General features: G+C 38.8%; 2 protein-coding genes across 2 annotated transcripts; both read left to right on the top strand.

Annotated features, from left to right (window-relative positions):
- The first annotated feature begins 13697 nt into the window (after window positions 1–13697).
- LOC138907435 (uncharacterized) lies at window positions 13698–27348 on the top strand. The gene is made up of 4 exons (XM_070198032.1): window positions 13698–13846; window positions 14156–14297; window positions 14406–14526; window positions 27011–27348. Exons 1-4 carry the CDS (start codon window positions 13698–13700, stop codon window positions 27346–27348), a joined length of 750 nt encoding a protein of 249 aa, XP_070054133.1.
- A 24377-nt stretch (window positions 27349–51725) lies between these two features.
- On the top strand, window positions 51726–55182 carry LOC138907434 (uncharacterized). Its single transcript, XM_070198031.1, has 8 exons — window positions 51726–51874; window positions 52230–52317; window positions 52399–52495; window positions 52789–52946; window positions 53082–53230; window positions 53630–53699; window positions 53793–54010; window positions 55026–55182. The coding sequence occupies exons 1-8, from the start codon at window positions 51726–51728 to the stop codon at window positions 55180–55182; spliced, it is 1086 nt and encodes a 361-aa protein (XP_070054132.1).
- The last annotated feature ends 16907 nt before the right edge of the window (window positions 55183–72089 follow it).

The raw sequence follows: 72089 nt of genomic DNA, 5'->3' as shown, positions 1-72089 counted from the left end.
GGTAATTCAGGACAGACTTTACACAGCCTAGTCTAGACAGAAGAGCTATGCGGACCGGAAGGTTCGCGATGTTGTATTTATGGTTGGAGAACGGGTCCTGCTTCGGGTTTCGCCTATGAAGGGCGTTATGAGGTTCGGAAGGAGGGGCAAGTTGAGCCCAAGGTTTATTGGCCCCTTTGAAGTGTTGCGGCGAGTTGGGGAGGTTTCTTATGAGCTTGCCTTACCTCCCAGCCTAGTAGGAGTTCATCCGTTATTTCATGTTTCGATGCTCCGGAGGTATCATGGTGATCCGTCTCATGTGTTGGATTTTAGCTCAGTCCAGTAGGACAAGGATCTATCCTACGTTGAGGAGCTAGTGGCTATTTTGGACAGGCAGGTTCGGAAGCTGAGGTCAAAGAATATTGTATCAGTAAAGGTTCAGTGGCGGGGCCGGCCGGTCGCGGAGGCGACTTGGGAGACCGAGCAGGATATGCGCAGCCGTTATCCTCATATTTTTACAACTTCAGGTATGTCTCTATGCTCGTTCGATGACGAACGATTATTTTAAGAGGGGGAGGATGTAAGGACCCGGCCGGTCATTTTGAGAGTAATAGACCCGATCCCCTATTTACTGCTTCTCCTATATCTATTTCGGCTATTATGACTTGCCGGGAGGTTTCGTTTTAGTTTTTGGAGTGTTTTGGGACACTTAGTCCCTAAATGGAGGTTTAATCCTTAGGATTTGGATCGTAATCGAAATTGTGTGAAGAGAACTGCGGAATGGAGTTCCGTCGATTCCGTTAGCTCCTTTGGGTAATTTTGGGCTTAGGAGCGTCTCCGGATTGTGTTTTGGAAGTCCATAGCTAATTTAGGCTTGAAATGGCGAAAGTCGAATTTTTGGGCTGGTAGTGGAATTTTTGATATCGGGGTCGGATTCCGATTCTGGAAGTTGGAGTAGGTCTGTAGTGTTGAATATAACTTGTGTGCAAAATTTGAGGTCAATCGGACGTGGTTTGGTTGGTTTCGGCATCGGTTGTCGAATTTGGAAGTTTCAAGTTTCTTTAAGTTTCATTATATTTATACAGTAGGGCCCTGACCTGATCTCATCACTACTCGACCGAATTTAGGCTTGGTACTTACTAGGTACCGTTGTGGTGTACTCATGCCCTTTCATGCAAATATTTTTTCGTGTGCAAATCCAGGTTCATCTTACCAGCCTCATCACTAGTTGCAGTCGCTGCTGCTTATTGGAGACTTCAAGGTATATCTGCTCGCGCCCGCAGATCCTCGGAGTCCCCCTCTATCCCCCTATGTTCATTTTTCCTTCCTTCTGTAGAAATTATGTATAGAACGGTTAAAACTTCTTAGTAGCTTGTGACTTATGGTATTCCAAGTTTTGGGAAATTGTTTTGTACATTTTCAGAGGTGATAATTGTATATGCCGAGTGGCATTCAGTTGCTTATTAGATATTTGTTACTGTTAGTAGTTAATGTTCATGCTTTAGTTTCATTTCCGCAAAAGTGTTAGGCTTACCTAGTCATAGGGACTAGGTGCCGTCACTACGGTTCACGGAGGGAGAAATTGGGTTGTGACAATCAACCCCTATCCTTATACCACTGCATGCATATCATAATGCATATCATAATGGTAGTTTCATTTCCGCAAAAGTGTCCAAAGATCATAACTTGCCAAAATAATCAACAATAACAATGTTTCCACAACAAATAACCAATGGCTCAAACGCAATTTATACAAGTCTCTCAACAATAGCAACTGAAAGTGAATAGCTCAACAAAAATGGTATTTCAACAATTTACAACTTTATCTCAATATGATCACCTCTTTTACAACTCCAACACCAAAACTCAATAGGAAGATATTTCCAGAAACAACAACTTCAAGTAAGGTAACTCAATGGTTAAATAATTAACAAGGCAGTAAGGAAACAGTAATGCATATAAGGGCAAATAACAAGTAAGAGATAGGACAAGTATTAACAATGTGAAATAAAGCATGTAAGGATGGATTAACGATGATGAATATAAGATGTTATGACAATTTGATTAAAGTCTTGAAAAGAATCTACATAGTTTAAACCGGTCAATTACCACATATAGCTCATTTACCCACTTGTGACCTTGCGTACACCGCTTTCATGTACCATCAGTGACACGAAACAACTCAAATCCTAAGGGGTAATTCCCCCACCCAAAGTTAGGCAAGATACTTACCTCAAACAAGCTAACTCAATCCTCTAGTAAGCCTTTTTGCGAATATCCGACTCCGAACAGCTTGAATCTAGCCAAAATAACTTTATACCATAAATACAAACCATAAGAAACTATTCTGTATAATAAAGTTGCAATCTTAAAGAAAAACAAAAAGTAAACTAAAAAAGTCAACCCTGGTCCACGTATCGGAACCTGATCAAACTTATAAAATCCGAACACTCATTCAATAACGAGTCCAACCATATGAAAATTATTCAATTTCGACCTCAAATCGACCTTCAAATCCTCAAAATATAGCTTATGAAGTTTTCACAAGTTTTCTCATTTTTTCCAACTCAAAACACTAATTAAATAATAAAAACAATGATGGAGTCATGTATAATTATCACGATCCAAATTTGTCTCCATAGAATGTCGTGATTGCACCTAGTTTTAGGGACTAGGTAAGACTAACACTTACTGAATTAGTGGTGAGCCAACCAACAAGTATTAAATATGAAATAGAAATTTCCTACAATCCCAAAATCAGTAGTACAAGTCACAAGCTCTATAGAGTTTACTAGAAAATCTCTAAGTACAACTATTCTAGAATAGAATCAAACAGTGCAAAGAAAATATCAGAAGGTGACTCTGAGGCCTGCGAACGCGATAACAGGTGTACCTTGAGTCTCCACAGAGATGCATGATCAGATAACTTGACTATCAACAACTCTGAGTTACCTGGATCTGCACAAAACTTTGCAGAAGAGTAGCATGAGTACACCACAGCGGTACCTAGTAAGTATCAAGCCTAACCTCGGTAGAGTAGTGACGAGGCCAGGTCAAGACACCTACCGGACATATAAACTTGTAAAAAATATTACATAAAGCTAACAAGGAAAGAATATCATTGTAAGGCTAATAATAGAAGAATTTTCAATTCAAATCAACAATGAGAACAATGAGAACACGGATTGCAACGAGAAAACAATCAAGTAATTTAAGCAACAACATAGTCAGAGTACAAATGACATATGAAGGAATCATATGACAAATCAATCAATTAAATTATTTATAATGCATGTATTTCAACATAAATTACCCGAGGTATCACTCCTCGAAATCTCAATTCACGATTCACAACTTCCAATTCTTACACATGTGGCATCTTGTGCCCACATCTTCCGAATTACTTTTTCACGGAAAAATCCTCGTGCTACCATGTGTATAATTTTCGTATCAATATCAACCAAGATGACCAATGAATAATTTAAACACAATTAAGTACAATTTCTAAATTAAATACAGTGAAGTATCAAATGAGTCATTAAGCCAATATAGGATTTAAATAAGGTAAAATAGTGTAGAGATTGTACAAATAGAATACCAATTGAGTTTAGTTTTAGAAGTATATGAGATCCGATAAAATATTATATTTATAAAAAATATGACATTCAATCAAGTTTTAACGAGATAAATATGGGATTTATTAAAGTAAAATGAAATAACAAATTTTCAAGCAAATTACATGAAAATAAGATAATGAGAAGGTTGAGATATCAATTAGAGTAAAAATTTAATCACCATTTAATTAGTAAATCTCTGAATAAGATATGAGTTTTATTTTTGCAAGACACACAAGGGGAACAACTTGAAAATTCTTTCATTTACCTCTGCTATATTCTTAGCAACTTAATATATCACATAGGATGCATGACTCACACAAGAATTCCATATTTTTCAATTTTTGATATATTGACGGTTAATTAATTATAATCAAAATACAATGAAGTGATTTAAGAAACCACAGTAACCGTCCTAGCATAAAATGCATCATGAGAATCTTAATCGGATTAATCTTACTATCACAATAATTTCATATTTGTACATTTGTTGTGGCGTGCAACCCGATCCCATACAATATTAATCATATCAGTTGCAGCGTGCAACCCGATCCCATACAATATTAATCATATCTGTTGCAGTGTGCAACCCGATCCCACACAATAATAATCATATCTATTGCGACATGCAACCCGATCCCTCGCAATAATAAATCATATCTGTTGTGGCGTGTAACCCGATCCCTCACAATAATAAATCATATATGTTGCGGCGTGCAACCCGATCCCTCACAATAATAAATCATATATGGTGCGGCGTGCAACCCGATTCTCAAGAAACACAAATTAAGCAACCAATTTATAACCAACTACGGTATACCACAAAATCAAAAGGAATACCGAGGCTACACAAAGAAGTCACAACTAATGAAAAAGGCTACACGATAACTCACGAAATCAAATAGCAAGGAAATGGCAATCCATAAGCCAAGGCACAATTTAGGAGCATCAATTGACAATTAAGGCATGTAACAGGTAAAGCATGAATTCAATGAGTGATTACAATCAACAATTAGCATATAAGGGTGAACTTGACAACAAAGATGGAACATGTGCTAACAATTTCAAGTAAAGCACGTACAAACAATTCTAACAACAAAAGATATAATCATGAAACGATATTTACAATCAATTGTATAAAAAGAGCCTAACGGTCCAAACCGGTCAAATACTACATATAGGTCGTGTGCCCACTCATCACCTCGCGTACACGACCTTCACATAACACAAATGATACAATCATCTCAAATCCTATGGGGTGGTTTCCCCCACATAAAGTTAGACAAGACACTTACCTTAACGGAGTTAGGCCGATATCCCAAAATAGCCTTCTTGCACGATGACGTTCAGACGGCTCCAATCTAATCAAAATATTTTTATAAATTAATTAAAATTCATAGAAAATATTTTTGGATAATAATACGTCAATTTCCAATTTTATTTTAAAAGTCAACGTGGGGCCTCGCCTCTCAGAACCCGGCATAACTTTTACGAAATTCGAACCCCCATTTTGATACGAGTTCAACCATACCAATTTTATCAAATTCTGATAACGAATCAACCTCCAAATCTTAAATTTTCTTTTTTGAAAAGTTTTACAAATTTCTCCAATTTCTTCCATTTAATTCACTAATAATTGATGAAAATAACCATGGAATCATGAAGTATAACCACTTTTGGATATAGAACACTTACCCCAATCCTATGGTGAAAATAGCCTCAAAACTCTCTTCAATCTGAGCTCCATAGCTCCAAATATGTTAAAATGGACGAAACCCTGAAATATAGCTTTTGCCCAGGTAGGTCGTATCTTTAAAATGCGACCTATTGCAACTTATTTCCAAGCAGAAACTGCAGTACAAGTCTCCAGTAAATCAATCATAACTTTCTATACAAATGTCCAAATAATGAATGGTTTAATATTATGGAACTTAGACACCAATGGATACAACTTTCATGTTTTGGTCATCTCCCAGTTCCTTATAGATGTCGAGATATAAGCTCCCAAAGACTGCCCTGTGCAGCAGAAATTTCTTCTTCGCGATTTCTAAACTCTTCCCAGATAGCCTGTAGTGTATCAACCATAACCTTTTGTACATAACTCCAAATTCCAAACAGTTTGAATTTCAAAATACTAGACACAAAGAGATCGAACTTTCATTTTTGGATCATCTTCATATTCCTTATAGATTGTGAGATATAAGCTTCCAAATTCAGCCCTTTGCAACAGAAATGTTTCGCGATGCACACTGCTGTAGCAAAATACCAGCAATTAAAAATAGCCTAGAAATGGTCTGAAACCACTCCGAAACTCACCCGAGCCACTCCGGACCCGTCCAAATATACCAACAAGTCCCATAATATAATACGGACTTCGTCGAGGCCTCAAATCACATCAAACAATACCGAAATAACGAATCGAACTTATGAGTTTATGAAATTTTCCAAATTCTATATCTTGTGCTGAAACGTATCAAATCAATCCGGAATGACTTCAAATTTTTCATGCAAGTCATAAATTACATAATTAAGCTGTTTCAATTTCCAGAATCAAATTCTGACCCCGATATCAATAACTTCAATTTTTGTACATAAGTCATAAATATTGTTACGAAGTTGATCAAACTCTCGGAATCCAAATCGGGACCCGGTATCAACAAAAATCCAATTATGGCCAAATTTAGGAATTCTTTTAACCTTTAAATTTTTAGTTTCTGTCAAATAGCAATAATTCAAGCTAGGGACTTCCAAATTTAATTCCGGGCATACGCCCAAATCCCAAATCATGATACGGACCCACCGAAACTGCCAAAATACTGATCCAGGTCTGTTTGCTCAAAACATTGACCGAAGTCATCTCAAATGAGTTTTAAAGGAAAATTTTCATATTTTCTTTGGTTTTTCACATAAAAATTTTCTGCAAAAAGATATGGATTGCGAACACAAATCGAGGAAGGCTGAATGGAGCTATTCGAGGTCTTAAAATACATAAATAAAGGTTCAAATTAAAAATGACCTATCGGATCATCACAATAATAGTCAAATCCGAGTTAAAATCACTTACCCCTATCAACTCCTTGAAAATCTCTCTCAAAATCGCCTAAACCGAGGTCTCTAACTCAAAAGATGAAGAATGGGAACAAACCCTTGATCTGCCCCTTTTCTGCCTCGTGGTTCCGTTTCTACGGATCTATAGCCGTATCTGCAGCTCCGCACCTGCGGAAATTCCATCACAGGTGCGACTTTCACTTAAGCCATGACCTTTTCGCTTCTGCGGTCACCACCCGCTTCTGCGATTCCGCTTTTGCAGAATCTTGATCGCGCATGCGGTCACAACCCACCTGGTCCAAAATCGCTTCTACGACTCACAGGACGCATCTGTGGTGTTGCACCTGCGGCCCAAAATGCGCAGGTGCGATTGCACCAGATCATCAGCTGGGCAGATTTCCTACCAAGACTCAAATTGTTCTAGATTCAATCCGAATCACATCCGGGACCCCGTCCAAGCATACCATCAAGTTCCAAAATACATAACAAACCTCCTCGAGGCCTAAAATCACATCAAACAACATCGATTCTATGAATCGCAACCTAATTCAAACCTATTAAAACTATGAACATCCGACTTCTAAAAGTAATGCCGATTCATACCAAACCAACTCCGATTAACCTCAAATTTTGCACACAATTCATAAATGATACAACGGACTTATTCCAACTCCCAGAATTGAAATTTGACCTCGATATCAATAAAATCAACTCTCGGTCAAATTTTTTAATCTTCCAGACTTTTAACTTTCTAACGTTCGTCAATTCAAGCCAAAATGACCTACGGACCTCCAAATCAATATTCGAATACGTTCCTAAGTCCAAAATCACCATACAAAGCTATCGAAACCGTCAAAACTCTATTTTGAAGTCATCTGCATAAAAGTCAAATTCCGGACAACTCTTTCAACTTAAACTTCCAACTTTGGAACTAAGTATCCCATTTCACTCTCAACCTCACCCGAAACCAAACCAATAACCCCGACAAGTCACATAATAATAATATAATATAGAGGAAACAATAAATAGGGAAACGAGGCTAAAATACTTAAAACAACCGACCGAATTGTTACATTACTACTTGTGGACCACGTATACTTGTGTGTGCTTTGGAAAAATAAATTTTTGGTACCATTGATGGGGACTTAAAAATTGATAATTTATCTAAGATAGCTTTTAATTGGTTCTATTCAATTTTTAATTTCCTTGTTTTCACGTGCTTCAATTTAAGTACTGCAGAGTACATAAAAAAGGAAAAGGACGAGGACAAGAGTAAACTCAAGGATTTGGATCTTTAACCTGTAAGAACTCTTCACATAAAAGTGAAGAAGCAAAGGTAGCTAATGAAGTTGCTAAGGCAGGTTTAAAAGATGACGAAACAGCTAAGGCAACAGAACGAGTTGATGAAGTTGAGAATATTAACATAATTGTTGATCTTCTACAACCTATAGTAATGGGAAAAAAACATTGAATGAGCAGTAATTGAGGCTACCAGGCCTAACCTTACATATATTATGCAAGCTATCATCAAGCCTGCTATTACGGGACACTTTGAGTTGAAACAAAAAAATGGTACAGGTGGTGTAGTCTCAAGAACATATGTAGGTCTACCACGTAAAGATCCGCTGCAATGAACCGATCGGTCGGTTTGTTTAATTGCATCCTGTTTCTTCTTTTCATGCTTCACACATATGTATTTATGATTTTATGACTTGCAGGGTTGGTTATTTTCGTTCCATGAAGCTTTCGGGTTGATTTGGACCCTTGATTCTTGACGTAAAAGTTTAAATTCGAAAATATTGACCAAACTTTAACTTTTGTGAAAATTACCCTAAAACTATGTTTTTATGACTTTGATAGCTTTGTATCGTGATTTCGGACTTAGGTGTATGCCCGAAATTGATTTTGGAAGTCCGTAGGTTGATCTATGGTGATTTGCTGAAAATTGACAATTTGAAGTTGAAAAGTTTGACCGTAGGTTGAATTTTAATTGTCGAGCTCAAAATTTAATTTTGGAACTTGGAATAAGTCCATTATGATATTTAGAAGTTGTCTGCAAAATTTGGTGTCGTTTGGAGTTAATTTGATAGGATTCTGACGTTTAGTTGTAATTTTACAATTTCTTGAAAATTCCTTTGAAATTCATGCGCTTTAGAGATCAATTTCATAGTTGTAGATGTTATATTTGTGTTTTGATTGCGCGAGCAAGTTTGTACGATATTTTTAGACTTGTGTGGATGTTTGGTTTGGAGCCCTGAGGGCTCGGGTGAATTTTAGACGCTTAGTGGAGTGTTGATAGAGTTTAAGTTTGCTGGTTTTTGCACAGGTGCTTCATGTTTCGCATTTGCGAGTTTTTGGATCGCAATTGCGATGTTAGGCCAAGTCTGCTGGGTTCGTATTTGTGATTGGCGAGCTGGTTCGCATTTGCGATCTTCATGGTCGCATTTGCGGAGGTCCAATGTTCGCAATTGCAAGCTTTTCATCGCATTTGCAATGACAATAGGAAAGGAAGAGCTTCTCTTTTGCGATGGATTCTTCGTATTTGCGGGGTTCGTAATTGCAAACCTTAGGTCGCATCTGCGACTGAAAAAAAAAGCTGAGTGACGGGAGTTTTGAACTCATTCTCTCATTTTTGAACCCTAGACTGGGTAGGAGGCGATTTGGAGAGGGAAGTTTAACCTACAAACCTTGGGTAAGTGATTCTTATCCATTTCTAATCATATTTCATCAATATATCTTAGAGTTTAACTAAAAAATCATGTGAATCAAAGTGAAAATTTGTGAAACTTTGTCAAGTTTTTGAAAAATAAGAAATTGAGTTTTTAGAGTCGATTTGGACTAGAAATTTTGAAACAAAATAGATATATTAACTTGTGGGGTCATCGGTACAAAGAATCTACATCGGGAAAAGTGTAAAGATCTTAGCTTTATGTGATTCAATTGAATTCCCTAGCATTGTTTGATGATATTGAGTCAATTTTGGTTAGATTTGAGCCGTGTGGAGGCAGATTTTAAGGGAAAAGCTATTTCTGAGTGTTGAATTGGCCTAGTTGAGGTAAGTGTCTTGCCTAACTTCATGTGAGAGAATTAACCCTTAGGATTGATATTTTTGATTCAATTGTGCTAAGTGAAATCCGTGTACGCAAGGTGACGAGTGGGTACATGGGTTGTACGTGGTATTTGACCGGTTTAGGCTAATTAGACTATTTCCATGCTTTAATTGAAATGCCATAACATGTTCTAAATTTCCATAGTCAATCTATCCTTATTTATGTTAGTCTATCCTTACATGACTTAATTGACTTGTTTAGCACTTGTTCTACATCATACTTGATAAATTGCTCTCACGCTTAGTTGAACTTGTTGACTCTTTTATTGTTACATGCTATCTCTTCGTTGTTAATTATCATTATTTGAAGTTATTGTTCGTGTTTTCTCTTCCCGTATTGATTATCAATACTTGAAATAATTGTTCATGTTATCCCTTTCCTTGTTGATTTCCATTATTTGAAACTCATTGCTAAATGATATATCGTTTATTGTGAGTTAGTCTTATCTAATATCGTAGTTATACATTATTACTCTCATTGTTGAGTTATTTGGTGTTGAAGTTGAGAAAGTCATTAATACATTGAGGTGAAGTTGGTTATTATTGAGACATTTATATTATTGAGCATTTTACATTCATTGTTGTTGATATTCTTGTATACGTTGTGGAGGAGCCATGGGCTATTGTTGTGGAACATTGGTATTGTTGTTGTTGTTGGCAAGTTATGATATATGGGCACTTGTGGTGCGAATTGTTATTGTGATATGATATTGACACGCATACGATGGTAAAAGGCTTGGGGTTAATTTGCATGCGGCGGTATAAGGTGGGACTTATGTGCGTGTTGCTTGTAGGGGAACTATGTGAAGCCATGTGGTGTCATAAGGTGGGCTAAAGTGCATGTAGCTATTTCGGGAAAACTATTTTCAAAACCAATTTCAAATGTAAGGCTAATGCGGCGGTATAAGGAAAGATTGTGTTTGAAATTGAGAAATGTGAATACGAGGCGGTACCTCAGTTTTGATTTCATTATACACGAAGAGGTACCTCGTTGTGATTCTTGCTTTTTATTTCATGTTGCAAAGTGTTTGGGTGGGAACATTTCTTGTTATTTCATTCTTTCTTGTTCTAGTAGTTGTTGTTCGTACATGATCATTGTAGCCCCTTTAGTTGCTTCTTTTATGCTATTTCCATTGTTGATTTTCGATACTAGTTCATGCTATTATCTTGTTTCATATTAGTTGTTTATTCACTTTCCATTACATAGTTGTATTACATTTCATACTATTTATTTTCATCCTGGTAGGTGTCTTGACCTGGCCTTGTCACTACTCTATTAAGGTTAGGCTTGATACTTACTGGATACCGTTGTGGTATACTCATGCTACGCTTTTGCATATTTTTGTGCAGATCCGGGTACGTCTGCTCATGTCGTTCGTTAGAGATTACATGCTAGCTGCCTTTATTGGAGACTTCAAGGTATGCTTGCTCGGCGTCTGCAGGCCTCGGAGTCACCTCCCTCTTATTCTCATTTACTGTTGTATTTTCTTTAAAACAGTGTTGTATTAGATATTTTAGTTTATTCAATAGAGCTTATGACTCTGTTCCGCAGTTCTTGGGGATTGTTTTGTTGAGACTCTATTCAATTGTTATCACATAGTAGGCTTACTTACTCGTAGAGACTAGGTGTCATGACGACATGCTACGGAGGGAAATTAGGGACGTGACAAGTTGGTATCAGAGCTCTAGGTTCATAGGTGTTACGAGTCATAAAGCAGGTTTAGTAGAGTCTTACGGATCGGTGCGGAAACGTCTATACTTATCCTTAAGAGGCTACGGAACTGGTAGAAAAACTTCACTTCTTTGATTCCTTATCGTGCGAGTTGGTTGACTTCGAAAACTGAATCTTTGACTTTTTATTCTCTCACAGATGGTGAGGACATGCACTGCTGGATCCGACGATCAGATACTCGCGCCCTCTACTAGAGCCGCGAGAGGCCAGGGCCGGGGCAGAGGCCAGGAAGGGACACGTGGTTTAGCCAGAGCACTTGCCTGAGCTGCGATAGAGGAGCAACCAGTAGCTCTGGTTGGGGGACATGCACCAGAGGCGCCCGGTGCCACCCCAACAATTCAGAAGACCCTTGCACAGTTCTTGTGCATGATCGGTACCTTAGCTGTGGAAGGGTTGATTCCACTTGCACCAGCCACATCTCAGGCTGGGGTACCCCAGAGCAGTGGGTCTAGGTTAATCAGGTCCCTGAGGTTATACTGGTATAACCTATTGCTCCGGTTTAGCTCGTGGTTAGGGAAACAACATCTGAGGAGGAGCAGCTTAGGCTAGAGAGGTTCAAGAAATACCACCCTCCTACTTTCAGTGGTTTAGTTCTAGAGGATGCACATGGTTTTCAAGAGTAGTGACACCATATTCTCCGCACTATAGGTATTGTGGATACGAGTGGGTTGCTTTTACTATGTTCCAGCTAAAGGGAGCAGCATATATATGGTGGAGAGTGTACGAGGTAGGTAGCCCAGCCGAGGAAGCTTCACTTACATGAGATCGGTTTTTAGAGTTTTTCTTGAGAAAGTTTTTTCCTCAGACTCTTCAGGATGCATGGCGCACGGAGTTTGAGCAGTTGCACCAGGGTACTATGATAGTGTCGGAGTATGCCATTCGATTCAGTGATCTGTCTAGACATGCACCTACTTTGGTTTTTACATTCAGAGAGCGAGTCAGTCGATTCATTGAGGGGCTCAACTATGGTATTAGATTCAGCATGGCTAGGGAGTTGGAGTCATATACTCCGTACCAGTAGGTGCTCGAGATTGCATAGAGGTTGGAGGGTACGCGAGGCCGTGAAAGAGATGATAGGGAGGCCAAGAGGGCTCGTGGTATGGGAGGATTTAGTGGTGGTCACGCTGCAGCTACAACCCATCATGGTAGACGCTATGTGAGTCGTCCAGCTCATTCAACACTTCTGGCTTCTAGTTGTACTCCGGTTGTTTCGAGGTCTTAGGTTGAATACTTTGCTCAGCCACTTTCTAGTTCACTCCCTGTACTGGATGCCTTCAGCGGTCAGTCCAGCTGACCAGGCCCAATCCAGTCCCAGTAGCCACGCCCACCGAGAGCTTTCTTTAAGTGTGGTGATACCCGCTACATGATTAGAGACTGCCTTATACTCAGGAGGGGTGCACCTCCCCAGGCTATCAGGCTCCGCGGATTCGGTCAGGTCCACAGACTTCCCAGGCCATGGTTGTTGCCCCAGTTGCCTCTCCACCCGCTCAGCCAGCTAGGGGTGGGGGATGGGCAGTTAGAGGTCTCCCTAGAGGGGGAGGCCAGGCCAGATTCTATGCTTTTTTAGGTAGGACAGAGGCAGTTGCTTCAGACTCAATCATTACACGTATGGTTCCGGTTTTCCATAGAGATGCATCAGTCTTATTTAATCCGGGATCCAATTATTCATATGTGTCATCTTACTTTGCTCCGTATTTGGATATGTCTCATGAAACATTGAGTTCTCATGTTTAGGTATCCACGCCTGTGGGAGATTCTATTGTTATGGACCGTGTGTATCGGTCGTGTTTAGTTGTTATTGGTGGTTTTGAGACCAGAGTTGATTTATTGTTACTTAGTATGGTAGACTTTGGCGTTATCTTGGGTATGGACTGTTTGTCACCCTATTATGCTATTCCACATTGTCACGCCAAGATTGTAACGCTGGCTATGCCAGGTTTACCACAGCTGGAGTGGAGGGGTGCATTAGATTATGTTCCTAGTACAGTTTTGTTATTTCTAAAGGCTCAACAGATGGTTGAGAAGGGGTGTGAGGCTTATTAGCCTTTATGAGAGATATCAATGCTGATACTTCTACCGTTGAGTCAGTTCCGGTAATGAGAGAATTCCCAGATGTATTTCCTACAGATCTTCCGGGCATGCCACCCAATAGGGGTATCGATTTGGTATTGACATGTTTCCGGGCACTCAGCCCATTTTTATTCCACCATATCGTATGGCCCCAGTGGAGCTGAAGAAGTTAAAGGAGCAGTTGCAAGAGTTGCTTAATAAGGGTTTCATTCGGCCTAGTGCATCGCCGTGTGGTGCTCCGATCTTGTATGTAAAGAAGAAGGATGGTTCTATGCGCATGTGTATTGATTATCGGTAGTTGAACAAGGTTACAGTGAAGAAAAGGTATCCATTGCCACGCATGGATGACCTATTTGATCAGGTACAAGGTTCTAGAGTGTTCTTAAAGATTGATTTGAGGTCAAGTTTTCATCAGTTGAGATTCGGGATCCGGATATTCCAAACACTGCCTTTAGGACTCGGTATGGTCATTATGAGTTCCTTGTCATTTGGGCTGACCAACGCCCCAGCAGTATTTATGCACCTGATGAACGGTGTATTCCAACCTTATCTTGATTCATTCGCCAATGTGTTTATTGACGACATCTTGGTGTACTCCCGCAGACAGGAAGATCATGAACAGTACCTGAGAATCGTTCTCCAGAACTTGAGAGAGAAGAAGTTATATGCAAAATTTTCAAAGTGTGAATTCTGGCTTTATTCGGTGGAGTTTTTGGGTCATGAGGAGCCGAGTGAGGGAATCAAGGTAAATCCGAAGAAGATTGAGGCAGTGCAGAGTTGGCCCAGACTGTCTTAAACCACCGAGATCCGGAGTTTCCTTGGTTTGGCTGGGTATTATCATCATTTCATACAGGGTTTCTCATCTATTACTGCACCTATGGCCAAATTGACACAGAAGGGTGCTCCTTTCAGATTGTCCGAGGAGTGTGAGGCGAGCTTTCAAAAGCTCAAGACTAATTTGACTACAGCCCCATGTTGGTGCTACCTACGGGCTTGGGTTCTTTTACTATGTATTGCGATGCGTCACGTGTTGGCCTTGGTATGGTGCTGATGCAAGACAGTGATTGCCTACGCGTCTCGACAGCTGAAGACCCATGAGAAGAATTATCCAGTCTATGACTTGGAGTTGGCAGCCATTGTTCATGCATTGAAGATCTGGCGGCATTATTTGTACGGTGTTCCTTGTGAGGTCTTTACCGACTCCTAAAGTCTATAACATTTGTTCAAATAGAAAGATCATAACTTACGGCAATAGAGGTGGTTAGAGTAGCTTAAGGACTATAATATCACCATTCTATATCATCCCAGGAAGGCCAATATGGTGTCCGATGCCTTAAGTCGAAAGGTGGAGAGTTTGGGTAGTTTAGTATATCTACTGATAGAAGAGAGACCATTAGCATTGGATGTTCAGGCCTTTTCCAACCAGTTTGTTAGATTGGATGTTTCAGAGCCTAGTCGATTTCTTGCCTCGATCTTCTCTATATGACCGTATCAGAGAGCATCAGTATGACGACCCTTATTTGTTTGTCCTCAAGGACATAGTTTAACATGGTGATGCCAAGGAGGTTACTATTGGGGATGACGGTGTGTTACGGATGCATGGCCAGTTATGTGTGCCTAATCTGGATGGTTTGCGTGAGTTGATTCTACAAGAGGCACACTGTCCATGGTACTTCATTCATCCGGTAGCCGCTAAGATGTATCAGGTCTTGAGCCAACACTATTGGTGGAGGAGGATGAAGAAAGACATAGTGGAGTATGTAGCTCGGTGCCTAAATTATCATCAGGTGAAGTATAAGCATCAACGACCAGGTGGTTTGCTTCAGCAGCTTGAGATTCCTGAGTGGAAATGGGAATGTGTCGCCATGGACTTCGTTGTTTGGCTCCCACAGACTCACAAGAAGTTTGACATGGTATGGGTGATTGTGTACAGGTTGACCAATTCATCTCATTTTATTCCGGTAGTGACTACCTATTCTTCAGAGCAACGGGATCAGGTTTATATCCGCGAGATTGTCCGACTTCATGGTGTACCAATATCTATCATCTATGACCGAGGTACGCAACTCACATCGCATTTATGGAAATCTGTACAACATGACCTAGGCACATGGGTTATGTTGAGTACAACATTTCACCCTCAGACGGACAGGCAGTCCGAGCGCACTATTCAGATATTGGAGGATATGCTTCTTTCACATATGTTATGGATTTCAGGAGTTCTTGGGATCAGTTCTTGCCACTTGCGGAGTTTACCTACAACAATAGCTACTAGTCGAGTATCCAGATGGCTCCGTATAAGGCTCTATATGGGAGGTGGTGTCGTTCTCCAATTGGTTGATTTGAGCCGGGAGAGGCTAAGTTATTAGGCACAGATCTAGTTCGAGATGCTTTGGAAAAGGTCAAGATGATCCAGGACCATCTTTGTACAACTCAATCTAGAAAGAAGGGTTATGCGGATCGGAAGGTTCGTGATGTTACATTCATGGTCGGAGAGTGAGTCTTGCTCCCAGTTTCACCCATGAAGGATGTGATGAGGTTTGGCAAGAAGGGCAAGTTGAGCCCTAAGTATATCGGACCTTTTGAGATCCTTGAGAGGATTGGGGAGGTAGCCTACAAGCTTGATTTTCCACCTAGTCTATCTGCGGTTCATCCGATGTTCCATTTTTCTATGTTGCGAAAATATTACGGTGATCTATTGCATGTTTTAGACTTCAACACGGTCCAATTTGTTGAGGATTTGACTTATATTGAGGAGCCTGTGGCTATCTTAGACCGACAGGTCTGGAAGTTGAGATCAAAGGATATTGCTTCACTGAAGGTTCAATGGAGGGGTCATCCGGTCGAGGAGGTGACATGGGAGACCAAGCACGACATAGGGAGTCAAAGACGAACATTTATTTTAAGAGGGGTAGAATGTAACGACCCGATCGGTCATTTTGTGTAATTGCACCTCGTTTCCCCTTTTCAAGCTTCATATATGTGTGTTTATGATTTTATGACTTGCGGGGTCGGTTATTTTCGTTCCGAAAAGCTTTCGGCTTGATTTGGATCCTTGATTCTTTACTTAGAAGTTTAAATTTAAAAATATTGACCAAACTTTGACTTTTGTGAAAACGACCCCAGAACTGTATTTTTATGACTCCGATAGCTTCGTATCGTGATTTCGGACTTGGGTGTATGTCCGAAATTGATTTTGGTAGTCTGTAGGTTGATTTATGGTGATTTGCTGAAAATTGGCAATTTGAAGTTGAAAAGTTTGACCGTAGGTTGACTTTTAGCTGTCGAGCTCAGAATTTAATTTTGGGACTTAGAATAAGTCTGTTATGAGATTTAGAACTTGTCTGTAAAATTTGGTGTAGTTTGGAGTTGATTTGATAGGATTCAGACGTTTAGTTGTAATTCTACAAGTTCTTGAATTTTGTTTTGAAATTCATGCGTTTTAGAGTTCAATTCGTAGTTGTAGCTATTATTTTTATATTTTGATCGTGCGAGCGAGTTCGTATGATGTTTCTAGACTTGTGTGGATGTTTGGTTTGGAGCCCCGAGGGCTCGGTGAGTTTCAGACGTTTAACGAAGTGTTGATAGAGTTTAAGTTTACTGGTTTTTGCACGGGTGCCTCAGTTCTCGCATTTGCGAGTTTTTGGATCGCAATTGCGAGTTAGGCCAAGTCTGATGGGTTTGCATTCGCATTTGTGATTGGCGAGTTGGATCGCATTTGCAATCTTCATGGTCGCATTTGCAGAGGTCCAATACTCGCAATTGCGAGCTTTTCATCACATTTGTGATGACAGTAGTAATGGAAGGTTTTCGCTTTTGCGATGGATTCTTCACATTTGCGGGGTTTGCAATTGCGAACCTCAGGTCGCATTTGCAACACCTGCGAATGTACAAAAAGCTGAGTGACCGAATTTTTGAACTCATTCTCTCATTTTTGAACACCAGATTCGGTAGGAAGCATTTTGGATGGGGGATTTTCACAGACAAACCTTGGGTAAGTGATTCTAATCCATTTCTAATCATATTCCATCAACATATCTTAGATTTTAACATCAATATGATGTGAATCAAAGTGAAAATTTGTCCAACTTTGTCAAGTTTTTGAAAAATAAGAAATTGAGTTTTGAAGTCGATTCGGACTCAGATTTTGAAACTAATCACATACATGAACTCGTAGGGTCATGGGTAGACGGAATATACCATTGGACCCAGGTTTTGATCGGGCGAGCCCCGAGTTGACATTTGTTGACTTTTTGGGAAAAGTATAAAGATCTTAACTTTATCTAATGCAATAGAATTCTCTAGCATTGTTTGATGATATTGAGTCGCTTTTAGTTTAGATTTGAGCCGTGTGGAGGCGGATTTTATGGGAAAAGCTATTTCCGAGTGTTGAATTGGCCTAGTCGAGGTAAGTTGTCACGCCCCAACCTCGGGAAGCGCGACCGGCGCTCAACTGAGTGAACCTGGCCGAGCAAGCCTATTAGATACTTTCTACCCAATTAACCCATAATCAAGAAAAGACGTGATTTCATTAATTATATAGTAGGAATCTCATTCATACAATCCTAAATCGTTTCATTAGTCATTGCGCCTTTAAGTCTCAAAATACACATTTCTTATAGTTCGAGTGGAACAAGTGATCAAACACAACATAACTTGTTTAACATTCCCAACACCCATATACAACCCACAAAGTGTCTACGGAGCCTCTAAAGATACAAAAGAGAGTAAAGTTGGTTCCGGCAACAAGGCCCCGGCTGTACCTCAAAGAGTGACCATAATATAAACAAAAGGTACAATACATGACCCCAGAATGAAATGTGGATCACCAAGTCCGCTGAGAAGAGGATGCAGCACAATCTGTGATCAGCATTGTCTGTTATGTAACTGCCTGCATCCATTTAAAGATGCAGCGCCCCCGGCAAAAGGGACGTTAGTACCGTCGGATATCACTAGTATGTATAGCTAAACACCAACTCAATAGAATGAATAATAATACAAGAGGAACATTCAAAAATTCAATAAGAGCTTTCAAATAATTTTAAAACATCAATTTAAAGGTCATATAAGTTTTCAAGTCAACTTCCACGTTATTAGGTTGGGTGATCTTTAGTGCCGATATTCCACAATTCACAATGCCTCCGTATTCTTACACGGAGTCCGATCTCGACCCGATCGGCTAGTTCGTCTCATTTGAGACATCAACCATAACCACAATTTCAATTATCATTTCCAGCACAATACCACCATGTGTGCGGCATAAAATCCTATCACGGCCCGATCGGCTAGGTCGTCTCACCCAAGATGTTACCATTTTCAATCAGCCATCTCACATCATACTTCTTTCATATCTTTCAATTCATTGGCACTAGTGATCATGATTACAAAGTCATTCTTGGCACTTGGCCGTATTTCATAATTCCAGACGCCTTTTTAACATTCAATATCATTATCATTATCAACAACAATAAGGCTTCCCATTCAAGACATTAAATTTACATATGAGCAATTTGAGAATCTTAGGCACATAGAGGCTTTTCATACAAATTGGGCATAACAACCTTTATTTCGATCTTGACATGAAGTCTTAACATTCCTAACACATATTTCACATTTTTTAACACATCCTCAGTAACAAGATAACATGATGAAGCATTTAAAATAAATATTGAACTTACATCCTTCAACACAAACACATTAGAAATTGACAATTCTATAATGATCAAGGGCTTACTCCAATTACATGAATACGGTGGGATTCGATTCTAAGAAGAAGGGGGGTTTAGCCAACATACCTCAATTGAGCTTCTTAAAACTCTAAGATGTTCCGGAATATTAGACACTTCAATCTATTTTAGCAATATAACAAAATTGAACCAAAATTAGGAAGATGGATATTGTTTTAGCTCATTTGAGCAAATTATCAAACACTAGGTGTGCATCAATGTTTTAAGCCCCTTTTTATGGAAGATTCCATATTTTCCCAACCCACTCTCTACTATTTTTAGCTCACAACCTTCCCACATACTTCAAGGATACATGCATGCAAGACAACAACCCCCACACCCAATAATTGCCTCTCTAATTACCCTATTTTTGCAAAATTTCGAAATTGAGAGCTAGGACATAGGTTCTTACCTTTAGGGTGAAGACTCCCTTTGTTAATACTCAATATTTGAGCAAGAATTGATGGATAATGGTTAAAGATTGCTCCCCTACTCTAAGAACTCTCCCTATCACTATAAAATATTAGAAATGTGCTCAAAATGGTCTATGGGGTGTGTTTTGATGGGATTGGGTCGGGTTTAAAAATCCCAAAAATGAAGCTCCGGAACCGGTTATGCGGTCCTCAAAAAGACTGCGAAAATGAGGGCCAGAACTGGAAAAGAACTGGTCTGGTCTGCGGTAATTATGCAGCCCGCAGACATGTTCTGTGATAGCATATTGCACCATATAACGGTTCTGCGGTCGCATAGTGCACCGCAGAACCTCCCTCCGAAAAGTCCCAAGGCGGGATATGCGATAAGAATGCGGCCCGCGAATCGGTTATGCGGTCGCATAATGGCCGCAAAATTGGGCTTCAAAAATGCCCCAGAAATCTGCCCCACTCTGCGACCAGTCTGCAGTCCGCAGAGTGGCTCTGCGGCCGCAGAATGTGCCGCAGAAATGCGTACTTATGCCTAACATGTTCCTTCTATGCCTACCTTGGCATCACGGAACCCGAGTTTTTAGAAAAAATTTTACGGGGACTTACATCCTCCCCCACTTAGGATCATTCGCCCTCGAATGAGGGTCAAAGTTCACTATTAGTATCTTATACTAATCAATTTTTGATACCCTACACCAGCAATCCCAAATTTAACTAATTCCCCAAATCTCCAAAACTTTCGCCATAGTTTCCTTTGTAATTAGGCCCATCCACCTGTCAGAGAGCCCCAGAAACACATCTTACAAACATGTATATAACCCAACGATGTAACATAACTCATAACAACACCAATTGTGGCCTCATGTAAACAACATATAAAAAAAAGGAATACCTTTACATTAACTGAACAAGTGATACAAAATTCATAGGCAACAGGTTCATAAAAGAAAGGATTACACAGCTATTCAAACAAGTGAGGATACTTGTTCTTCATTTCTTCCTCGGCCTCCCACGTAGCCTCTTCAACCTGCTGGTTTCGCCATAACACTTTCACGGAGGCAATTTCTTTATTCCTCAACTTTCGGACTTGTCTATCAAGAATGGCAACTGGAATCTCTTCATATGACAATTCTTCATTAACCTCAATGGTCTTAACTTTTTCCGTAGCCTGATGTACAAGGTCTGGCCCTATCAACTCTACTTCCCCAATCTCGAACCGCCCAATGGGAGATCTAAATCTCCTACCATATAATGCCTCAAATGGTGCCATCTAAATACTTGCATGAAAGCTGTTGTTATAAGCAAACTCTATGAGTGGAAAATGATCATCTCAGCTACCCTTGAAATCAAGAACACAAGCACACAACATGTCCTCAAGCATCTGAATAGTTCGCTCTGCTTACCCGTCGGTCTGTGGATGGTAAGCTATACTAAGATTCACCTGAGTACCCAAACATTGCTGAAATTTCTTCCAAAAATTGACCGTGAACTGAGCCCCTCGATCAAAAATGATAGAAACTGGAGTGCCATGCAGCCTGACTATTTTCTTGATATACAACTGAGCATATTGTTTCGTTGTGTCGGTAGATTTAACTGGCAAGAAGTGTGCTAATTTCATGAGTCGGTCCACGATCACCCAAATTGAGTCAAACTTGCACGGAGTGCGTGGTAATCCTACCACAAAATCCATATTAATCATCTCCCACTTCCATATTGGAATTTCTATGTTCTATGCCAACCCACCAGGCCGTTGATGTTCGGCCTTCACTTGTTGATAGTTCGGACACCTTGCCACAAAGTCCGCCACATTCCTTTTCATGTCATTCCACCAATAGACTTCCTTGAGGTCGTGATGCATCTTTGAGAAGAGGATGCAGCACTATTTATGATCAGCACTGTCTGCTATGTAACCGCCTGCATCCATTTAAAGATGTAGTTCCCCCGGCAAAAGGGACGTTAGTACCGTTAAATAGCACTAGTATGTATATCTAAATACCAACTCAATAGAATAAATAATAATACAAGAGGAACAGTTAAAATTTCAATAAGAGCTTTCAAATAATATTAAAACATCAATTTAAAGGTCACATAATTTTTCAAGTCAACTTCCACGTTATTAGGTTGGGTGATATTTAGTGTCGATATTCCACAATTCACAATGCCTCTACATTCTTATACGGAGTCCGATCTAGACCCGATCGGCTAGTTCGTCTCATTTGAGACATCAACCATAACCACAATTTAAATTATTTCCAGCAGAGTACCACCATGTGTGCGGCATGGCGTCCGATTACGGCCTGATCGGCTAGGCCATCTCACCCAACACGTTACCATTTTCAGTCAACCATCTCACATCATACTTCTTTCATATCTTTCAATTCATTGGCACTAGTGATCATTATTACAAAGTCATTCTTGGCACTTGGCCGTATTTCATAATTCCAGACCCCTTTTCCACATTCAATATCATTATCATTATCAACAACAATAAGGCTTCCCATTCAAGACATTAAATTCATATATGAGCAATTTGGAAATCTTAGGCACATAGAGGCTTTTCATACAAATTGGGCATAACAACCTTTATTTCGATCTTGACATGAATTCTTAACATTCCTAACATGTATTCCACATTTTTGAGCACATCCTCGGTAACAAGATAACATGATGAAGCATTTAGAATAAATATTGAATTACATCATTCAACACAAACATATTAGAAATCGCCAATTCTATAATGATCAAGGGCTTACTCCAATTACATGAACACCATGGGATTTGATTCTAAGAAGAATGGGGGTTTAGCCAACATACCTCAATTGAGCTTCTTAAAACTCTAAGATGTTATGAAAAATTAGCCACTTCAATCTATTTTAGCAATATAACAAAATTGAACCAAAATTAGGAAGATGAACATGGTTTTAGCTCATTTGAGCATATTATCAAACACTAGGTGTGCATCATTATTTTAAGCCCCTTTTGTGGAAGATTCCATCTTTTCCCAACCCACTCTCTACCATTTTTAGCTCACAACCTTCCCACATACTTCAAGGATACATGCGTGCAAGACAACAACCCCCACACCCAATAATTGCCTCTCTAATTACCCCATTTTTGCAAAATTTTGAAATTGAGAGCTAGGACATAGGTTCTTACTTTTAGGGTGAAGACTCCTTTTTTTAATCCTCAATATTTGAGCAAGCATTGATGGATAATGGTACAATATTGCTCCCCCACTCTAAGAACTCTCCCTCTCACTCTAAAATATCATAAATGTGCTCAAAATGGTCTACGGGGTGTGTTTTAATGGGATTGGGTAGGGTTTAAATACCCCAAAAATGAAGCTCTGAAACAGGTTCTGCGGTCGCATATGCGACTGCATAATAGTTATGCGGTCCGCAAAATAACTGCGAAAATGGGTGCCAGAACTGGAAAAGAACTGGTCTAGTCTGCGATAACTATGCGGCCAGCAGACCTGTTCTGCGGTCGCATAATGCACTGCAGAACGGTTCTACGGTTGCATAGTACACCGCAGAACGGGATATGCAACAAGAATGCGGCCTGCAAAACGGTTATGCGGTCACATAATGGCCGCGAAATTGGGCATCAAATATGCTCCAGAAATCTTTCCCACTCTGCGACCAGTCTGCGGTCCGCAGAATAGTTGTGGCCGCAGAATGGGCCACAGAAATGCGTACTTCTGCCCAATATTTTCCTTCAACTCCCAGCACACTGATCAATCAAAATGGTCTACTATTATTAACCTCTACGCTACCTTGGCATCACGGAACCCGAGTTTTTAGGAAAACTTTTACGGGGCCTTACATAAGTGTCATGCCTAACTTCGTGTGGAAAAATTACCCTTTAGGATTGATATTGTTTAATTCAATTGTACTAAGTGAAATCCGTGTATGCAAGGTGACAATTGGGTAAACAGGTTGTACATGGTAGTTGACTGGTTTAGGCTATTTAAACTATTTTCATGCTTTGATTGAAATGTCATATCATGTTCTAAATTCTCATAGTCAATCTATATGTATTTGTGTTAGCCTATCATTACATGCCTTAATTGACTTATTTATTATTTGTTCTATATCCTACTTGATAAATTCCTTTCATGCTTAGTTGAACTTGTTGACTCTTTTATTGTTACATGTTATCTCTCCGTTCTTTATTATCATTATTTGAAGTTGTTGTTCGTGTTATCTCTTCCCTTATTGATTATCCATTCTTGAAGAAATTATTCATCTTATCCCTTTCTTTATTTATTTCCATTATTTGAAACTCATTGCTAAATGTTATCTCTTTTATTGTGAGTTAGTATTATCTAATATCATAGTTATACATTATTTCTCTCATTGTTGAGTTATTTGGTGTTGAAATTATGAAAGTCGTTAACACGTTGAGGCGAAGTTGGTTATTGTTGAGAAATTTATCTTATGGATCATTTTACATTCATTGTTGTTGTTGATATTCTTGCATATATTATGGTGGAGCCATGGGCTATTGTTCTGGAATATTGGTATTGTTGTTGTTGTTGGCAAGTTGTGATATATGGGCACTTATGGTGCGAATTGTTATTGTGATATGATATTGATGCGCATACGGCGGTATAAGGCTTGGGGTTAATGTACATGCGGCGGTATAAGGTGGGGCTTATGTACGTGTTGCTTGTAGGAGAACTATGTGAAGCCACACGGCATCATAAGGTGGGCTAAATTGCATGTAGCTATTTCGAAAAAACTATTTTCAAAACCTATTTCAAATGTAAGGCTCACGTGGTGGTATAAGGAAAGATTGTGATTAAAATTGAGAAATGTGAATACGAGGCGGTACCTCGATTGTGATTCTTGATTATATGAGGCGGTACCTCGGTTTTGATTTCATTATACACGAGGCGGTATGTCGTTGTGATTCTTAATGTTTATTTCATGTTGCAAAGTGTTTAGGTGGGAATATTTCTTGTTGTTTTATTCTTTCTTGTTGTAGTAGTTGTTGTTCATACATGATCATTGTAGGCTCTTTAGTTGTTTCTTTTATGCTATTTCCAATGTTTATTTCCGGTACTAGCTCATGTTATTTTCTTGTTTCGTATCATTTGTTTCTTCACTTTCCATTACATAGCCGTATTACATTTCATACTATTTATTCATATCTAGTAGGTGTCTTGACCTGGCCTCGTCACTACTCTACTGAGGTTAGGTTTGATACTAACTGGGTACCATTGTGGTGTACTCATACTATGCTTCTGCACATTTTTGTGCAGATCCAGGTACGTCTGCTCGTGCCAGTCGTTAGAGATTACCTGCTAGCTGTCTTTATCGGAGACTTCAAGGTATGCCTGTCCGACGTCCGTAGGCCTCAGATTCACCTTCCCCTTATTCTCATTTACTGTTGTATTTTCTTTCAAACAATGTTGTATTAGATATTTTAGTTTATTCAATAGAGCTTATGACTCTGTTCCACAGTTCTTGGGGATTGTATAGTTGAGACTCTATTTTTCAGAAGTTATATGAGTTTAACAACCTGGTTTTAAGTATTTTGTTAATTATATCTGCTCAATTGTTATCACATAGTAGGCTTACTTATACGTAGATAGTAGGTGCCATCACGATATCCTATGGAGAAAAATTGGGGTCGTGACGTCCGCAACAGCATGTTTTGAATTTTTTGGAGATAACAGACACGTATAACTTCACATGTGTCTCATGAAGGACTATATCATATTAATCCTATTTCTCTCTTTTCTGTTGGGAGAAGTGAAGGCATGGCTAAAACATGAGCTAGAAAATTCGATCAGAAACTAAGACAACATAGCTAGAAGGTTTTTGATCTAGTTCTTCCCATCTAGGAAGACAAAATCACTAAGGAGTCAGATTCTCAAATTTCGGCAAAGAGAGAGTGAAACCCTTCATTAAGCGTGGGAAAGGTACAAGAAGCTGTTACGGGACTATCCTTACCACTATTAGACATATGAAATTTTAGGGCACAGTTTCGTAAATGGGTTGGATAAAACATCAAATATATATTTAAATTTACCTTGGGGAGGTATATGCATGGTGATAACATATGGCGAGATCCATACTTTGCTGAACACTTTTACAACAAATGATTAGAACTGGTAAGGAGATGGAGATCCGAGCAGGTCATACAAGAAAATATTAATGTTGATGTCCTCACAACTATGAGAGCTAATATGGAAAAGATAGCAAATCAGGTTAGTCAAGCTGACAATAGCATATGCGTAACCGATGCAGCACGCGCAACAAATGTCTGCTTGTTATGAGATATGTGAAGATGGTCCCAGAGGCGACAAATGCCATTTGAATCCAGAATCTATCTATTATGTGGGACAACAAGCCAGAGCTCCAATGAACCAACATGCTTAGTATGGTAATACATACAACCCAAATTGGAAGAATCACCTAAATGTCTCTTGGGGTAGAAAGCAGAACAATAACAGACCTTCGGGGAACTATCAGTAGCTACAGAAACCCATACAGCAAGTAGATAAGTGTTTGAATGACTTGTTGGAGAAGTTGTTAGCTGAAAATTAGCAAGAAAGGTTGGAAAATTGATAATTAAGGATATATTTTCGAAATTTGGAAAGGCAAGTCGAGCAAATTACAAGCAACCAAGCTCTTACTAGTGACACTGAGAAGAATCATCAAGCTCAAGTTAATGTAGTGACTTTCAAGAATAGAAGATAATTGGTAAACGTTCCAAAAAAGAAGGAATAGCCTAGGCTAGAAGAAGAAAGAGCTCCAAAACCCGTCGAGGTGAAAAAGAAGATCAATGTAGAATCTGAACAAGCAGCACCTGAAAGGGGTCCACCGCCATTCTCTTAGAGGATGATGAAGAATAATGATGACTACATGTTTAACAAATTCCTTGACATGTTGAAATAGGTACATTTGAATATCCCATTAGTGGACATGTTTCGTGGTGACCCAAAATATGCTAATTACATCAAAAACATTATGGCAAAAAAGAGAATGTTGACTGAGTTTGAGACGTAGCACTCACTGAAGAGTGCACTTCAAAGATTCAAAGAAAGACTTTGTAAAAGCTAAAGGTTATGGGTAGCTTCACCATCCCCATCCTAATTGGTAAAATTGATGTAGGCAGAGCTCTATATGATTTGGGTGCAAGTATAAATCTGATTTCATTATCATTGTTTAAGCAATTAGGCTTGGGAGCTCTACGACCTACCAGAGTCATGTTATAGTTAAAAGATAGGTCCCTGGCTTATCCAAAATGAGTGATTGAGTATGTGTTGCTACATATTGAACAGTTTATCTTCCCAGCAGATTTTATTAGTCTAGACTATGAGGCTAATGAGCAAGCTCCTATCATATTCGAACGTCCTCTCTTGGCTATTGGAGATGGAACCATCAAGGTTAGGGAAGTAAAATGGATCATGAGAGTGGACAACAGAGAGGCAATCTTCAATGTATACCAGGTGATTCAGTTTCCTCGTCATTACGAGGACCTTGCTGTGATCCCTATACTGGAAGTAGATGATCCAGTTTTGGGTTCAAATGTCTATCTAGACGATTCTCTAGAGAAAGCACTTATGTTGTTTGACAGTATAGAACTTAATAAGGAGGTTGATAATATAGATGCATTTTCTAGATGCATCATGTGAATACATCATAGAAGAACCCCAGTTTGAGACCCTAGATATGCCAAATGGACCGCCACCAAAGCCTTCTATCGAGGAGGCTCCAAAGGTGATCATAAACTTTGACTTCTCATGTTTATTATGTATATTTGGGTTGTTGTAACATTTTATCTATAATTATTTCTTTTGATGTATCTTACTTGCAGGAAAAGAAGTTGTTGAGAGTTCTATGAGACCACAAACGTTCCATTGAATGTTCAATACCTATATAAAAGGTACCAACCCTACATTTTGCATGCACAAGATCCTTATAGAGGAAAGACGCAAGCCTAATGTGGACCATCAGGGCTAGCTGGATGAACATGAAAAATGTGATAAGAAAGAAATTAATTAAGTGTCTTAATGCATGTATTATATTTTCTATTTCAGACAGTAAATGGGTAAGTCTAGTTCAATGTGTACACAAAAAGGGAAGTACGAAACTATTAGTAAATGAGAGAAATCAACTAATCCCAACTTGGATAGTAACTGGTTGGAAAATTTTCATAGATTACAAAAAGTTGAATAATTTCACACCGAAATATCATTTCTCCTCCTCGTTATTTATCAGATGCTGGATAGGAATACTACTATTTTCTTGATTGCTACTCGGGGTATAATCAGATTGATGTTGCTCTGCAAGACCAATAAAATACCACTTTCATATGCTATTATGGTAGTTATGAATATTAGACAATGCCATTCGAATTATGTAGTGCACCTGTGACTTTTGAAAGGTGTATGATGGTAATTTTCACCGGTAGGGTGGAAAGCTTTGTTGAGGTCTTTATGGATGACTTTTCTATGTTTAGTGATTTGTTTGATGAATGCTTCACCAATTTTGTTAAAGTTCTTTCTAGGGGTGAGGAGATAAATCTAGTGTTGAATAAGGAGAAGTGTCATTTTATGGTGCGAGAAGGCATAATATTGGGACACAATGTGTCACGACCCGGAATTTCCCACCGACGGGACCGTGATGACACCTAACATTTCACTAGCTAGGTAGGCCAACGTTAGAAAATCATTAAACTAATTCCTTATTTCCATTCAGTAAATAACAATAATTAACTAAGATGAAATATGATAAGTGCGGAATATTATAAAACTGTATTAATTACTGCCACCCGGATCTGGAGTCATAATTCATGAGCATTCTAGAATTTTCTACAAGTAATAAACTAAAAGAAATACAACTTTCTGAATGAACAAAATAGTAGAACAGAGAAGATAGACGGGGACTTCAAGGTTTGTAAACGCCGACAGATCTACCTTGAGTCTCCAGACAATAGACCAATAGCAAAAATCTCGATCAACCCGAGCCGGTACCAAAATCTGCACAGAAAGCGCAGAGTGCAGTATCAGTATAACCGACCCCATGTACTGATAAGTGTTGAGCCTAACCTCAACGAAGTAGTGACGAGGCTAAGACAAGGCACCTACAAATCAACCTATACAATTTAACAGTGTATGTACAAATAACAGAAATGAAGAACTAAACAGGAAATGTCGGGAGGGGAACATACTGAGAGGAAATACGAGATAATGAAATACAACAGAATGATAACTAGAGTAGTCAACATACCATGAATCAACAAGAATAGTGAATACAGTAAAGGAAAAATGCACGGCATCACCCTTCGTGCTTTTACTCTCAATCTCACCATAAAATCAATAGAAACGGTACGGCATCACCCTTCGTGCATTAACTCTCATCATGGCACGGCATCACCCTTAGTGCATTAACACTCACAATATGGCACGGCATCACCCTTCGTGCATTAACACTCACAATATGGCACGACATCACCCTTCGTGCATTAAAACTCACAATATGGCACAGTATCACCCTTCGTGCATTAAAACTCTCCCTAACCATAATGCAATGCATAAATAACAACAGGGAGATAGAATAATAATTACAAACCTTACTTCAATATTTGGTTCCATAATATCAATCTCAAATTTGAAATAAAAACTCAATTATCACCAGAAAATCCGTAAACATGATAAAAATGATAAATTGAACAACACTAGTATAACACGTAGCAATTAGGCATAGGAAAGAGACAATATAAGAAAAATAGAGAAACATGGAAAACATGTAAATTGGCGGCGCATAAGTACTCGTCACCTCACATATACTCCGCTCACATGAATTTCACTTAGCAAGTAATCTAAGGTTCCTAATTCCCTCAAGTCAGGGTTAGACACAACACTTATATCGCTCTGAAAGCCACTTAATTCTCAATCACAGCTTTTCCTTTAGAATTCACCTCCAAACCACTCGTATCTATTAAAAATGACTCAATAATATCAAATATTGCTAAAAAAATTAATTATATTGCATAAACTAAATTTCCGAAACTTTCCTCCAAAAAGTCGAAAAATCGACCCCGGGCCCGCTTGGTCAAAACCCGAGGTTCAGACCAAAATCCATTTACTCATTCGCCCCCGAGCCCGAATATAAAATTGGTTTTGGAATCCAACCTCAAATTGAGGTCTAAATCCCCAAATTTTCAAAATTTCTAATTTCTACCCTAACCCCTAATTCTACCATGAAAACTCTAGATTTTAGGTTGATAATTCATAATGTGTAATGGGTAATTGAAAAAACATAGTTTAGAATCACTTACCAAAACTTTGGGGAAGAAAATGACTCTTGAATATCGCCTCTATCCGTTTGGTTCTTGAAAAATGTTGAAGAAATAGCTTAAACCCATGTTTGATTCTGTTTTATGCACTAGGCGACAGTGTGCATCGCGTTCGCAAGGCCACTGTCGCGTTCACGAAGATAATTTTCTACCAAGCCTTTGCGTTCGCAAGACAGTGTTCGCGTTCGTGTAGGCTACCCCCCTGGCCTTCGCGTTTGCGAGTCATTGCTCGCGTTCACGGTGAAGGAACGATCGACTCTTCCCCAGGTGTGCCTAACACTACGCGTTCGCGAGGAGCTGGTCGCATTCGCGAAGGGTAACTCCCCCCATCGCTTCGCGTTCGCGACCAAGCCTTCGCATTCGCGAAGAAGAAAATTCCAGCTGCCCAGTTTACTTTTCGCGTTCGCGAGAGTACCTTCGCGAACGCGAAGAAGGACATGCGAGAACACCTGCTGCAGCAAAATACTAGATTTTCTAAGTCCAAAATATCTCGTGGCCAATCCAAAACTCACCCGAGCCCTCGGGCCTCCAAACCAAACATGCACACAAGTGTAAAAATATCATACGACTTACTCGCACGATCAAATCACCAAAATAACACCTAAAACTATGAATTTAGCACCAAAACAAAAAAAATTCCCAAGAACACTTTAAAATTCATATCTTCCCAACTGGATGTCCGAATCACGTCAAATCGACTCCGTTTCTCACCAAATTTCACAGACAAGTCTTAAATATCATAATGAACTTGTACTGGGCTCCGGAACTAAAATACGAACCCGGTACACACAATGCCAAACATCAATCAATTCTTAGAAATAATTAATGTTCAGACTTTTAATGTTTCTCAAAAATTCATAACTCGAGCTAGGGACCTCCGAATTCGATTCTGGCATATGTCGAGGTCCCATAATTCGATACGGACCCACCGAGACCATCAAAATATGGATACGGGCCCTTTAACCAAAAATATTGACCGAAGTCAATTAAAATCAACTTTTAAGATATAAATTCTTATTTTTATCAGTTTTCAACATAAAAGTTTTTCGGAAATACGTCCGGACTGCGCATGCAAATTGAGGAGGGTTAAAATGAGATTTTTAAGGCGTAAGAGCACAGATTTAAGTTCTAAAACATAATATGACCTTTTGGGTCATCACACAATGTGTACAAAGATGGACATGGAGTTGAAAAGGCCAAGATAGAAGCAATTGAGAAGTTTTCCCCGCCTTCCGTGAAAGGAGTTCGTAGTTTCTAGGGACATGGATGTTTCTACTGTTGCTTTATTAAGATTTTTCTAACATTTCTTCTCCTTTATGCAGGTTGCTTGAGAAGGATGTGCCTTGAAAATTTGATAATGCTTGTGTGAAAGCATTTGAGAAGATGAAGTGGAAGCTAGTGAATGCACCAATTATAGTGGCTTCGGACTAGAATGATTCATTCGAGATGATGTGTAATGCAAGTGATAATGCAAGTGGAGCCATATGGGCTAGAGGAGGTGAAAAGTATTCCACTCCATTTACTATAAAATCAAAACCATCACTCATTCTTAGATTAATTACACAATCACTAAAAAGGAGTTGCTAGTAGTTGTTTGGGCGTTTGAAAAAATTTGAGCATACCTAGTAGGAACAAAAGTCATAGTCTACAGGGACTATTCATCTATCAGGTATTTTTTGGAAATAAATATGCAAAGTTAAGGCTAAGTCGTTAGGTGTTACACTTGTAGGAATTTGACTTGGAGATCCAAGATCAAAAAGGAACAGAGAATCAAGTGGCTGATCATTGTCCTTATTAGGAACTCATGATCATGTGGCTGAAGGAGGCTTGATTAGGGAGACCTTTCCCGATGAGAAATTATTGGCCATTACTAGTAAGGAAACAACATAGTATATGTACTATGTGAATTACATTACAAGTAGAGTTTTGCCATCAGATCTTGAACCTTACGCCGAAAGGAAGTTCTTACATGATGTGAGGCTCTATGTGTGGAATGATTTATTCAAGTAGTATACAGAACAATTGGTGAGAAGGTGTGTGTCACAACCCAAAATCCCAACCTGTCGTGATGGAGTCTAACACATTACTAGGCAAGCCAACAATCACCTAACAACTACGAATTAAGTTAAAAAAAATACGGTTTAATAAATTCAATGGTGGAAAGTCTCATAAATAACTGATAAAGACAACTGCAACTCAACTACAACAAATTTCAAAATACTGGTGTCACCGAGTACATGAGCTAATAATGTCAACGTAGTCTAAAATTCTAGTACAAATGTCTGAGGAAATAGAACAGTACTGAAATAAATGTAAGGAAGGAGAGTCAAGATCTAAGGACGTCATAGCAGCTACCTCGAAGTCTCTGAGCAGGTACTAACACCAGATCTACCAATCACTGCACCCAGATGTACCTGGATATGCACACGAAGTGCAAAGTATAGTATGAGTATAACCAACCCAATGTACTCAATAAGTAACAAGACTAACCTTGGTCTGAAAGTAGTGACGAGCTCAGAAAGATATAGTCCGAATCATAATAATGACAACACATATATAACAAGATAATGGCAGTAATAACTCAGAGAACTTCCATATTCAGCATGTACACAGTACAAAATTTTAGGCATGCTTTCAAGTTTAACAATTTAAGCCCAAAACTGATAAAATATGCCAAGTACATCTAGCATGAGGAATGTTACATCTCTATGCCTACAAGTCAAATATGCATGTTAAATGTAATGCATCACGGTGATACTCTCAAGTACTCTATAACGACTCAGCCGGTCATTTTAAGCTTCTGCATTCCGTTTAGCTATTTGAAGTCTCGAGTAACTTCGTATAATGTATTATGACTTGTGTGAATTGTCGGTTTTGGTTTTTCAGGTGATTCAGAATTTATTTGGAAGAATGATTCTCAACTAGTAAGCTTTAAGTTGGAAGAGTTGACCAAGTTTGAATTTTCAGTATTTGACCCTGAATCGGAGTTTTGATAGTTCTGTTAGGTCCGGATGGTGATTTTGGACTCGAGCATATGCCCAGATTTGTATTTAGATATTTCTAGAAGGTTTTTGCACAAATTGGCAAAAGTTGAAAATTTGAAAGTTTGGAATATTCATAAGTTGACCAGGAGTTGACTTTGATGATATCGGGTTTGGATTGTGGTTTTGGGAATTAGAATAGCTTTGTTATGTCATTTGGGACTGGTGCGCAAAGTTTGAGTTCATTCCGAGTTAATTTGATATGGTTCGGCACGAATTTTGGAAGTTAAAAGTTCAAAAGTTCATTAAGTTTGATTTGAGGTGAGATTCCTTGTTTCGATGTTATTATGCGTGATTTGAGGCCTCAAGTAGGTCTGTGTTAGGTTATGGGACATTTTGGTATGTTCAGACGGGATCTCGAGGGGCTCGGGCATGTTTCGAATTGATTTCGGACCATTTTTCTACATGCTTTCACTGTTGGTTGATGCTGGTTTCTATTGCCTCGATTGTCATTCGCGATCGCGAATATGAGGATGCAATCACTTAGAGAAAATCTAGAGTTGGGAACTTTCTTCATCGCGGTCACGATTGGATGGCTGCGTTCCTGTAGGGCTGTGTGTGCTTACTATCCGCGTTCGCGAATGAGGAATTGCGGTTGCGTAGTGTTAAGACTGGGCAGCTGAGAGCTGAAGAATTCTTCAACGCGATCGCGTTAAATGGGTCACGTTTGTGGAGCTTTGACATCAGTGGTCATCGCGTTCGCGTGCCTAGTACTGCGAACATGTAGTGCATTTTGGTGGCAGTGGCTTTTGTTCTTTGCGATCACGAAGGTTGTTCTCTTCGCGATCGCGATGGTATTTCTGCAGTCACAATTCATTAATTCGTACACTGATTATAAGTACTCTATTTTTGGGGGTTTCGGCCATTCTAACATATTTGGAGCTATGGAGCTCGGATATAGATGATTTTTGAAGCGATTTTCATCACATGGATTGGGGTAAGTATTCTATACTCGATTTTGATTATATTTGGTGAATCTATCTTTAATTTTGGTAATTGGATTATCAATTTTAAAGAGAAATTTGGGGGGTTTTATCTAAGATTTCATAAAGTGAAGTTTTGAGTTTTGAACATCGATTCGGAGTGGGATTTGAGTGAAATTAGTATGATTGGACTCATAACTGAATGGGTTGTCAGATTTTGTAAGTTTTGTCGGGTTCTGAGGTGCAAAATCGGGTTTGACTTTTTGGTTGACTTTGGGATTTAGATTAAAGATTCTACTTCATGGATTGGGTTTGTTTCCTTTGGCATTATTTGATGTTCTTGAGTTGATTTTGGCTAGTTTTGAGCAGTTCGGAGGTCGGTACATACGAGATGGCATTTCTAGAGTATTATTTGGCTTGCTCAATATTGGATTCAGATGTTCTAGGTAAGTAACACTTCTAAATTTGGTGCTGAGGGTATGAATCCATAAATATACGTGTTATGTGTGGGTGTTAAGGTGACACACATGCTAGGTGACGGGCGTGTGGGCGTGCACCATGTGAATTAGAACTCGGATGATTCTGTGGTACTGTGTAGTTACCTAATCTTGTTTCTTTCTATGAAATTCCTGCGTGCTAGAGTAATTGAGCTGTAATCCATATTGAAAAACATGTTTAGGCTATATAATTATCCTGTTGGGATCCACTGAGGTCATTATTGTTGTTGAGTTATTTGCTTAAATTGCAATTACGTGCTCAGTGATATTCATTCATTTGTATATCATAACTCAGTCTCTGTTATCATTTGTTGTCATATCATGTTATCATCGTTTAGGCTGATTGGCATGAGATTTGTGAGCCTGAGAGACTAGATAGATTGATGACTGAGTGAGGCCGAGGGACTGTTTGTGAGTGACATTGATAGGATCGGGTTGCACACTGCATTGGGAAATATTGACTCGTGACAGGATCGGGTTGCATGCCGTAACGAGTACTATTGACTCATGATAGGATCGGGTTGCACGCCGCAGCGAGTACTATTGACTCATGATGGGATCGGGTTGCATGACACAGCGGGTACTATTGACTCATGATGGGATCGGGTTGCACGCTGGAGCGGGTATTATTGACTCATGATGGGACCAGGTTGCACGCCGCAACGGGTACTATTGATTCATGACGGGATCGGGTTACGCACCGCAATAGGTTTTATTAGTGCTTGGCCAGGATCTGCCCCTTCGAAGTCTGAAATACCAGCAGTGAGCGCAGTATTTATTGATTCATGATGGGATCGAGTTGCGCGCCACAGCAGGTACTGTACAGTACTGAGTGACTGAGTGTACTGAGTGATTGAGCGTGATGTATGGGTGTGAGACAGTGATGTTGAGTACTTTGAGAGTGTGAGTACATGAGTTCATCACTGTGATGCATTGCATTTGACACGCATACTTGACATACATGCATAGAGATGCATTTTCTCATGCTACATGGTTTTGTGGTATATATGACTTTACATGCACATTGACATGTAGGCATAGAGGTATACTTTCTTCATGCTATCTGAGATTTGAACATCTTATCTGTTGTTTAAAGGTTTTGGAAAAAAAATCAAAGATTTCTGACTTAGTCATATTTTGATGATTTCGGTGAAAGATTTGGGTTTCACTGTTGTACTTGAAAAGCATGCCTATTTCCCGTAACTGTGAACGAGTTAAGCATCATACTTTTGAGTTATTTCTTGTAGTACTTTTATTATATTGATATGAGTTGTTGTTAGCTATTGGTGTTGGACTCTCACTGTTGTTCAAGCTCGTCACTGCTTTTAATATAAGGTTAGGTTTGTTACTTATTGAGTACATGGAGTAGGTTATACTCATACTACACTTCTGCACCTTGCGTGCAGATTTTTGATGTTGATATTGTTGTGTATGGCGGGAGCTGGCCTTGAAGACGTACCTGCACTCGGGTCATAGCTGCCGCTTGTCCTTGGCAGCTTAGAATTATTAATTTGTTCGTGTATATTTCAAACGGATGATGTATTATTTCATATCAGCTTGTAAACTCTGAATTTTAGAAGCTCGTGATTCGTACTACCAGTCCTTGGGAATTCTTTGTATAAAAGTTCAGTTATATTATCATTGTTTATTTTCGTAAATCTTATTTGAATAGGATTTTTGCTATTTGGCTTAGCTAGCGGGTTAGGTTAGGTGCCATCACGACTAGTTGGATTTTGGGTCGTGACATACTCACACTCTTAGAGTACTCAATCTGTTTATCTCAAACTCCCACTCATTACACACAATCACTCAGCACTGTACGGTACCTGCGCTCACCACTGGTATGCCAGACTCCGGAGGGGCAGATCCTGCCCAAGCGCTAATATAAAAGCCAATATGGCCTGCTACGACGTGCAGCCCGATCCATAATAATAATAATAATAATAATAGATATATAGCCAATATGGCCTGCTGCGGCATGCATCCCGATCCACAGTATAACTCACAACACGACTCTCAGGCCCCAACTAAGTCATCAATATCTCCAGTCTCACGGGCTCACATATCTCACACCACTCAACCAAAACAATGATAACATGATGTAACAGTGAATGATAACAGAGAATGAGATATGATATGCAAATGAATAAATATGATTGAGTAAATATTGAAACTTGAGAAAATAACTCAACAGCAGATATGACATTAGTGGGTCCCAACAGAATAAGCACTCAGCCTAAACATGATTTCTAACATGGATCATATCTCAATTACTTTAACACGTAGGAATTACACCAATAGAAACAAGACTAGATAACTACACCATATCACAGAATCAACCGAGTCATAATTACCACGGTATATGCACACACGCCCGTCACCTAGCATGTGCGTCAGCTCAAGACTAACTATATAACACGTATTTCAGGTATTCATACCCACCGTACCAAGTTTAGAAGTATTACTTACCTCAAGTGCACAACTCAATGCTCCAACAAACCCTTGCCTCGTGAATCGGCCTCCGAACGACTCGAATCTAGTTACAAACAACTTAATATAATCAATACAAGCTATAGGAATCGATTCCATATGATAAATTCCTTTAACCAAATACGAAAAGTCAACCCAAAACTTCAACCCTGGGCCCAAGCCTCGGAACCCAACAAAATTTACAAAATCCTAACACTCATTTAATAACGAGTCCAACCATACCAAAATCATCCAATTCCGACCACAATTCGAGTCTCAAACCCCCAATTCTTACTCTCCAATCCCTAGTCCAAAATTTCCCAAATTTCACCATAAAAACACATAATCTAGGTGTAGATATCAATGGGTATTCAATATTATTGGATAAAAGTGATAAAAAAAATAGCTTACCTCTTGATTTATAGTGAAATCCCTCAAAAATATCATCTCTAGCTGAGCTCTCCATGTCAAAATATGAAATAAAACTCTAATCCTCGTTTTTGAAATTTTAATAGTCTGCCTAGTTGCTCTTCTTCGTGAACGCAAAATTTGTCTCACGTTCGCGAAGCACAAAACTCTTCAGTTGCCAAATTCCTCTTACGCGAATGCGAGATCTTCCACACGAAGGCGGACACTCTCCCGCGAACGCGAAGGCTTACATACCTGGTGCCCAACCGGCCTCATCCTTCTACGTGAACACAAGTCCCCTCTAGCGATTGCGATGCACAGAACACTAGACCTTCGCGAACGCGTGACTTCTTCGCGAACACGAAGAACAAAATTCTTCTTCCCCTGAACAACTCTACGCGAATGTGATCTCTTCATTGTGAATACGATCTCTTCATCGCGAACGCGATGAAGACTGCACCATACACCAGATCAGCAGCCTTAAAAGACCAAAACTCAATCCGAATCAATCTAAATCTCACCCGAGGCCCCCTGGACCCCATCCAAATATACCAACACATCCTAAAATATCATACGAACTTATTTGTAGCCTTAAATCACATTAAACAATATCAAAAACATGAATCGCATCCCAATTCAAGCATATTGAACTTTTGAACTTACAACTTCTAAAACTAATGTCGAAACACACCAAACCAACTCTGATTGACCTCAAATTTTACACACAGGTCATAAATGACACAACGGCCTATTCAAACTTTCAGAACCAAAATCCGAGCCCGGTATCAACAAAGTCAACTCTCGGTCAAACTTATCAACTTTCCAACTTTCGCCAATTCAAGCCAAAACGACATGTGGACCTTCAAATCAACATCTGGATATACTCCTAAGTCTACAATTACCATATGAAATTATCGGTACATCAAAATTCAATTCTAGAGTTGTTTACTCATAAGTCAATAACCGGTCAACTCTTTCAACTTAAGCTTCCAACCTTGGGACTAAGTGTCCCAATTCATTCCGAAAAAACCCTTAAACTGAACCAACCACCCCAGCAAGTCACATAATAAAAAGTGAACATAGAATAAGCAATGAATGGTAGAATGAGGCTACAATACTCAAAATGACCGGTCGGGTCGTTAAAGCATGTGTCTCAGAAGAAGATTCAAGAGATCCTACATGAGTGCCAGGAGTCACCCTATGGTAAGAATCATGGAGAAAACTACTGTAAAGGTTCTATAATCGGGTTTCTATTGGCATACATTGTTCAAAGATGGATACGATTTGATGAAAAAATATGATAGATGTCAGAGAATAGAAAACATTACAAGAAGGCATGAGATGCCATTGCACGATATTCTCGAGATAAAAATTTTGATGTATAGGTGATCAACTTCATGGGATCCTTCCCGTATTACAATGATCACAAGCACATCATGGTGGCAGTCGGCTATGTGTCTAAGTGGGTAGACGACGTTGCTCTTCATATTAATGATGCAAACGTCCTGATGATCTTTGTGGGAAAGAATATTTTTACAAGGTTCGGGACCTCTCAGGTATTGATAAGTGATGGGGTACCCACTTTTGTAACAAGGTGTTGGATAATCTCTTAGCAAAATATGGTATCAAGAATAATGTTTCTAATGCCTATCACCCTCAGACTAGTGGCCAAGTCAACGTGTCAAAGAGAGAAATAAAGCAGATTTTTGAGAAGACAATGAATGTGAGTATGCAAAATTAGGCTCTGAAGCTTGATGATACTCTATGGGTATATTGACGGCTTACAAAACTAATATAGGGGCCTCTCTCTACAAGTTAGTTTATGAGAAAGTGTGTCACTTGATGGAGGAACTTGACCACAATGCCTATTGGGCAATCAAAAAGTTGAACTTTGATCTTAAGTTAACACGTGAGAAAAGAATGTTGCAACTGAACAAGCTTGATGAATTTAGGTTACAAGCCTAGAAAATACTAAGTTTTATAAAACGAAGATCAAGAAATGGAACGACAAGCACATTTAAAATCTTAAGTTTGAGCCGGGTCAATTAGTTCTTTTGTTTAATTCGCGGTTGAGATTATTCTCAAATCGCATTGGTCGGGTATATTTAAGGTAGTTAGAGTCACTCCGCATGGTATAGTTAAGTCGCACGCTTTGAACGAATAAAGGACATTTTTGGTAAACTTAAAAAGAGCGAAGCTTTATTGGTGTGGTGACATTGATCGTAAGAAGTCAAAGATTATTCTCGCAGACAACTAAGCGAGGATTAAGTATCATACACAATGTTAAATTAGGCTTTGTATGGGAGGCAATCCAAAGTGGTACTGTAGTTCATCGTGTCATGATGTTAAATTAAGCACTTGTTGGGAGGCAACTCAATTTTCTTATTTATCTTTAGATATTGGGCTGTTTCATGTATTTGTAAGTTATGCAGGTGTGAAACAACGCTAACGGTGATACCAAGGGTGAAGGAATCAGGAAAAATTGCCAAAAGTACTAAACTACATAATTGACTACCCTTTGCTCTCTTTTGGGTCTCTCGCATCGTGAGAGCTCTAAACGAGCCAAGGCCTATACGAGAAAATAAAAAACAGTGTCGGGGGACATCACGAGACCCCATTGGGCGAATGTTTTAGCTCGTTTGGAGTCCTTACGTCGCTCGAGACCCCGACAAGCTCAGGTAAGTCTAACCTAAAATTCTAACACCCTTTTCCCCCGACCTCATTTTTTCAAACACAAAACCCATCTTTCTTCTTCTTTTCTCTCTCCGTGATGACCCTCCACCACATAGTGCTGTTTGTTCCCCTCCATCTTCAAGGACAACAAGTAAGTTTTCTCTTCCTTTCCTGCTTTCCTCACCCCGGCAATCGTTTTTCCTCTTTCACTTCTTTTGTTTTCTTTTTCTTCTATCTTTAGGTTACTTTGTGTTGTAAGTTGAGTAGGGTAGAATTTCGGGAAATTTGGGGGATTAAAGAGTCTTGTTTGGTTGATTGTTGAATGAAATAATGTGGAAAACTATAATTTTCACCACCACACTCAAATTGGGAGGGGTTTTGATGGTTCAGAAGAGACAAAACAAGCATAGAACAAACCATACATATAATATGTTCGATAAAAGGCCTAAGCGGATTTTTTAATGGGTTTTGTAAAGTCTGAGTAGTGAGCTTTCTTCTGATGGAAAAGGGAGCAGCCCTTAAATGCGGGTGGCTGTTTGGGAGTTCTTGAACATAAATTACATTCATTTTTTATGAATGTCAACCCACGGTCGATTAAGGAATGACTCGAGTGTCGCTCTTGCCCACTTGGTTTTAACTTATGCTGAACGAACTTGTTTGTGAAAGAATAGGTTGTAATAGTCCCTCATGCCTAATGTTTCACACCTACGCTCAAGAGCTAAGTGTGAGATGTGTTGCGCACTACTATGACTTGTTAATACAACTTGAACTAACTTTGATTCATTGCTCTTTTCAGTTATCAATTGCAGTATCTAAAGCACTAACTCACAGTCACGGAGCGAAAGAAGATGGTAAATCTCTCCTAAAAAAGTCGTCAAGTGATAAGAATACCCCCTCGAAGGAAAGTAAGTAAGTCAAAACAAAACAAAACCATGACAATGTGGAAAAAGGAACCTATGAAGTGGATACAAGGCAACCATACAGAGCATTGAGCAGCCCACACAGACACAATAAAGCACACTATAATCACGGCCGTCTAGGCAAAGAGAGGTTCCATTATAAATTCAAGAGGGAGCTTCAAAGTTGAATTCGGCTAAGAAGCGAAAGATTGTAGATGTGTAAGGGGAGGAAAGGCATAAAACGTGGTTGAGTTAGAGTATGATTCTCACACATCTGATGATGTTGGGGAGCCAAGTGCTCTGGCTGAAAAATCTGCATGGGACAAGAACTTTGTGAGCGTACATGCACGGAAGCTCTGGGATAGCATAAGTCAAAAGTGGGTGATCCCTCAATTGTTAGAGAGGCCACTGAATTTGGATGCTACAAAGAAGACTTGCCAGAATATAGTTACAGAGATATAAGAGAGTGGGTGGTTACGCTTTTCTCTAGCACCAATGGGAAAGGAAACCTGACTATCATGCGAGAATTATATGCTAAATGGGACTCAAACCATGGTGACATTGTGTGGCTTCATAGGATAAAGTGGATATTTCAGCTACAGCCATAAAACTGTACTACCGAGCAACTAATCAGGAACTTAAAGATTAGAGGAGAGAGTAAACACCTGATTTGCCGTGTGTTGCTCTCCAAACGTACACACAAGTATACGTGGTCGTACAAGTAATAAAGTGATAAATCAAGTGTCGAACCCACAGATACTTGTGTTAACTACCCACTAGATTATTATTTAGTCGAGTCAATCAGAGTTCAAAAGTGTGATTATTCTAAGAAATACAACAATAACAAGTGGGGAGGGTAAGATGTACGCAACCTTATCACAAGTGGGGTCTGGGGAGGGTAAGATGTACGCAACCTTACCCCTACCCCTGGAAGGGTGATTATTCTAAGAAATAGTTCTGACAATTAACTAATTTATCAAGCAACAAAATAGCTGTTGTGTATTCAGTAGAGACAAATATTCGAGGGTTGTGATTGATTCACCAATACTATTGTGCTCTAATCAACTCTCCCTTTCATAAAATTCACTCATGGTTGCTAATTAATCGAACAATTGCTCTCGTAGTATTCTCCCGAATTCCTACTCGCCTATTCAAAATAGATTAACACCTATATTCCTATAAAATCAATCTATTAAGAATGTATTAAGATTACGATATTTAATTAAGCATGGTGACTAGGTATATTCCTATACTAACCATAAATCTGCCCCCCACTTAGAGTTAAGATCATGCTCTCTTCAATTCTTCTCTAATCTAGATGTAGCTTTCCCAAGCACAACATAGATAGTAAATACAACCTAACTGTTGGCCAGACAATTAAGCATTTAATCATAGAATTAAAGAAATAATCATATATTAGTGAATTGTAATCAAGGTTAACTCAGCATTAAACAACAATATTCATGGCTAAATCACAACCCCAGAATTATATGTTTTAGCCACTCATGATAATATCAAAACAAATTCACAAGTGTTGAATAATTGAGAATACTAAGAAAAGATGAAGAATATTGAGATATCTTCGCTCCCAGATGCTCCTCGTGTGTATTTTTTCTTCAAAGTGGCATCTCCCCTCTCAAAATAGGCTTAGTCTTGCTTTTATATGCGTTGGGGGGTCTTGGACAGAAATAACCTTGTCTCGGACGAACTAGGTGAGATTTCCCGTCACCAGCGCCTATGGTAGCGTGGAGCGCTATCCTTGGCGCTGGCGTTTTTTAGTTTTTGACTTCTGTGACACAGGCAGCGCCCCACGCTGCCTGTGGTGCTACAAATGTGCAATTTTCTATTTTTTCTCCTTTTTGCCTCCAATCTTGCACCTTCGTCCCATATTGCATCCGGGTGATTCCTACACATAAAAGCATCACGAATTAGCACAAATTATTACATTTCACATCCGAAATCTACTAAACATGAGTAAAATGCGAGGCAATGTGCATATATATATATATACACATACACACACACTCTAAGCTAAACATTAACACCCCACACATAGACTATTGCTCGTACTAGAGAAATGGGACTATCAACTATACCCCAACAACATACACATCTCAACTAGAGAGGAGCACGTCATTTTTTAACCATACACCCTACCCTTGACTATGATCGATACCGGCAATCAAGCACGAACATAAAAATTTCACATTCTTCCTGTTTTAAACTTTCCCAAGTATAAACATTTCAATTCAATCAATTCAAATAACCCATTTGTAACCACCCTACCTCAAATCGTACATTCACCTAACAAGAGAAGTTTACAACATTTTCAATCCTTCATGAGATCATGTGTCCTCACCAACAAATAAAAGAATGAGTATAGAATAGTCCACATATTCAAGTATTCCTTTGAACATAATTTAAGGACATCACACAATTTGAACCAAAAAAAACGCTCACTCTCACAAAGAATTCATGTGCATCCCATGGTCATACCATAAGCTTGTCCGTAGTGTACATCTCTACTAATCTAAGCTAGCCAAATCTAGGATCAATTAGGACTTTAAGGTTGTAGTGTAGGCTAAGGGGCGGGTAGGATATATTTAGGAATAGTGACTAACTCTCCTAAACACATTAATATACTACACTCACAAATTTAGCACATACCCTTATCAACCAATTCACTCGCCACAAACCATATACAACATAGCCTCTCTCTTTTTTTTCAACTAAGCCCTTCTATATTCCCACTAACATGAATTAGTAAGATTAGAACGTGTGTGTTTTTCTACATTATTTGAACTTTTATTTTTTCCTTCTTGCAATTTTTTTCTTCTTTTTCTCTTTTTTTTTCTTTCTACACACCCTTCATACATTAAGGTTCATTGGCTAGTGACCTTTTTTCACAACATTAGTACACCTTAAGGGCCCTTCCATGGTTTCACTCGAAAGCTAATCCCCAATATCTCACCCTACTTCTTTTAGCGACTAAGTGCCTTAGGAGGTAAAGGTTCAACAATCTCAAATTAAGAACAAAATAGGGATACAGTTTGTAATGTGGGTACCAAGGGAAAGGTCTATTGGCTCAAAGAGGCTAGCAACAAGCACACCTATGATCAAGCAAGAAACGCCTATGTCATCTTCTAGACTAGCACAACTTAATGATTTCGCTTCAATTAACACACGGGGCAAGTTCTAGACTATACAGTATAGCACAGAAAATCACAAATCCTCACACACACATAGCACATGACTCAATCAAGACGGTTCTATTCAACTCTCAAGTCAAAGAAGCACATATATTTGAGAAATTTTAAGTAGTATTGCACTATGTGGCATATAAGTCAAACAACTGAGAAAATGCATCACAAAGTAGGCTATTTATTTTACTCGGGCATCATAATTCAATTCAAAAGTACGGGAAGACAAAGCGCATGCCATATCCTAATATGCCAGCACCAAACACGTCAATAGGTATCTCAGAGCAACTCAGCTTCTTCCTATCCTACTCGTAAAAAAAGAAAGTACCCGGTTCAAACTACACCTTTGAAAAAGAACCGGCTCCCAAAGAAAAACCAAGGGACACTACCTAACTATCCTAACGAATATATTTTTGGTGTTTTTAATCAGACTTTAATCCCTCAAGAAAATTGTCCAAATGATCCATCGTCGGGAAAAGTTCGAGCTTTTTCTGATTTTTCTTTTCTTTTTTCTATTTTTGTCTCTCTTTTTTTCTAAAACTAAACTAAGTCTACTACGGGTTCCTAAAAAATTAATAAAAAGAAACAGATTTATATAATTTACATCACAAGAAGTAATTCCCCCACCCCACACTTAGCATATTCATAGTCCCCGATGCATATATGAATGTAAAGTAAAGTAGGGTGGAAAGACAAACTCCCTGCTAGTCGGATTCCTCCTCCTCAGAATGCCCGTCAGCCATAGCTCCGGGCTCATCATCATCATCAGCTCCCAAGGGCAACAAAGCCATGGGCCTTGTGACTTCATCACTAATCTCATCCTCAGTTTCGAAGCCTTTGTGAGTGTTCTCATCCTCTGACGGGTGAACGGAACTTCCAGGTCCAATCCTCAGCATCTCTTTGGAAGAACTGGACAAATCATTGCATAGATGCATACGCTCCTCGTCTGATACACCCAACCTGCTCATGATCACATTTAGGAAGCTATAGAGATACCCGTTAAAGTTCTTGTTCCTCTCATTCCGTACCGCCTAGCTAAGCTTAGATGTAGTCTCCAACAAAGATGTAACGTCCATCAACCCCTTAGGAGCCTCCACAACCTCGTCATAACCGGGGTATTCAGGCACCTCCCGGGAAAGCATGTACTGCATGAGCAAGTTGCCAAAGAAGACTCTCTTGATTTTCCACCCAAATCGTGTGCCTTCACTGTTGTGCTCAACTGGCATTAGTCTGGCCTGCACAAAATTTTTCCACACCTTGGCGGTCTTGTTGAAATCGAAGAGGATCATCTCAAGATGCGTATCACCCATAGTTCTTGTCCACTTGGCATTCGAATCGACGCCATAAATATTTTGACGTATTGCCTAGTAGCTTGGGCATTTGACAAATTTTTGTAGCCTCCGCCTGTTAGGGCTATCAACTCCCAAAAATTCATATAAGGACCACCTATCCATTGGCACCTCCTTTCCACGGACCCATGACGTGAACAAGTCCGCATTCCAATTGGCATAAAGCTCTCGTACCATGCTCAAATATGCATGGCTGGGGCACTCGAGGAACTTATCCATCTTCATTTCTCGCAACCGGGCAAGCACGTCTGGAAGTTCTTTTCCAATGTTTTTACATTAATACCCATCTTGGAGACATACCGCCCATACGACACAAAGTTATTATGCCCTTGGATGGCATCATCACGAACTAGATCCAAACGAGGCCTTGGTCCCAATGGTGCCTTCTTCGATCCGTCGGCAACTTGTTTTCCTTTCGCTTGCCGCAACGATCCTTCCCCTTGCTTGCGCTTTTTAAGCAGCAGGAGCAGTGGTTGAGGACTTCCCTACTCTTTTGCCTTTGTTCGCACTATCACAAGCCATAGCAACCTACAACACAAATAATCATGAATATGAGAATGAATCAAGAAATCCGCCTAAGGTTATCGTGAGAGTCAAAGATGACCCCACACTAAAAATCGAAGGCTCAATGTACTATACTCACAATCGTGGTTTAAAATGCACAAGTGTTGCACCACAAGGCAATGGGTACTCAAGACTTCCCCATGCCGCACAATTTTAATTCACTAACTATGCCACACAAATCAAGTGGTCGATCATGGCGAAGTGATTTAGCTTTAATGCAAGCAAGTAGCACACAGTCCTCAATATCTACCACTAATACATTACACGAGCTAAATTCTAACAAAGTGCTACAACATACATAGTATAAGATACATGGTGTGGGTGACATGTGAACATTAAAGCCAAGCTCCGAATTATGTAAAACCACCCCCAAACACCCCATACTTAGCCCGATATCACATACAACTACACTCGGCTACTCAAACTTCACCGGTGTACAAAATGCTCATTCAAACATTTTATCATACACATTATGGGCATTAAGTGTGTGCAACTCAATTCAATAATGGTGGAACATGGTGGCCCTCCCAAATTTTAATGAAGTAGAGGGAATTTTAGTTTACTACTTTGAATACAACACCACAACAAAGTTTTGACAACCAATTTCATTGCACAATAGGCCACTCACCATAGGAAAGAGTTCTAAAGAATCACTAATGGGGAATTGGGGTTTGGGGTGATTGGGAAGGTGAATGGGAAACTTACCTTAAAAAATAAAAAATAGTAGAGAAGAGGAAACATACCTTGAGTATTGAGGATGAAAGCAAAAGAAGAAAAACTTGAAAAACTTGATAGAGGGAGAGGGACAACGACGCGGGCAGAGAGAGAAAGAAAGTAGCTGGGGGAGAGAGAGAGAGATAGAGAATGGCTAAGGAGGAATGGGTTATTTTAATTAGGATGGATTTTTTATGTGGGTAGGAAATGGGTCAAGGGATGAGTAGAAATGGGTAAGTGGGTCGAGTTTTATGGGCATGGTTTAGTTAACCAAATAAAACGAAAAGAAAAAAATAATAATAAATACCTGACCCCCAGCCCAGCACTCCATGCGGATAGGTAGGTAAAGGGCGCCCTAGAGGGGGCGGCCCGGCCCGGCCCCTTGATATGCTTTCTATGCTAGGGCTGAGGCCGCTGCACCAGATGGTGTCATTACATGTATGGTTTTGATTTGTTATAGAGAAGCATCATTCTTATTTTGATTCGGTTTTGTGTATCAGGGTGAGTCCTCCTATCTTGCTTCACATATGGGTGAGTTTCGTGATTTTGTACTCTGCTTATGTGTTTACCCCTTTTAGGAGATTTTATAGTGGTAGCCCGTATCTATCGTTTGTTTTGTTCACTATTGGGAGCTATGAGACTAGAAGTGACTTTCTGTTACTCATTATGGTAGGTTTTGGTGTGATTTCTGGATGGTTCAATTACGATTTGTGATTTAGATGCTCTGTCGGTATGGGAAGTTCGTTACGTGTTGTGATTTTGTTTCGCGGAATTGAATTAGTGGAAGGTTTCGGCTAGTATGATGTGTATTCTACTTGTGATTCAGAGCTGAGGATGGAATCCTCACGTTTTCATGCATTGAGCCTATAATTGAACAACAGTACCTTTTGGCCCGGTTCAAAGTGACGTGGATTGATATGCTTGTCATGCCATATTTTTGTCTTCTCCTTGTAAAGCATAGCATTTTCATAAGAGTGCGGCCTGAACTCATTCAACTGCAAGAGCCTCTTCTCATCTGCGGCTTCAAAGTTCATATTCAACTTTTTAATTGCCTAATACGTCTTGTGTTCAAGTTCAACAGGCAAGTGACATGCCTTCCCATACACAAGCTTATACGGCGATGCCACAATTGGTGTTTTGTATGCAGTTCTATATGCCCACAAGGCATCATCTAACTTTGCATCCCAATCATTCCTATTCACACTCACTGTCTTCTCTAATTTTTGCTTTATTTATCTGTTGGAAACCTCAACTTGTCCACTTGTTTGTGGATGATATACCGTGGCAAATCTATGGCGGACCCCATATTTAGCTAGAAGGTTATTCAACAACCGATTTCAAAAATATGTTCTTTCATCACTAATCAAGGCGCTTGGAGTCCCAAACCTCGAGAATATGTTCTTCTTCACAAAAGCATCTACCACCTTAGCATCATTGGTTAGCAATGCGATCGCCTCTACCCATTTTTGACACGTAGTCAACAACTACCAAGATATATTTGTTTCCTCTAGACAATGTATTGGCCTAAGTGAAGGTTAGTTTTGAAGATTGATAAAGGAAGCTCAGGCATGAACCAGGTCCATCCCTTGTGTGCATAGACACAGACGGATTCGAGCATGTGGGATGTACGTGAAGGACATAAGCTTAACTTGGTCTAATTAATATCTCCTGATCGAAAAGGGCTGCATAATTGATAAGGAGAAGGACTCCTTAATCAAAGAGAACACTATCCAAGATAAGGGAGGAGTTAGAGGTTGAGATCAACTAGAACTCTTCTACCAAGGAAGAGTAGCATTAGAACTCTAGTTATTTTCTACTCTACCAACTCTATAAATCGCAGGATGTTCTCATTCTACAGGTGATGCACAAAAGCAGAAGTTAAACGTGAATTGAGAGCAAAATAGCAAGGCATTTTGAAAGCAGTTCATGTATGATTCAAGTGTGCTAACGTGAAGCTACATGAACCAGATAGAAGAACCAGTTCCAACTATTTGTCTTTTATTCTAGTTCGATTGTAGTAGGTGCTTTCATATTGTACCTTTAAGCTTTATCTAGAGGCAATTGTAATAGGTACTCAGAGTATTTAAGTTAGAGTTAACTTGAAAATGTCGCAACAGTTAGAGGTTGTGTGCCACAACGGGATTAGAGTTAATCCTAGGTTTGCAAAAGTGTTTTGTAAATGCAGTTTTTGGCTCAGTGATTTAGTGAAGAGTTTTGGGAAAATCCAATTGGGAAGTAGGTCATGGTTTTTTCACCTTTTGAGCCAGGTGTTTTCCACGTAAAAATCCTTGTGTTCTTTAATTTATGCATTTATTATTCCGCGACAGTAGTATAAGGAACACATAGAAGAACTAGGTCCTTCTATAATCTGTGCACGCGAAAAATTGGATACCACACAAATTACCCCCTCTTGTATGGTATTGAAGTTAAAACATCAATTGGTATCAAAGCGGGTTATCCTTGAAGAGGCTAACACCTTAGGAGAAGATCAAGATGAGTGCACCACCTGAAAATTGGGAAGGGCAATCCACTGATAGGCCACCACTCTTCAACGGCCAGTATTACTCTTGATGGAAAAACAAGATGAGACATCACATCATAGGAGAAGACTATGAGCTGTGAGACATTGTCACAGATGGTCCACTGGCTACCATGAAGATAAATGTCGAAGGAGAAAAGGTGCCAAAAACAAGAGCTGACTGAACTGCTGACGACGTGAGGAAATGGGAGAAGAATGCTAAAGCCAAAAAATGGCTTGTTTGTGGACTCGGTCCAGATGAGTACAGTAGAATCCAAAGTTGTACCACTGCTAAGGAAATCTGGGACACTTTGCAAGTGGCCCATGAAGGAACACCTCAAGTGAAGAGGTCCAGAGGAACACTACTATATTCTCAATATGAGAATTTCACCATGAAGGATGTAGAAACCATCCAAGAGATGTATACAAGGTTCACCACACTGACAAATGAACTTAAGTCTCTTGGAAGGATTATTTCTGAAGAAGACAAAGTTGAGAAGATTCTGACAAGGGTTCTGCTAGTTACTTGGGAGAGCAAAATCACTGCCATTTAGGAATCAAAGAACATTGCCATTCTTAGGTTGGATGAGCTAATTAGAAATCTCAATGCTTATGAACTTATAAGGCAAACCATGAAGATGGATGTACCCAAGAAGGAAAGGAGCCTGGCACTCAGAATCACTGAAGGTTCTGATCTAGAAGATGATGAAATGGCTATGATCACAAAGGACTTCAAGAAGTACCTAATGAGAGGAAAGGGTTCTTCAATAAGTGGAGGCTACAGCAAATCAAGGGTTCCTGAAAAACAGACCAATGAGGGCTGCTACAAGTGTGGGAAGACTGATCACCACATCAAAAACTGCCCTCAATGGGAAATTGAATAGAAGAAGGAAAAAGTTGAACGAAGAAACAGAAAGAAGGAACAGGTTCATCCCAAGAAGAACAAAGGATCAACAAAGGCTATGGTTGCTGCTTGGGGAGAAAGCTCAGATGAGGACTCAGATGATGAAGATGAAGATGAACAAGCACTTATGGCAATTGGAGAATCCGATTAGGAATCTGACATAAGTATAATCCATCTAAAAGACAAGATTAAGTTTTTGTCTTAAGAAAGGCTATCTGAGTTACTTCTAGATTTCATTGATGAATCTGAGGTTATAAACAATGAAAAGAAACAGTTGTCTAAGGAATGTGTGATTTTAAAAGGAAAGTGTAAGAACCTGGAACTTAAGTTAGTGAGACTGTAAGTGAAAATACTGCACTAAAGAACCAGGTTCATGCATTTGAATCAAATGTCCTAGAACTTAGATTTGAAAACCTAAAACTGAAATTAGGAACAAGTAAGAAGACAGTTGATTGCACACAACTCACTCTAGAAGAAAATATAGGTAAACTAAAAGATGAGTTATATAAGAAGGATGAGCGGGTAAGAATTTTGACAGAGGATCTAGGCAAGGTCAAGCATGAACTAGATAGAACTTGTAAATGGAACAGGTCCTCCGGTGCACTGTCATGGCTACAGGAATATCACAGTAGCAATAGAAGAGGAATTGACTTTGGGAATCTGCCACCTAAATGGGATCCCAAAAGCAAGTGTCTCACACTTCCTGAGAATAAAATTTGCACACACTGTGCTAAGACTTGTCAATATAAAAGTGAATGCACTGCAAAAGAAAAGGCTAGTCAAAAGAATAAAAAGTTTGTTCAAGGGAAAAATAGGCTGCCATGTTGGGCTAAAAAGAATTTGATTCATCCTTTTTCCTATAGAAAGGGACCCAAACTAGTTTGGGTTCTTAAGACTAACCCCTGATTTCCTTTTGCAGGTCCAAGTGAAGGGGAGCAGCCAAATATGATAAATGGATAGTGGCTGCTCAAAGCACATGACAGGAAGCAAGAACCAGTTCCTTTCACTTGAGGACCTCAAAGGAGGTAATGTCTCCTTTGGAAATGGGAAAAAAGGTGAGATCATTGGGGTTGGTAAGGTAGGTAAGACTGACTCTCACTCGATTGAGAATGTCTATTTGATAGACGGCCTAAAATACAGTCTAATTAGTGTATCACAATTGTGTGATAGAGGTTACTTGGTAGAATTCAACTCTACAAAATGCTTTGTGATTAATCTTACCACTAATAAGATTGTTTTACAGGGAAAAAGAGTGAACAATATATATATTATAGATCTGTCCACACTGTCAGAAAATGAACTCACTTGCTTAAGTGTGTTGGACAATGATCCCGTCCTTTGGCACAAGAGACTTGGACATGCAAGTCTGAGTCAACTCAACAAATTAGTCTCCAAGGACCTGGTGATAGGGCTGCCTAACATCAAGTTCAAGGAAGACAAAGTTTGTGAGGCTTGTGCAAGGAGGAAGCAGGTAAGATCCTCTTTTAAATGCAAGAAAGTGGTAAGCACCACAAGGACGATGGAACTGGTCCATATGGATCTCTATGATCCAATGAGAACATTAAGCAGAGGTGGTAAAAGATATGTGATGGTGCTTGTTGATGATTACTCTACGTTTACTTGGAAATTGTTTTTAACATCTAAAGATGAAGCATTTGACATATTCACTTCTTTTGGTAAAAAAAACTCAGAAATAACTAGGTAATCAACTTACATCAATTAGGTCTGATCATGGCACTGAATTTGAAAATGCTAAATTTGCTGAATTTTATGATGAGCATGGCATAGATCATAATTTTTCTACTCCTAGGACTCCACAACAAAATGGAGTAGTTGAAAGAAAGAATAGGACACTTGAAGATATGGCTAGGACTATGCTTCTTTCTAGTGAACTGCCCCATAGCTTCTGGGCAGAAGCTGTAAATACTGCATGCTACATCATAAATAGGTGCATGACTAGACTTCTTGTAGAGAAGACTCCCTATGAGTTACTTAAAGGGAGAAAACCAAATATATCCCATCTTAGGGAATTTGGATGTAAGTGCTTTATGCACAGCAATGGTAAAGATTCCCTATGCAAGTTTGATCCCAGAAGTGATGAGGGAGTATTCTTGGGATATTCTTCATATAGTAAAGCTTATAAGGTCTATAACAAAAGAACTATGTGTGTTGAAGAAAGTGTTCATATGGTTTTTGATGAAACTAACATTCTTTCTGAGAGACAGGAATATGATGATGAAGCAATTGGGCTGGTAAGAAACTTAAATGAAATCACAGCTCAGATTAAAGCTGCACTGGAAGAAGGAACATGTGATGGAACAGGTTCTTCTACCTAGGGCAACCTGACATGGGGAATATAACAAAGAGGAAATGATCCTCAAATCTCAATGGAACCTGTCCTTGAACCTGTTCCACAGCAACAAAGCATTAAAGGAACGTCAAGGGGAAACCAATTGGTTGTAAAATCTTACAAGTATCAAAGTTCTCATCCCATTGAGAACATAATCACTGATCCAACCTCTGGAATCAAAATCAGATCTTCATTAAAAAATCTTTGTGCTTTTGATGCCTTCTTATCTCTTATTGAACCTAAAAATGTTGTTGAGGCTTTGCAGGATGCAGACTGGTAAATGCAATGCAATATGAACTCAATCAATTTAAAAGGAGTCAAGTTTGGCATCTGGTACCAAGACCCAAGGACAGATTAGTAATTAGCACAAAATGGGTCTTCAGAAATAAACTTGATGAGGATGGAACAGTTACAAGGTACAAGGCAAGATTAGTAGTTCAAGGATATAGCCAAGAGGAGGGCATAGACTATGATGAAACCTTTGTTCCAGTTGCAAGGTTGGGAGCAATAAGACTCCTTATAGCCTTTGCTGCTTACATGGAATTCACCCTCCACCAGATGGATGTCAAGACTGCCTTCCTCAATGGCTATCTAAAGGAAGAAGTGTTTGTCAAGCAACCTCCAGGGTTTAAAAGCAAGGAGAGTCTTGATCAGGTGTACAAACTTGACAAAGCACTTTATGGGCTCAAGGAGGCTCCAAGAGCATGGTATGAAAGATTATCAAAGTTTTTGCTTGAGCATGACTACAAGAGAGGTAAAATTGACAATACTTTATTCTTGAAAGAAAAAGGTAAAGATCTCTTGATAGTTAAGATATATGTTGATGATATAATCTTTGGAGCAACTACTGATAAGTTAAGTAACGAGTTTGCTAAACTAATGGGGAGTGAATTTGAAATGAGCATGATGGGTGAGCTTAATTTCTTTTTAGGCTTACAAATTAAACAAAATTCAAATGGAACTATGATTTATCAATAGAAGTATGTAAAAGAGTTGCTTAAAAGGTTTTAAATGGAAGATTCCAAAGAAATTGACACTCCTATTGCAACAGCTACAAAGTTGGATATAGATGAACCTGGTTCATCTGTTAATCAGAAGTTGTATAGGGGAATGATTGGCTCATTGTTGTATCTCACTGCTAGTAGACCTGACATTGTTTTCAGTGTAGGCCTTTGTGTAATATTTTAGGCAAATCCAAAGGAGTCTCACTTGACTGTTGTTAAGAGAATTTTGAGATATCTAAAAGGCACCACTGATCTCTGTCTATAGTATCCAAAAGGCAGTAATTTCAATCTTGTGGGATATGCTGATGTTGATTATGCATGTTTTCTTGTGAATAGAAAGAGCACCTCAGGTATGGCACACTTTCTTGGCTCATGTCTTGTGTCTTGGGCCACCAAAAATCAAAATTCAATGGCCTTATCTACTACTGAAGCTGAGTATGTTGTTGCTGCTTCATGTTGTGCTCAATTGTTGTGGATCAAACAGTAATTAATGGACTTTGGAATTGATATTGGTTGTATCCCCATTTTTAATAATAACACTAGTGCAATTAGTATGACCAAGAACCCGGTTCATAATAAGAGAACTAAGCACATAGAAGTTAGGCATCACTTTTTGAGGGATAACTATGAAAAAGGGTTGATCACTGTTGTGCTACTGACAAGCAAATAGCTGACATCTTCACAAAAGCCCTAAGTATAGATCACTTTGAAAGGAACGGGTTAGAATTAGGGATGATTAAGATCACCTAAAAGGATCAGTTCAGAATTCACAACGAGAAAAAAAAATTAAAAAAAAAATTTGAAAAAAAATTATTGTTTTTGGTTAGAAAATCTGAAAATGTGTATATAATTAGATTAATTTTTGCTCAGACTCACACTTTCAATAGTATACTCTTGTACCATGTGTTAAAATGACTCGTTAATCTCTAATGATATTTTTTCTATTTTAGCAAATTTAGACTTACACAAGAGAATTATCAGTTGGTTCATCAAGATAACACGGTATGTTTTCTACACTCTGCATAATTTGAAATAATAATATTTGGATCATGAGCAGAGTCCTACTTAATTCCAAACTCCTTTTGGACTTATCCATTACAAGTGAATCAGTTCTGTTCAAAAGAGTCCTAACCGAATTGAAGTACCTAGATTCTAGGGATACACTCCAAAGTATTTTCAAAACTGAAATTCAGTTTGATTAGACTTCCACACCCACTATCATCCCTTCCACCACCCCAACCTCTAATAAAAGAGTAAAGATTCTTGCTCGCAAGATTGTTGTGGGGAGAGAACAGAAAATAAATGAAAAATTGGAAGCGGGTAAGGAAGAAGAAACTCAAAAATCTGATGAATCATTCAAATCTGCTACTGAGGGGGAAGAAATTGTTTCTTCTGAAATTAAACATGTACAAATTTGGAGAATAGGTTTGTACTAGTAGGGTCTATGGCAGGCGTTGAAAGTACTGAATCTGAAGAAGTTGGTGGTAAAAATGAAAAGGAAAAAAGAAAAGGAGAGCAAGGGAGTTAGGAGTGTAGTGAGGGGAAAAGGTAAAAGAGTGGCTGATTCTTCACCCACTCCATTTAGTTTAACCAAAGACACAGGTGCAATGGTTGTTTGGGGAGAAATATCTGGTGGAGTAGACGAGAGTGTATAGAAAACAGGGGGAAGTGGGTCTGGCGAAGCTACTGAAGGGCTTGTTTAACTTGGAAAAAATAGAGATGAACTCGGTTCATCTGTAGAGGAAACCCTCGCAGACCTGCTAAATAAAGTGGGGCTAAAGATACTGAGATTGAGAGGCTGAAGAAGAGGTTGGTAGAGATAGAGACTGAGAGAGATGCTCTCATAACTGAGCTGGCAAGAGAAAATGAGAAGAATGATGGCATTCTTCAGGATATGCTGAAACTCCTCCAAGCCAAAAATCAAGCACCTAGTCCTTCCCAGCCTTAAGCCTCCTAGACTAGTGTAGATCAACCAGTGACCCAGTTCGGGATATTTTTTTGTTTCTTTTGCTCATGTTTCCTGTATTTTTATTTCTTTTTATGCTTTGTGGAAGAATCGTATCAATCATCAATGAAATTCAGTATTTTTGCTCTAACTGTTTATTTATATTTCTTTGATGGTTAAAATTCTTAGCTTGATCTATGATGATTAATCCATGATTGCATTTGAAGTAGCCCCAGTGGCCATGAGTAAGTTTTAAAATCTAGTTATCTTACATTTTTTATGCAACTTTTCGATGATGCCAAAAGGAAAAAAAGGATGTGCTTTACACTTTGAACAGTGATGTTTATAACCTAATGAACCTGGTCCTTTATGATAAGTAAAAATTGTTCTAACGTTGTGTTGATGTTGGGCTAAGTTGAAACAGGGCCTAAGCTTATAAAAAAGCACAGAGTTTGTCATCATCAAAAAGGGGAAATTTGCTGGCCTAAGTGAAGGTTAGTTTTAAAGATTGACAAAGGAAGCTCAGGCATAAACCAGGTCCATCCCTTGTGTGTATAGACATGGGCATATTCAAGCATGTGGAATGCACGTGAAGGAGATAATCTTAAGTTGGTCTAATTAATATCCCCTAATCAAAAAGGCTTGCCTAATTGATAAGGAGAAGGACTCCTTAATCAAAGAGAACACTATCCAAGATAAGGGAGGAGTTAGAGGTTGAGATCAACTAGAACTCTTCCACCAAGGAAGAGTAGTATTAGAACTCTAGTTATTTTCTACTCTACCAATTCTATAAATCGCAGGATGTTCTCATTCTACAGGTGATGCACAAAAGTAGAAGTTAAACGTGAATTGAGAGCAAAATAGCAAGGCATTTTGAAAGCAGTTCATGTGTGATTCAAGTGTGCTAACGTGAAGCTACATGAACCAGATAGAAGAACCAGTTCCAACTATCTGTCTTTTATTCTAGTTCGATTGTAGTAGGTGCTCTCATATTGTACCTTTAAGCTTTATCTAGAGGCATTTGTAATAGGTACTCACAGTATTCAAGTTAGAATTAACTTGAAGTTGTCGCAACAGTTAGAGGTTGTGTGCCACAACGGGATTAGAGTTAATCCTATGTTTGGAAAAGTGTTTTATAAATGCAGTTTTTGGCTCAGTGATTTAGTGAAGACTTTTGGGAAAATCCTACTGGGAAGTAGGTCTTGGTTTTTTCACCTTTTGAGCCAGGTGTTTTTCACATAAAAATGCTTGTGTTCTTTAATTTCTGTATTTATTATTCCGCAATAGTAGTATAAGAAATACATAGAAGAATCAGGTCCTTCTATAATCTGTGCACGCTAAAAAATGGACACCACACAAATCACCCCCTCCCCCTCTTGTGTGGTATTGAAGTTAAAACATCACAATGGGAACAGTCTCATAAAGTCTATCCCCCACACATCAAAAATCTCTACATCCACGATGTTATTCAAAGGCATCTCATGCCTCTTTGTTATTGTTCACATAATCTGCGTACCATGGGGGAGGGTCTTCAGTGAAAGCAAAACGTTGCTCATCAGGAAATGCCTACTTAATTTCTCCACCTTCCTCCGCATGCTCATGATTTTCTAGCCTTGGTAGATGGCCGGCTACTTGGTTTTCTGTGCCCTTCTGATCTCGTATTTCAACATAAAATTCCTCCAAGCGCCTCAATCTAGCCTTGGATTCTTTTTTTGTAAATAGATACCTGATTGTTGTATGATCGGTATGGCTATAACTTTTGTTCCCACCAAGTATGCCCGAAATTTCTCAAAGGTCCACACAACGGCCAACAACTCCTTCTCAGTGGTGGTGTAATTCAGTTGTGCATCATCAAGAGTCTTAATCGCATAGTATATGGAGTAAAACATTGTGTCCCTTCTTTGGCCTAGCACTGCTCCAATAGCATGATCACTTGCATCGCACATGAGATCAAATGGTAAGGACCAATCCGGTGCCGCAATATTGGGGGCAGCCACCAACGTTTTTTTGAGCTCCTCGAATGCCTTTAGGCAGGCTTCATCAAAATTGAAGGTTACATCCTTTTCAAGAAACTTGCACAAAGGAGTAGCAATTTTTGAAAAAACCTTAATAAAGCGTCTATAGAACCCCGCGTGTCCCAAGAAACTCCGTACACTCTTCACAAAAATGGGTGGAGCTAATTTTTCAACCGCCTCAACCTTCGCCTTATCAACTTCAATGCCACTTCTTGACACTCTATGGCCCAACACGATGCCTTCTTGTAGCATAAAATGGCAAATTTCCCAATTTAACACCAAATTTGTTTCTTCACAACAGGCCAGCACTTTGCTCAAATTTTTCAAACAGTCATCACAAGAAGACCTAAAGGCTGAAAAATCATCCATGAAGACTTTCACAAATATTTTCACCATATCAGTGAAAATAGCCATCATGCACCTCTGGAAAGTTACCGGCGCATTATAAAGACCAAATGGCATTCGCTTGAAAGCAAAGGTACCATAAGGACATGTTGGTCTTCTCCTGATCCTCTGGGCATATGACAATCTGGTTTTACCCCAAACAACCATCAAGGAAGCGGTAATATTCATGCCCCGCCAACCTGTCAATCATTTGGTCAATGAATGAAAGTGGGAAGTAGTCCTTGCGGGTTGCTTTGTTGAGCCTTCTATAGTCAATACAAACTCTCCACCTCGTCACGGTGCGAGTAGTAATTAGCTCATTTTTCTCATTCTCTACAACAGTCAGCCCCCTTTTTAGGCACACATTGCACTGGGCTTACCCACTTGCTGTCAGAAATAGGGAAGATGATACTTGCATTGAGCTACTTAATTACTTCATTCTTCACAACCTATTTCACAATGGGATTTAATCTCCTTTGTTTTTCAATACTGGGGCGGTGTCCATCTTCCAGAAAGATTTTATGCATGCAAAATGATGGACTAATTCCTTTGATGTCAGCAATTGTTCACCCATAGCTTTTTTATGCTCACGAAGCACTCTGAGCATTTTTTCTTCTTACACATCGGTCAAGCTGGATAAGATAATCACTAATAATATCTTAGAGTTTACCAAATAAGCATAGCGCAGATGCGCTAGAAGGGGCTTAAGCTCTAGCTTTGGAGGTTTTTCAATAGATGGCTTAGGAGGGGTAAGAGTACCAGGTCAGTCCAATTCCTCAAATCTCCCAAACCCATGGACAAAATTGCAACACATGTTAAGTACTTGCTCAATTTCTTCCATCATCTCATTTTCAATGTCTTCTTCATCCCCAATCAAGGCTCGTTCAAGAGGATCTATGGGGCTCATATAAGGCACCAATGACGTCACGTCAGTTTCTACCACAAAAATCATGGATAGCTCTTCATAGTGGGCTGGCAACCTAAGTTCTTTATACACATTAAATACCTCTACTCGATTACCCACTGTCATTGTCATCTTTCCTTCACATACATCAATGATAGCTCGTCCCGTGGCTAAGAATGGACGTCCCAAAATAAATGGGACTTCCTGATCAGGCTCATAGTCCAAGCTAATGAAATCAGCAGGGAATATGAAAGAATCCACTTAAACTAACACATCTTCAATCACTCCTTCAGGATAAGCAAAGGAGCGATCAGCCAACTATAAAATCACTGTGGTTGGGCGCGGCTCACCCAACCCCAACTGTCTGACATAGATAGCGGTATCAAATTGATGCTCGCCCTAGGATAACACAAAGCTTGCCCGACTGCATGCTTACCGATCGAGATTTGGATAGTGAAACTACATAGATCCTTCAATTTCTGAGGTAGCTTGCTTTGAATTCTTGAGCTACATTCTTCAGTAAGTGCCACAGTCTCGAACTATGTCAACCACCTCTTATTTATCGCTATGTACTTGATGTATTTGGAATATTTGGGCACTTCTTGTAGGATGTCTACTAGTGGAATATTGATTTGCACCTACTTTAAAATATCAAGAAAATTTTTATAAGCGGCATTATCTTTCACTTTCTGTAATCTCTGAGGGAATGGAGGTGGTGGCCTCGCAACTAATGGTGGGGGTTTCCTTTCCACCGCCTCTTCAGCTGGCTTCTCTGACTTCTTTTCTTTTTCTGGTTCTGCTTCTATAGTGACCGGTTTCTCATTAAAGGTCACTTGCTTTCTCTTTTTCGATGAGACTTCTTCTAACTGTCTCTCATTCCTCAATGACACAGCATTAATAGATGCCTTAGGATTAGCCTCAGTGTCTCTTGGAAGAGCTCCAACTGGTCGAGTATTTTGGGCACTGGCAAGTTGCCCCATTTGTCTCTCCAAATTTCGAATAGCTGTGGAGTGGGTTGCTTCCTGAGCTTGCTGATCAGCCATCAATTTCTTTAACATCTCCTCAACGTGACTTGTCGGGTTTGTAGGTTGTTCAGCTTGTGGTGATCTATACTATTGTTGAGAAGCTTGTGGCCCGTACTAATTTTAAGCACCTTAGGTTCCACCCCAAGAGAAGTTTGGGTGGTTCCTATAGTTAGGATTGTAAGTGTTCCCATACTGGTTTGTCTAGCCCCTATCTGCATCACCCACAAAACAGACAGACTATAGATTGCACTGGCTGAGCTTGTTGCTTGTTAATAACCAATGTCATCTTATTAACTTGGTTGGACAATGTAGCAACCTGCGCTGATAATGCAGAGACAACATCTAACTCGAGAACCCCCCCCCCTAGATTTTTGCATTTTTTGTCTACACATCTTTCCTTGCCAATAAGAATTATTTTTGGAGAATTTATTCAATAATGCATATATCTCATTGAAGCTTTTCTCCAACACTTGACATCCCGCTGCAGCGTCCACCACAATATTTGTCTCTGGATATAGCTCATCTATGAAAGTGTGAGCTAGCACTTTATTTGTCTGATTGTGGAGTAGCCCCTTGAACTTTTCCCAAGCTTAATATAAAGGCTCCCCCCACTTCTGTTTGAGTGTGACTATCTCACTTCTGATCTTTGTGGTTTTTCATGAAGGAAAGAACCTTGCCAAAAATTTCCTCGCCAGATCATTCCATGATGTAATAGAATTAGATGGTTTCACCTTCAAACACCACTTTGCTTTGCCCAACAGAGAGAACAGGAACAGTGTGAGCCTCACATAGTCTGGAGTGACTACGTTAGTGATACAAGTATCACTAATCTCCAAGAAGTTCAAGTTGTGTTGTTCTGGATCCTCATGTGGAATACCTATAAACTGCCCATTCGTATGTAGTAGCTGGATCATGCTCTGTTTCAGCTCAAAGTGCCTAGCGATTCTGGGCTTCACAACATTGGAGGTGACATTAGAAATGTTGGGCATTGCCACATCCTGAACAGCCATATGTTGCTCCTCTGCCATGTCCACGGGAATTTGAACAAGTGCCTGAAGATTATATGTGTCCCTTGCTTCTCTCAACCTCCTATGAAATGTTCTCTCAGCTTCGGGGTCAAAGCCTTGAAGTCTATCCTGGCTTCTGACCCTTCACATTCAATCAAAGTTCCTGAGAGCGGAGAAATCAATAAGAAACCTTAGACTTGACGAAATAAACAACTAAAGCAAAAACTAAAAAGTAGTCAATATTCAAGTCCCCGGCAACGGCGCAAAAAACTTGTTGCTCCCCAAACGCACACGCAAGTATACGTAGTCGTACAAGTAATAAAGTAATAAATTGAGTGTCAAACCCACAATGACTTGTTTTAACTACTCATTAGTTTCACCAAGCTTATTATTCAGTCTAGTCAATCAGAGTTCAAAAGTATGATTATTCTAAGAAATAATTCTAACAATTAACTAATTTATCAAGCAGCAAAATAGTTGTTATGTATTCAGTAGAGACAAATATTCCAAAGTTGTGATCGATTAACCAATCCTATTGTGCTCTAATCAACTCTCACTTTCATATAATTCACTCATGGTTGCTAATTAATTGAATAATTGCTCTTGTAGTGTTCTCCCAAATTTCTACCCGCCTATTCAAAATAGATTAACGCCTATATTCCTGTGGAATCAATCTATTAAGAACGCATTAAGATTACGATATTTAATTAAGCATGGTGACTAGGTATATTTCTATCCTAACCACAAACCCTCCCCCTTCCCCCTACTCAGAGTTAAGATCATGTTCTCTTCAATTCTTCTCTAATCTAAACGTAGCTTTCCCAAACATAGCATAGATAGTAAATAAAACCTAACTGCTGGCCAGACAATTGAGCGATTAATCACAGAATTGAAGAAACAACCATATGTTAGTAAATTGAAATCAAGGTTAAGTCAACTTTAAACAACAGTATTCATGGTTAAATCACAACCCCAAAACTATGGGTTTTAGCCACTCATAATAATATCAAAATAAATTCACTAGTGTTGAATAATTGATACTACTAAGAAAATATGAAGAAAACTGAGATATCCTCGCTCTCTGATGTTCCTCGTGTATATTGTTTCTTCAAAGTTGTGTCTCCCCTCTCAAAATAGATTTTCCGTCACCCGCGCCCAGGGTAGCGTGGGGCGCTATCCCTGGCGCTGGCTTTTTTTAATTTCTGACTTCTGCGCCACAGGCAGCGCCCCACGCTGCTTGTGGTGCTACAAAGTGGCAATTTTTCAATTTTTCTTCTTTTTGCACCCAATCTCGCACATTCGCCCCATATTGGCTCCGGATGATTGCTACACATAAAAAATCACAAATTAACACAAATAATTATATTTCATATTCGAAATCTACGAAACACGAGTAAAATGCGACTTAAGACTTTAAGCTAAATATCCGGATAATTATATATATTTTAAGCTAAATATCACCGTGTATACTTGAGACTTTTTGTGTGAGCACCCGAGTAGTGCAAAGTGGATCAAGAGACAAGTCATGGCAAAAACAAACATAAACAGGGAGGTCCGAACTTGGTTGAGCTGGGTATGCAACATGTGGATGCCAGCAACACATAAGACAATTGTGATATGGGAGCATGTATTTCTAATATATGTGTTAATGACACGTATCTATGCGAATATTGGAGAGATGATGCGCAGACAGATGTCATAGGATCCTTAAGAACATGCAGTGGAGACTTTACTTTGTGCACATCCTAACTGCAAAGCTGGAGAAGTACAAGCTGACTAAGAAGGGTGATAAGTTGTTAGATGGGCATGACATAGCGCTTTATGACATAACCTCCAGAAGAAAAGGCCATGGAGGTCGTATCACTGTTGTGGAGAATGAACTCCAGCAGTTGAGAGTGGGCTAGAGGCACGTGATCATGTTATGTTAACTGCAGCAGATACTCGGGACCAGTGGATATAGTCGTATATATGCTCGTTGTATTTAAGAAGGCATTGTTGACGCGAGTCATTGGATTGCAGACAGATTCGGAGTTGCTGCAGAGGATGGATCTGAGTGCTGATGAGCCGGAAACGGCTGTTGCTACTAAAAAGCTGACTGAGGCTTTAGTAGAGGCGATTGCGATTACTATGGAGGGTGAGATTATTTAGGCCGTAGACGTATCTAGCGTCGCACTCGACGATAGAATTCCTAGATAGACTTCTTGAGATTTCTAAGTATAAAGAAAAATAAAGAAAGATTTTCTTTTTATTTTATAACTCATAAGTAGAATGGAAGAACTTGAGTATCTGAACTATATCGGGACTTAGGGCTGAGCATGTGAACTGGCTACTTACTTCATTAATATGAATTGTCATCATTGGTTGTTCTTTAATTCGAGGTTTATGGTATGCTTGGAAAAGTGATATTAGATTGGAATAAAATTAAACAGAACTTGTTTTTGAAGTATCTCGAAAAAAGATTTTATGGTTAGGGTAGGGATATAGCTAACCGTCTTGTTGCTCTGTTGAATATCGTGTTATAGTTAATCATGATAAATTTAATAATAGGGATATAGGATTGATATATCTTTAATAGGTGGGTCGTACTATGAGAACATGCTACTCAGATAAACCGGCCAACTAGCAATCATAGATAATTTGGATTAAAGAGTATAACTACGGACTTATTAGAATTGGTAAACCGAATACAAACCCTGAATCTTCATCTCGATTGGTTAAATCGTAATCATAAACCCTTGCATTATTGTTAGTTTGATTCATTTACTTGTTTAAATTCAGGAATAGTAGTTTAGTAAAAATAATCACTCTTTGATAACCTTAAATAGATAATTGATTTAGTTTTCTTGGATAACAATTGAGTCTAAGTCTCCGTGGGTTTGCACTCTGACTTTTTAGTCACATTATTATCTCAGGGCCACGTATACGTGTATATGCGTTAGGAACCAACATTAAGACTAATTTATTATTGCCGGGAAGCTCTGTGTACGAGAATTTAATGAGAAAAAACTTAGTTCTAACTTGTAAGTGACAAAACAAAATATTGGTTTATCACATTTATAAATGTCATCTTTAAATATATATGTGTAACGATACGGTCGATCGTTTTAAGTATTACAACTCCATTTTTTTATTTACTGCTCAATTTATGCCTTACAATTGTATTATGACTTACCAGGTTAGTTGGTTAGGGTTCGAAAGGATTTCGGAGTGAAATGAGACACTTAGTCTCATAATTGAAAACTTAAGTTGAAAAAGTTAACCGGATATCGACTTATGTATAAACGACCCCGAAATAGAGTTTTGATGATTCCAATAGTTCCGCATGGTGATTTTGGACTTAGGAGCGTGTCCGAAAAATTATTTGGAAGTTCGTAGTGAAATTTGGTTTGAAATGGCGAAAATTAAATTTTTGGGAAGTTTGACCGGGGAGTTGACTTTTTGATATCGGGGTTGGAATCTAATTCTGAAAATTTTTATAGCTCCGTTATGTCATTTATGATTTGTGTGCAAAATTTGAGGTCAATCGGACGTGATTTGATATGTTCCGACGTCGTTTGTAGAAATTGAAAGTTTCAAATTTTATTAGGCTTGAATTGGAGTATGATTTATGATTCTAGCGTTGTTTGTCGTGATTTGAAGTTTCTACTAAGTTCGTATGATATTTTAGTACTTGTTGGTATGATTTGGCGGGTCCCGAGGGGCTTGGGTGTATTTTTGGATCATTGGTTGAGATACTAGTAAAGTTAAAAAATTTGGGAGTTTGACCATGGTCAATATTGGGTCAAGACGACCTCTTTGCAGTGTTTTGAGTGCGCGAGCAGGTCCATAGCATATTTTATGATTGAAATTCATATATGGTTTGTGTCCGGGAGGTTCCGGATGAGTTTCAGGGTGGTTTCAGATCATTTCGGAGAAGTTTGAGTTTGCTGGTTTCTGGTGAGGTACTGTTCATTCGTAATTGCAAACCATTTATCGCAATTTTCGAAAATACTATTCATGGGAGGTACTATTCATTCGCAATTGCAAAGTTTTTGTCTGCAATTGCGAAAACACTGTTCAATCGCAATTGCGAACCATTTATCGCAATTGCGAAAATACTGTTCATGGGATGTATTGTTCATTCGCAAATATGAAGTTTTTGTCTCCAAATGCGAACCTGGACAGAATGTTTAATATCTGAAAATGGGACTTCCATTTTTAACGATTTGGAGCTCGGGAAGAGGCAATTTTTGAGATATTTTCAAGAAAAACAATGGGGTAAGTGTTCTTAACTCATTATTGGTCAGATTACCCGAATCCATGATTGTTTTTAACATTTAATGGGTGAATTAAGTTGGAAATATAAGAAAACCCTCTTGGTTTAATTTGAAGATTTAAGGGTTGAGTTGATGTCGGATTTTAGTAAAATTGGTATGGTTAGACTTGTGGTTGAATGGATTTTCGAATTTTGTAACTTTTGTCGGGTTCCGAGACGTGGGCCTCACGGGAGATTTTTAGCTAAATTTTGGATTTTGTTGAAAAAATTATATTTTCTTATGGGAGTAATTCCAATAAATTTTATTGACTGAATTGAATTATTTGTGGCTAGATTTGAGGCGTTTGGAGGCCAATTCACGAGGCAAAGGCATAGCGGAGTAAAGAATTACATAGTTTGAGGTAAGTAACACTTCTAAACTTGGTTCTGAGAGAATAAATTTCCTAAATTTGGTATGATATAAATTGTTTGGAGGTGACACACACGATAGATGACGAGCGTGTGGATGTGCACCATAGAAATTGTATTTTGAATAAATCCTGTGCAGTTGTAAAATTAATGAATCATGTTATTATCTGAACATGTTCCACGTGTTAGTGAAATTGAGCTGAGACTCTTATTAAATATCATGTTTAGGCTACGTGCCAATATTATGGGACACATGGGGTCGTGTTGCTGTTGAATTAAATTGTTTCAAAAACATACATTTTCACAATCAGTCATATTCGTCCATTGTGAGGATATTTATGAAATCGAGTTGCACGCCGCAGTAGGTCATATTGGCTTTATATATGTTATCATTAAATGGATCAGGGCTACCCGCATGCAGTATGCCATAGTGGCTTTATACATTATTATTATATGGATCGGGGTTGCCCGCCTGCAGCAGGCCTTATAGGCCTTACTATTCTATGGATCGAGGTTGCCCGCCTGCAGCGGGCCTTATAGGCTTTACTATTCTATGGATTGAGGTTGTCCGCTTGCAGCAGGCCTTATAGGCTTTACTATTCTATGGATCGGGGCTGCCCGCCTGCAACAGAATTTATAGGCTTTACTATTCTATGGATCGGGGCTGCCCGGCTACAGCAGACCTTATAGGTTTTATTATTATACGGATCGGGACTGCCCGCCTGCAGTAAGTCATATCGGCTTTATATCACACTTTGGCTGAAGGAGTCCTTTCGGAGTCTGTACACACCCCCAGTGAGCGTAGATGATTATATATATTCGGGATGGACTTCCTAGGGCATGGACTTGCCTTACTTACGATGATTATGTATATTCGGGATGGATTTCTTAGGGTATGGACTTGCCTTAATTATTTATATCGTAATGAGTTTACCTGGACATGGATCTTGTCCGTATCATTTATATTTGGGGATAACTTACCCCAAGACTGTATTGGCCTTATACGGTACTGACTGACTGACTGTTAGTCGATGTGTATATATGTACGGGTTGGAACATCCCTGGGCCGGATTGGCCATAAACAGTACCGAGTGACCGGATGATTTGTGACCAGTATTACATGAGGTTTTTCCACTGAGATGCCATATTCCTCATATCATGCAGTATTGATCTATTTCACGTGTACTGAGTTTAAATGTTGAACTTGAAAGCATGCCTACATTTTATACCATTATTTATACTTGATTGTACTTGGGGAGCTCGTAACTACTTTCAGCCCAGATGTTAGTTTTGTTACTTATTGAGTTAATTGTACTCATACTACACGCTGCACCTCGTGTGCAGATTCAGGTACTCCCGGATACGGCGGCTGCTAGATTTCGAAGTTTAATTCTGTTAGGGACTATCAAGGTAGTTGCTTGACGTCCACATACTTGATTCCCTTTCTGTTTAATTATTGTATTATTCTATATTTTTATACAGTGATTTTTATCCGTCAGATTTTGTATTCATATTAGATACTCATGTATTCAGTGACACCGGATATTGGGAGTGTTATATTTGAAATTGTGAGTTTCTTCCGCTGGATTTAATTATTGTGTTTTCAAATTTAAAAAATAGAGTAATTTATTAAAATTTTCGCCTTGCCTAATATTGAGATAGGTGTCATCACGACATGTGAGATTTGTCGTGATTTTGGATCGTGACAATAGTGGTTCAAAACCCAAACACAGGAGATCACTTTTTTCAATCCCTTCCAGAAATTTGTATGTCCAACATTGCATCAAGACTCTTTTTAAGAGAACTTTCCATCCATAAACTGTGGAAGTGTTACCCCGAATAGTATACGTACTTAAAGAATTCCTTTTTTTTTTACTTTTTTATATACTTTTCAATCATCCATTCTTGGTTTGGGCATCAATGCATAAAAATAGTGGATACCAATTGATTGTTCTTTTCAATAACGATAAGTACGGTCTTAGTAAAAAGTTATTCCCTCCGTTTCAATTTAGACGAGGATGTTTGACTCGACACGGAGTTTAAGAAAAAAAAAAGATTTTTAAAACTTGTGGTCTTAAAGGCTTAAAAATAAAAGTTTTGTGGGACCATGACATTTGTGTGGTTATAAAAGCTTCCCATTAAGGATGAAATGAGTAAAATGAAGAGTTTAAAGTTGAATTATTTCAAAATTTAAAAATATGTCATTTATTTTGGAATAAACTAAAAAGGAAAATATTTCATCTAATTTGAAACGGAAGGAGTATGAGGCAATAAACGTGGCTCACACTACAGTTAATGAATTTTATGATAGTGATGAGTAATGGCTCCAAATTTTCTTTTGAAAATAGTACGGGCTAGCTAATTTTCGGATTGGTAATTGTAGAATAGTCAGCGTTTGTAATGTCATTGAAAAATAGCTACTATTTTGCTGCAACACGGAAAGTCCCAGCATAATATATTAGAGATTTGTGCACTTGCGTATGAACTTCCAGCATATTATGCTGAAACTCCCACGGAAAGTTCTAGCATAATATACTGGAGATTGGAGCACCTCTGTATGAACTTTCTGCATATTATGGTGGAAGTCCAATATATTATGCTGGAACTCTAGTATATTATGCTGGAATATATTCCGGATTTTGAACTGTATTTTCGTTCAGAATTATCTTTACATGAAAAGTGGCTAAATTTCGATTACTTTTGAAACTGTGACTATTTTTCAATTACCACTTGTAAATCTGGCTATTTTTAAATTTTACCCAGTTTTCTTGGCACCATTAGATCAATTATTTATCCTATTACTTTATTATTAATAATAGAAATTACCAAAAGAATCACAAATTTCTTTCAAAATAAGACCGCGTTTGAAGTGTTTGAACGATTGAAATTTGGAATAAGAGCATCTAATTCTCCTGTATTGTTATCATTATTGTTAAATATCATATTGTCATGTTTGATTCCATGTCTTTGCAAACAAATCAAACAAATTGAATTTTGTTTTGGTGAAGCTCTGTAATGGGTTGGGTATTAGTTAAATTAGTATTCATTCTTTCAATAATTTTAGTTTATTTTTTTATTTTAATTCAAGTTACATTGGAAATGCTTGAGCTTTTGAGTGAATATATTAATTTACAATTGAATGATTACTTTGGCTAAAAGTGAAAACATTATATATGGAGATGGAATCTCTATCTTCTAAGGTGATGGGAAGAATGAATGAATAGTAATTTAACTAATGGGTTGGGCATTTTGTTAGATTATTATCCACTCATTCTTTCAAGATTTTTACTTTATTTACTATTTATTTTGTTTCGGTATCTAGTCCGTTAATTTATTGCAATATGCAAGTTAAAGTGCAAATGTTTGAGCTTTTGGGTGAATATATAATTTCATTGAATGATTCCTTGGGCTAAAAGTGAGAACATTATATATGGAGATGGAATCTATATCGTATACAGTGAAGAGAGTGTCACAACCCGAAATCCGCCAAGTCGTGATAGCACCTAACCCAACGCGCTAGGTAAGCCAAATAACCATTAACACGACTCAAATCAAGTAATAAGAGACAATGGATAAAATAATTAAACTTTCTATACAAATCCCAAGGAACGATAATACAAGTTATGAGTTTCTAAGACTTAGAATTTATAAAGCTGGTACGAAATAAATACATCATTTGTTGAAACATACATAAACAGATTTATAAATCTAAAGCCACCAAGAACAAAAGACGGCTATAATTAGAACGCAAGCACATCTTCAATGTCAGCTCCCGCCATTCACAGCAATATCAACTCCAACATCTACACACAAGGTGCAAAAGTATAGTATGAGTACAACCGACCCTATGTATCCAGTAAGTATATTGTCTAACCTCGTGAAGTAGTGGCGAGGTTTTTAGTTGAAAGATACTCACTGATATAACATGTACAGTAGACTAGCAACAGAAACAATTCTAGTTTTTTTACAAATTAGAATACAAGAAACAAATATATGAAGTAGTAAATGATTACTAAAATAAAATCATGGTCAATATTCCCCAACATCACAATCAATCATTTCCTTAAAGCGATAACCATCAAACCACGGTAACAAATCCAGCTTTCATAGCGTGAGAGATGAACTCAAGACATCAAATCAAATGGCACGGCAACACCCTTCGTGCATTTATCTCATTCTCACAAAGTATACGTATAACAGTTCCAATTAGGTGAAAGAAATAACAATAACAATAAATTGTAAGATACACAGGCAACAATAACAAACAACGCAGTGCATATGGGTAATAGTAACAAGCTAGATAGGAGGCATAGAAATAATGATAGCAGTTAAGATAGAAGAACATAAATTTCACTAACATAGAAGAAGGCTAGATATATATATATATATATATATATATATATATATATATATATATATATATATATATATATATATATATACAACAGGGAAAGCATGATCTTTATAAGCTAAGCATGTAGAAGATATGAACAACTAACATGATAGAAGACCTAGATGTAGATATAACAAACAAGAGGGAAATCATGATCTTTATAAGCTAAATAAATATAAAGCATGAATAACTAACATGGTAGAAGACTTATATAATAGTGCAACAATGAGAAACAACATAGATATAGATGTGTCAAATAAGAAGGAAAGCATGAAATTTGCAAGTTGAACATATAGAAGGCATGAATAATACATCAACAATTTAGGTAGAGGACAAAGACATAACAACAATGACAAGTCATGTAGAAGCTATAGGTACAACAGTAACAGTTCAAAAATAAGGCATGAATAATACACAAGAAAAAGATATCACAATATAATGCATATCTCTCGTCCTCGCCTGCACGGAAACACCATCCGTGCCATGAACACATGTTAATATAAATGATATGCACGACATCACCCTTCGTGCTTTACTCATATGGCACGACATCACCCTTCGTGATTTTACTCTCATATGGCACGACATCATCCTTGGTACTTTACACTCTTTCTCACATGATAATGTAAATGAAATGGCACCGCATCACTCTTCGTGATTTACACTCTTCCTCACCAAATACGTGTATATCAATAACAAGCAAGGTAGGAAGTATAAATAATATCAAGGAGAGTGATTAGCGAATATTCCAAATGAACATCAATCACAGCTATCAAGCCAATAGTAATTCAACAAAACCTCAAGAACCTTATTGTTCAAGTATCTCAACAAATCTCAAAAATGATCCTCAACTCAAGTTGTAACGATCCGGCCGGCCATTTTGAGTATTATAACTCTGTTCCCCCATTTAATGCTCAATTTATGCTTTACAGTTATTTTATGACTTACCGAGTTAGTTGGTTCTGGTCCGGAAGGATTTCGGAGTGAAATAAGACACTTAGTCTCTTAATTGAAAACTTAAGTTGGAAAAGTTGACTGGATATTGACTTATGTGTAAGCAACCTCGAAATTTTATTTTGATGATTCCAATAGCTCTGTATGGTGATTTTGGACTTAGGAGCGTATCCGGAAAATTATTTGGAGGTCCGTAGTGGAATTAGGCTTGAAATGGCGAAAGTCAAATTTTTGGGAGGTTTGACCAGGGAGTTGACTTTATGATATCGGGGTCGGAATCTGATTCTGAAAATTAAAATACCTTCGTTATGTCATTTATGACTTGTGTTCAAAATTTGAGGTCAATCGGACTTGATTTGATAAGTTCCGGCGTCGTTTGTAGAAATTTAAAATTTCAAAGTTCATTAGGCTTGAATTGGGGTATGATTCGTGGTTTTAGCATTGTTGGATGTGATTTGAAGTTTCGACTAAGTTCGGATCATGGTTTAGGACTTGTTGGTATAATTGATTGAGGTCTCGAGGGACTCGGGTGAATTTCGGATGGCTAACGGATCAATTTCGGACTTGGCATTCCAGCTGAAGAATGTTGGTTTTCTGTCACTCGTTTCCTTCTACGCGATTGCATGAGAATGTCCGCAATCGCGTAGCTTGTTTGAGGCAGTGATGATTTTGTTCTTCACGATCGCGTGAAGAGGGACGCGATCGCGTAGCTGTGCGAGTTCGTTATCCGCGAACGCGTGAAGAAGGTCGCGTTCGCGTAGAGTAAGTGGAGCAGAAGTAGAGGTCACGCGTTTTGTGCTTCGTGATCGCGTGGACGAGTCCGCGATCGCATAGGCCTATGAGATTGAGCTTCGCGATCGCGTGGAAATGTCTACAATCGCGTAGGGTTAAATCTGGGCAGTGGAAATTTATGCTTCGCGATCGTGTGTGGTATTCCGCGATCGTGTAGAGCAAATGATTGGGCAGAGAGTTTAAGTTCTGAAAATGGGACTTCGTCCCATTTTTTATTTTTATCGATTTGGAGCTCGGAGAGAGAGAATGTTCGGAAGATTTTCAAGAAAAACAACAGGGTAAGTATTCCTAACTCAATATTGGTTAAATTACCCGAATCCATGGTTATTTTTGACATTTAATTAGTGAATTAAGTTGGAAGATTTAGAAAACCCTCTTGGTTTAAATTGAAGATTTGAGGGTCCAGTTGAGGTCGAATTTTATAACTTTTATCTGGTTCCGAGACGTGTGCCCCACGAGCGATTTTTGAGCTAAATTTCG

Source organism: Nicotiana tomentosiformis, chromosome 3 (assembly GCF_000390325.3).
Source record: "Nicotiana tomentosiformis chromosome 3, ASM39032v3, whole genome shotgun sequence".
NCBI classification, from domain to species: Eukaryota; Viridiplantae; Streptophyta; class Magnoliopsida; order Solanales; family Solanaceae; genus Nicotiana; species Nicotiana tomentosiformis.
This window is presented reverse-complemented; position numbering and strand designations above follow the sequence as displayed.

Bases quoted from the DNA above. Each gene is read 5' to 3' on its own strand.
- LOC138907435 (XM_070198032.1), top strand. From the start codon at position 13,698: ATGGCCCCAGTGGAGCTGAAGAAGTTAAAGGAGCAGTTGCAAGAGTTG. The intron at 13,847-14,155 runs GTAGTTGAACAA...GTACTCCCGCAG, and splicing joins CGCATGTGTATTGATTATCG to ACAGGAAGATCATGAACAGT. The intron at 14,527-27,010 runs GTTGGTGCTACC...TCTTCCCAGCAG, and splicing joins TAATTTGACTACAGCCCCAT to ATTTTATTAGTCTAGACTAT.
- LOC138907434 (XM_070198031.1), top strand. From the start codon at position 51,726: ATGAGAACATTAAGCAGAGGTGGTAAAAGATATGTGATGGTGCTTGTT. The intron at 52,496-52,788 runs GTTCTTCTACCT...GAGGCTTTGCAG, and splicing joins AGGAACATGTGATGGAACAG to GATGCAGACTGGTAAATGCA. The intron at 52,947-53,081 runs GCAAGATTAGTA...ACCCTCCACCAG, and splicing joins GAACAGTTACAAGGTACAAG to ATGGATGTCAAGACTGCCTT.